This window comes from Urocitellus parryii, chromosome 3 (genome assembly GCF_045843805.1).
Source record: "Urocitellus parryii isolate mUroPar1 chromosome 3, mUroPar1.hap1, whole genome shotgun sequence".
Classification (NCBI taxonomy): Eukaryota; Metazoa; Chordata; class Mammalia; order Rodentia; family Sciuridae; genus Urocitellus; species Urocitellus parryii.
The window spans coordinates 209,468,092-209,534,839 of record NC_135533.1 but is presented as its reverse complement, the minus strand read 5'-3'; the positions used below and the strand labels follow the sequence as shown (position 1 = coordinate 209,534,839).

At 59.4% G+C, this 66,748-nt stretch overlaps 4 protein-coding genes across 8 annotated transcripts; 2 read left to right on the top strand and 2 right to left on the bottom strand.

Moving 5' to 3' along the window:
* Positions 1–6,425: 6,425 nt before the first annotated feature.
* Positions 6,426–16,062, top strand: Nanos3 (nanos C2HC-type zinc finger 3). Of its 2 annotated transcripts, none has more exons than XR_013343308.1 (3): positions 6,426–6,518; positions 13,755–13,867; positions 15,779–16,062. XR_013343308.1 is itself a non-coding variant. In XM_026399831.2 (3 exons), exons 1-3 carry the CDS (start codon positions 6,497–6,499, stop codon positions 15,844–15,846), a joined length of 408 nt encoding a protein of 135 aa, XP_026255616.1. In that variant the 5' UTR covers positions 6,426–6,496; the 3' UTR covers positions 15,847–16,062. The 2 variants fall into 2 exon arrangements, 1 of the variants encoding a protein (XP_026255616.1); XM_026399831.2 differs by having other exon boundaries at positions 13,550–13,867.
* A 1,531-nt stretch (positions 16,063–17,593) lies between these two features.
* Positions 17,594–33,698, bottom strand: Brme1 (break repair meiotic recombinase recruitment factor 1). The gene is made up of 9 exons (XM_077796543.1): positions 33,642–33,698; positions 33,154–33,205; positions 28,312–28,486; positions 25,860–25,941; positions 25,554–25,658; positions 22,424–23,698; positions 20,285–20,379; positions 18,498–18,590; positions 17,594–18,211 (listed from the first exon to the last, which is right to left on the bottom strand). The coding sequence occupies exons 2-9, from the start codon at positions 33,182–33,184 to the stop codon at positions 18,067–18,069; spliced, it is 2,001 nt and encodes a 666-aa protein (XP_077652669.1). The 5' UTR covers positions 33,185–33,205; positions 33,642–33,698; the 3' UTR covers positions 17,594–18,066.
* A 470-nt stretch (positions 33,699–34,168) lies between these two features.
* Cc2d1a (coiled-coil and C2 domain containing 1A) lies at positions 34,169–49,400 on the top strand. Of its 4 annotated transcripts, none has more exons than XM_077795755.1 (29): positions 34,169–34,450; positions 35,743–35,878; positions 38,090–38,205; positions 38,282–38,347; positions 38,567–38,701; positions 38,777–39,011; positions 40,790–40,908; positions 41,189–41,261; positions 41,390–41,461; positions 41,555–41,685; positions 41,753–41,825; positions 42,445–42,578; positions 42,872–42,983; positions 43,055–43,227; positions 44,625–44,747; positions 44,836–44,894; positions 44,974–45,090; positions 46,605–46,678; positions 46,750–46,808; positions 46,898–46,949; positions 47,031–47,130; positions 47,205–47,295; positions 47,499–47,636; positions 47,720–47,781; positions 48,279–48,342; positions 48,426–48,552; positions 48,722–48,798; positions 48,877–48,924; positions 48,992–49,400. In XM_077795755.1, exons 1-29 carry the CDS (start codon positions 34,391–34,393, stop codon positions 49,010–49,012), a joined length of 2,847 nt encoding a protein of 948 aa, XP_077651881.1. In that variant the 5' UTR covers positions 34,169–34,390; the 3' UTR covers positions 49,013–49,400. The 4 variants fall into 4 exon arrangements, with proteins under 4 accessions (XP_077651881.1, XP_077651879.1, XP_077651880.1 ...); XM_077795753.1 differs by having other exon boundaries at positions 47,717–47,781; XM_077795754.1 differs by having other exon boundaries at positions 42,869–42,983.
* Positions 49,401–49,783: 383 nt separating this feature from the next.
* Podnl1 (podocan like 1) lies at positions 49,784–66,077 on the bottom strand. Its single transcript, XM_077796542.1, has 12 exons — positions 65,938–66,077; positions 58,336–58,579; positions 54,252–54,473; positions 53,471–53,564; positions 53,167–53,231; positions 52,948–53,057; positions 52,277–52,433; positions 51,955–52,070; positions 50,894–51,551; positions 50,277–50,425; positions 50,072–50,189; positions 49,784–49,885 (listed from the first exon to the last, which is right to left on the bottom strand). Exons 1-12 carry the CDS (start codon positions 66,075–66,077, stop codon positions 49,784–49,786), a joined length of 2,175 nt encoding a protein of 724 aa, XP_077652668.1.
* Between the last annotated feature and the right edge of the window lie 671 nt (positions 66,078–66,748).

Sequence of the window (66,748 nt, the reverse complement as noted above, 5' to 3'; positions counted from 1 at the left end):
TCGCTGGGGTGGGCTGTGCGGGGAGGCCCTGCTGGGCTGCCCCTAGGAGCCTGGCCTGGGCTGGGAGGCGCCAGCCTGCTTCCGCCACGTCTATGAAAAGTCACCATCCATGGCCAGCCCTGCGTCCCCAGGGAGGGGGCTTCCAGGCGGCGTGACTCACTCGGGGGACAGTGGAGGGTCAGGCGCACAGGGCCCACGCGCACGGTGGGCAAACTGAGTCAAGCTGTCTGAAAGGACACAGGCGGCCAGGCCGCTCAGATGGGGCCCTGGAGAAACCACGGCAAGACGCGTGGGCTTCCAAGTCCGGAAACCGCAGGACAAGGGGTGCGGGGGGCATCCTAGACTCCTGGACCCCCCTGACCAGCCTCCCCTCCTCCTCTACCCTGAGACCTTCCCCCATCTCAGGTGTGGGAGAGTCAGCAGGGCCAGGACCCGAGGCCACAGGGCCCCAAAACAACACCAACGCTTGGCCATGAGGGTTAAATATTTTTAAGTAAAAGGTTTATTGAGATACAATCGCCACGTCGTGCAGCTGACTTATTAAATACAATTGAATATTTTAAAAATGCCCATGGCCTTGAGCAGCCAACACCACTACTCCATTCATTTTTTTGAGACACGGGGTTTCTGGATGGCCCAGCTTGGTCTCAAACTCCTGGGCTCTGGGGTACATGGGATTCCAGGGTCCGCCACCTGGCCCACAATCCATTCTAGAACGTTTCATCTCCCCAAAATGAAGCCCCAAGCCTATCAGTAGTCGCTCCCCTGCAGGGACTCGTCTGTCTCCATGTATCAGTGGAGTCATACTGTGCGGCTTGGGACTGCCTTCTTTCCCTTTTCCTTCAACCGGGACCAACACAGGACGTGGATAGGCCCCACTGTGTTACCGACCCGTGGTGGAGTTGCCGACTGGGGGCTGAGGGAAACAGTACCGCTCTGAGCACTGGCGGACGAGTTTCTATGAAGAAGATGAAATCATGTCTTAGTGCATTATTTTTTTTTTTTAGAGAGAGTGAGAGAGGAGAGAGAGAGAGAGAGAGAGAGAGAGAGAGAGAGAGAGAATTTTTAATATTTATTTTTTAGTTCTCGGCGGACACAACATCTTTGTTGGTATGTGGTGCTGAGGATCGAACCCGGGCCGCACGCATGCCAGGCGAGCGCGCTACCGCTGAGCCACATCCCCAGCCCAAGTAGTGCATTATTTTTACAAACTGAAATGAACGAAAAAATTCACAATGAGCCAGGCATGGGGGTGATTGCCTGTAATCCCAGCAGCTTGGGAGGCTGAGACAGGAGGATCTGGAGTTCAAGGCCAGCCTCAGCAACTTTAGTGAGGCTCTGAGCAATTTAGTGACACTCTGCCTCAAAATTGGAAAGAAAAAAAAAAAAAAAGGGCTGAGGACGTGGCTCAGTCCTGGATAGAGCTGGGATTAGGAAGAAGAGAGGTGTGTCGTTCAAGGACAGGATGGGGTCATGTTGAAGATCTGCACTTTCCAGTGAGGTTGTCCCTGGTCACGTGTGGTGACTGAGCAGCTGAAACACTGCTCGTCTAAACTGAGATGTGTTGCAAGAATAAAAATCACACCAGTTTTGAAGATAGCACCAAAAAAAATGAACTATGAGATAGCTCAGTTAATAATTTTTATCTTGATTACGTGTTGAAGTTATGCTGTTTTGGATATATTGGGTTAAATGAATTGTACTACTAAGATTTTCAGCTGGCAGCCAGGCACTGTTTGTAATCCCAGAAACTTGAGAGGCTAAGGCAGGAGGATGGCAAGTTCAAGGCCAGCCTCAGCAATTTAGGGAGGCCCTAAGCAACTCAGCAAGACCCTGTCTTTAAATAAAATATTAAAAAGGGCTGGGGATATAGCTCAGTGGTGAAGTGTCCCTGGATTCATTCCCTGGTACCAAAAAAAATTTTCTTCAAAAGATTTTTACTTGTGTCTTTTTTTTTTTTCTTAATGTGTTTGCTAAAAATTCTGCAAATTAAGCCAAGCACCTTGGCACACACCTGCAACTCGGGAGGCTGAGGCAGGAGGATCAAAAGTTTGAGGTCAGCCTTGGCAAGAGACCTCCCTATCTTAAAAATGAAATGAAAGGGCTGGGTGAGGCCCCCTGGTAGAGCACCCCGGTTCAGTCCTCAGCCCCGAGGAAAACCTGTGACTTCCAATGGCCCGTGTGTGGCTCCCCGTGTCCTGGGTGCCATGATTGTTGCTTCTCTCCTGTTCACTCCTGAGGTGGCCCAGGATCACACCACGATGCCAACTGCCAAATCGGGCTGACTTTTCGGTTGTCACTGTCCTGGACTTGAGTGTAACAGCTGTCACCTTTACACACTTCCTCCTTGGCCTAGGGACACTGCGTTCCTCTGAGTCCTCTTCTTCTCAGTCCTGTTGTGAGACACTCTCCAAGCTGTCCCCCCCAGATCTGGCTTTTGTTCTTGCTGCCACGCTGGGGACTGCAGTCCTGAGCTGTCCCTTCCCACCTGTCCCTGGCCCCAGCTCTAATCCAGGCCAAAGTCCTCTCCCCTGGACAGCCACATTCTCTTATCCCTCCTGCTACCCGCATCGCCCGTGCACATGCCCAGAACCTTCCGAGGGCTCTGAGACACTTGAGTCGGGGGAAGTTCTGCCACCGTGTGATTTTGTGGAACCTCCAGGGTCCCAGCAGGACACTGTGGTAGGACCCCCTCCCTGTGGGCGGAGCCGGGGGCCTTTCTGGCTTGTCGCTTGGCTCCTGGCTCCGTGGTGAGCGCTCGCCTAGCACGTGTGAGGCCCTGGGCTGGATTCTGAGCACCACAGAAAAACAAATGAATAAATAAGGAAAGGTCCATAGATGTCTAAAAAAATTTAGGAAAAAAGAGAGAGAGAGAGAGACTGGGTCTCACCGTGCTGCCCAGGTTTGCCTAGGACTTCTGGGCAAGTGATCCTCCTGCCTCAGCCTCCCGCCTCAGCCTCCTGCTCAGGCCCATGCCGCCGCGCCCAGCTCTCCCCAGCTCCCCTCTTCTGCTGGGTGCCTCCAGTTCTCAGCCCTGGAAACTCGACAGTGTGCTGCTGTAGCTGTGTGGCAGGTCTTGTGTGTCTTCTGTTCCCTGACTCACTGGGGACATGGCAATTACCAAGACATCCATTCAGCAGACGTCACCAAGGTCCTGCCTAGGTGCCTGCTCCTGCCCTGGAAGAGCTGACATGTGTGTGGAGCAGACAGACAAGAAACGAGGCAGATGGGGAAACTGTTCAAAGGCGACAGGGCTGCGGGAGGAGAGGGCAAGGAGGAGGAGTTTCAGAGACCTCTGACTGAGGAGGTGATGGTGGAGAGTGGAGGAGGTGAAGAGGGACGTGGCAGGAACAGCCTGTGCGCAGGTCCTGAGCTGGACTGTCTTGTGCAGTGGAGGCCTGGCCTGCGGAGCAGAGCGGGGAAGACAGTGGAGAATGTGAGGGCCGGGCGCGCAGGGCAGAGCGCAGGGCCTCCTGGGGGGGACAACTCTGGCTTTTGCTCTGACTGAGGCGGGAGCCACGGAGGTCTCCAACAGAGGCAGGAGGGACCGCGCTTGGGTGTCCACAGGTAGCCTCGGGCGGCTGTGAGGGAAACAGACTGTTGGGGGCAGAAAGAGGGAGGTCAAGGCTGGCCTTGCCCAGATGGGGCCCCTGGAGCTGGCAGGATTCTAGATGCTGTGACAGGGGCAGGAGCGGGTCTTGTTAATGGACTGCATCTGGGAGTAAAAGTTCTGGCTGAGCAGTGGGGGGGACGGAACCGCCAGTTTGGAGCCGTGGAAGATGGCGGAGGAGCTAGACTGCGGTTAAGGAAGCGAGCTCCAAGCCAGGGCCTGGTTCTGGCCCTAGAGCGCCTGCGCCCCGGATCCAGTGGGGTGTGGAGGAAGGCGCCCCCACAGTCTGGCTGCGCCCCCTCAAAGCTTCCTCTTGGCTGATTCCTAAGCGTGCGAGACACACACATCTTGGGCACATCTTGGCCAGGCCCAGGAGCCCCGACGCAGCCACCCCCCACCCAGTGACTGCAGCCTCGGGGACTTCGGGGCTGGGTCTCTGCGTGGATGGAGCTGAGGAAGGATGCCTGGTTCACACACCCACCAGGCCCACATCTAGGTCCCCCAGGAGACCCCCAAGGGGACAGGAGGTGGCAAGGGGCAGGAAATCTCTCTGGGAGAGGTGCTGTGAGTCACAGCCTGGGCTCCCCCTATGAGTCAGCACTGGCAGAGGCCCCGGCACAGGGTGGTGGGGGAGGGCAGTTCCCACGCCCAGAGGAACCAGGCGTCTTGGGCACCGGGGCTTCCCCGACTGGCCCTCCCGGCCTGACCTGGGCCGGGGGATATTCAGAAAGTTCAGGAGGTGAGAAACGGAGGGTGGACAAGCCACGGGTCCAGGGCCCAGGAATGCAAACTGCCCTCGGGCCCCTGCAAATACGAGGCACAAGGACAGGGGAGGGCACTGGTGGGATGTCCATTCTGTGGGGCTTTATTTCAGAAGCGCTCCTTCCTTCTGGAGCCTCTGCATTTTGGCAATGGAGGTTCCATCCTGGGGAGGTCCAGGCAGGGTCCTCAGCTGCCGAAGGGGGTGGGGGGCTGTGGGGGGGGGTGAGAACTGAGTCCAGCCTGGCCCCACAGCACCCAGGGCTCCGGAGTCTGCCGCCCCCTGCTGGCAGCTAGGGGAAATTCAGCAGGCAGGAGGGCCCGCCCATCCCTGAAGAGGTCAGCAAAGGCCTACCGAATCTGGGCGCAGGGCTGACAGGTTGGCCTCCCTTGGCCAAGGGGCTGCCATCTCTAGGCCTCAGTGGTCTGTCTATAAAAAGGGCAGTATTCCTTTCACTGGCGAACTGGGAAAAGTTGGAGATGACGTCTTCCCAGCACTGGGAAAGAGAGTCTCAAATAAAGTTGGGCAGCCCCCTGCCCAGATAGAGGATGGAGATGGAGCGCCAGCTCTGTTAATTTTCTCCCTTCCACGCGCCCCCTGACCTCAGGGAGTTGTCCTGGTGGGGGCGGGCGTTGGGTATGGAGTAGGGCCAGACCGCACTCATTTCTGGGGACATCCACCCTCCTGGGGCAGCTAAGGTTTGGCTTTCTATATGCAAGAGTGTCAATGGAGACCTGTCTAGAAGAAACTGAGGCGGGACTGTGCGGGACGGTGTGGGGGGTAAAGGAAAGGGAGGAGTAAGGCCAGGTAGCCAGCGCCACGGCTCCAGGAGGATCTGCCCTCAGCCCAGAACCCACCAGGAAGCCCTTGTGGCCTCTTCCCACCAGCCACAGCCGTGGGCAGGGGCCGAGCGTGTAGGAGGAGTGGGGGGGCTGTGTGCAGGCACCTGGCAGGGGCCTCAGCCTGTGTCTGTTTCCCGCCCTGGAGACTGTAGCTGTGTGTGTCTCAGGGTGTGGGACTGTCTGAAGACACCTCAGGGAGATCCCAGGAGCCCCGGCCTGTGTGCAGCCTGTGTGCAGCAGCACATCCACCTCCCATGCAGCTGGCGCACCCCGCCTATGCCTGCTGCTCCCAGGTACACACGTTCCCAGGTGCCCTGAATTTTGTCTGTGTCCATGTGGACCCCTATGACACAGGGGACCTGCTGGGGGTCTTGTGGGTGCTGGTTGTATGAATTCCATTGTGCTTCTGCCTCTGGCCCATTGGACCCTGAGTGGCTGTGTGTCTATTTGTGTGGCTGTGTGTCTATTTGTGTGGCTGTGAACTTTGTGTCTGTGTACCTCCCAAACCGCATGCCTTGTGTGTCTATGGAGGGGTTGTGGCTTTATGTGAACATCAGAGTTGGGGTGTTTTGGGTGTCAGATCTTCCCAAGGCTGTGCCCCTGTTGGGCGGGGGCTTCTGTGTATATGTTGTGTGGTTGTGTGGCTGTGGTGTCTGAGCCCTGAGTACCCCGGGGGAATCCTATGCATATTCCATTCTAAAAACATATCCTCCTGTCCCCCAAAGAGGGTTCTGTGTGTCTGGCATGGTCCGATGCTCCCGAGTGTCCCCAAGTGTGTGGCCTGTCACTGCCCCCGGGTGTCTGTGCCTTGAAGCCCCTGCACACCCTTGTCTGTGGCCCGCGTGCCTTTGTGCGCGTGTGCTCCCCCTGCGCCTCTGAGGTCTGTGTGCGTCTGGGTCCCTGCGGGTGCCCGCCTGCGCCCCCGTGTCCCCCGCGCCGGCCCCGGGAGTTGCGTCCTGGCGCTGCTTTGGCATCCCCGCGTGTGTCCCGGTGCTCCGGACTGGAGGCCTCGGGCGCGCTCGGCCGCGGCTGGACCCACCGCCCGGCGCGGCGCGGGGAGGAGGGGGGTGGCGGCGGCGGGGAGCGCGGGCACGTCACCGAGACAGACAGGCGGGCGGGCGGCGGCGGCCGCGGGTTCGAGCCGGCGCCGAGCCCCGCCGCCCCCTCCCCCGCCCGCGGCCTGGGGAGCCCCCGCCCGGCCCGGAGCCGCCGAAATGCAATTTCCCGTGCCGCGCCTCGGCTCGGGGGGCTTTTCCGGGCGGGTTTTGGAAGGAAGAGGGGGCAATGCGGCGGCCGCCCGGAGGAGGTGAGCGCGGGCCGGGGGCCGGGGGCGCCGGGACGCGCGGGCGGGGGGCGGCGGGCGGGCGCGGCGGCGGCCCCCAGCGCACCTGCTGGCGGCCCGGGGCGGGCGCCCGGCCTCTGCGGCCGGCCCTCCATTGTTGCTGCGGCTGGGAAGGGGGCGGGGAGGCCCGCGCTGGCCTTGCGGGGAAGGGGCGCCCGGGAGCCGACCCTCCGAAGGGACGGGCCTCCGGGAGCCGGGGCCGCCGGGGAGAGGCCAGCCAGGCCCGCCCTGGGCGAGCTCGGAGACGGGGTCGCCCCGCACCTGACCGCGGGAGGCCCGGCCCGGCGGCGAGCTTTGTTCTTGGGGGCGCAGGGCGGGCGGAGCTCCGGAAACCCCGGGCTGCGAGAGGCCCGGCCGCGCCTCGGGAAGCCTCCCCGGCCAAGTTCACGGGCGCTAGGGCCTGCGCTGGCCTGGCGGGACCCAGCAGGCAGGAGCCCCTCTCGGGCCTGCTGGACCCCCGGCGTCCCCTGCCCGCCGCCCGCCGGCCTGTCATTAAAGGCGGCAGCCGAAGGGTATTCTCGGGGGCAAAGATCTGCTAACAGGAACCCGCTCTCCAAAACTGGCCAGAAAAAGGAAAAATGACCCCGAGTCACACTGCCGGGGAGCCCTTTTAAAGCGACAGGGTGCCTTTCACGGGGACCTCATCCTGGAGGGCATGCTGAGGGTGGGGGAAGGAGAAGATACCTCATTGGCTGATAAGGGCTAAGTCCCCCACCACCTCGCCCCGGCTCCCCCACTTCTTTCCCACCCATCCCCCACTACTCAGATACATTTGCTGCACCACAATCAGACTGCTTAAGTCCCTAGAGGAAGACCCCCAAAGCCACACACTATGCCCATGAGTACTCCTTCCACCCCAGATCATGCCGATGACACGCGTACACACGGCCACCCACAACAGCTGCCACGTGTGCAGGAGGGTTGGGACAGGCTGATATGCGTGAAAATACTGCCACACCAAAACCTGTGGCCATGGGCTTGAGATGTAGCGCCGCAGCCAGCACCGCAAAACACCAACCAACAAACCACTCGTGCAGCCACCACCAGATGAGGTAGACAGACTCAGCCCTGCACCCGATCCTGATACACGGTTCTCTACTGCACACACAGACCTAGGCATGCCCACGGTCACATGGTCACCTGTGTACTGTCACCCAGAGTCACAGTGCCAACCACAGACCCATAAAGGCTCCAACAATGGTATACTCAGACACCACTATGCACAGAACTTGGGACATGTGCACAGAGGTGTGATGCACAAGGACTCAGCTACTCCCTCAGACCCTACAAGGCCTGCAGGGACACTGGCATCTGACAGCAGGTCACAGGAGTCTTGGCACACACATGAACAAAGCCCCCAGGAACACAGCTGCACACACTGACACAGTTGTCCATAGTAAAACTGACCCTCTTAGATACCCACCATGACACGGTACCCACACCTATAGTCTCCAACCCCAACACTTGATTACGCACCTGGACATCTAGAGTGGCACTGGCACCAATGCAGAGTTAATAACACATGCATACTGGCTACAGACCCACAGGGAATGACACAGATATGCAGAAATCCCAGATGTCCACCAACGCAATACTGTTTATTGAACATCTACTATGTGCCAGCAGTTTTAACATAGGCAGGGATGCAGCTGTGAATGAGAACAAAATCCCTGTCCTCCCAGAGGACTACACTGTAGTAGGAGGGGTAGGGTCGGGGGGAAGCCATGATTGCCTGACACACAGACTACAATGACACTGACAAATGCTAAGACACCCACATATACTGGCTCACACATCCACCTGTGATTACACACAATTAGCCTGACACACACCCACAGGAGCACTGACATCCACACACAAACAAGCCCACAGGAGTAGAGATGTACACACACACAACTGGCAGGGAGACAACCACCCACTAGAGGACACGCCCACCTGGACTCAAGACACCCATGGAACCCCCAAAATAGCCCAGGAGGGTAGCTCAGGCTGGAAAGCCCCGTTAACAGGTGCGGAGACACGTGTTCTCCTGTTCCTGCAGACGGAGCCCCAGCTGACCCAGCCCCGGCTGGCCCAGCACCCCCAACAAAGTGTCTGAAGTTCTCATTCGCCCAGCTCCTCCGTCACCCCTCACCCCAGGTGGGGAGTGGGGTCCTCTCCCCCTCTGGCCCTGGCCTCCAACCCAGCAGGCCTGGGAAAGAGGTCCAGCTCCCACCCACCTGCCGCCCTTAGGCCTGGGAACAGATGGGCCCCTGTCTGAAGACCCCGCAGCTGGAAAGGAAGCCCAGGAGACAGCACGGGAGGACTTGGTGGGAACCGAGAGGCCACGCAGGTGTCACCTCAATGAGGAACCCCTGCGGGCCAGTCTAGTGGGCCTGGGCCAGGGAGGTGACCTCATGGAGACCCCTGGGGCTCTGGCTCTTACTGAATTTCCTATAATGGGCTCTTTGTCTTCCAAGTCCTGGCCACTCCCCCCCAGGCTGCTGCACATACATACAGCGTGACACAGGCACACGGGGACACACCAGGAGCACATGCGAAGACACACACACACACAGGCCACCAGACACCTCCAGACACCTCGGGGAGCTCCAAAGCCCTGACCTCTGACCCCTCCTCCTCCTGTAACTTGATGGCAGAGCTGCGGCGCCTGTGGCTGGCCCATCTGGCTGTGCCCCGGTGGCTCACCTCCGACCCTGACCCCCAGACCCCCGCCAGCTGTTCTGCCTGCCCGAGTTCACAGTGGGGGTGGGGACAGGGCCCAGTGTCAGTCTGGCCAGTGGAGGACAACGCCTCCCACTCTCAGCCCCCTGCCCAGACAGGGCCTGGTTCCCACCTCCCACCCTGAGGGACTTCAAAGGCAGACCCTGGAGGCCTGGGAACACGTGGGAGGGAAAGTCAGCCCCACCAGAGGGCCAGATAGGGACAGCGGGCTCCAGAGGAGGGGACGGGGCTGCTCACAATCCAGGGTGGCTCCACACCACACAGCCCAGATGTGGAGCCTACAGGCAGACAGCCACCTGGGACAGAGGGGACAGGGGAGAGGGTGGTCAGGGCCAGCAGCACCCAGGCTGACCCAGACATCCTTGGCAGGCGGACAGGCAGGGCAGGAGGCCTAGCCGCACACAGGCACAGGAAGGGTACAGTCAGACCCAAACAGGAGACCCCAGCTGACAAAGAGACAGGCGACCCCAGGCAGAGAGGCGCGGGCAGCACGGCCAACCTCAGGCAGACAAAGAGGCACCGTGCACGGCGCCCCTCCCCCGGCCTCCCCCAGGCCCCGCCCACCCGCCTTCCTGACGGCCCAGACAGGGCCCCCACATCCTTGCCCCGGCTGGAAGAGACCCCTGCGGGGACCTCCCCACTTGGCAGGCCAAGGTCAAAGCCTTCTAAGGAAGCAATTAGGTCTCCAAGAAGGAAAAGGAGAGTCTTCTAGAGCCGCCCCACCGCGTGGCCAAGTACCTCTCTTGCCTGATGGCACCTCCCATGACAGCTCAAGGTCGCGAACGAAGTTTGAGGGACCCCTAGAGTTGTTCTGCGCTCTCAGCCTCATCTTCCCCAGGGACAGCACGTCTCCTAATAATGGGGTGACTGATGGGCGGCACTGCCACCACACTGTAGCCCTGTGCTTCCCACTCACCCTCGGGCCGTTCCAGGCACTCCCAGATCCGCGATCCTCAGGGGAGGCCAGCGTCCCCTCTGTCCCCTCCGTCTCCTCCGAGGGCAGCCACTCACTCGCCCCAGACCCCCGCCCGGCGCTGGAATGGGGCCTGCGGGCGCCTCGCCAGCTGCAGACGCGGGTGGGACCCAGACGCCCGTCCGGGGCTGGGCGGGGGCTCCGAGTGTGGGGTGCCTTATGAGGGCGAGTTTGCCGGAGGACTCCAAGGGGGGTCCTTCATAGGCCTGTTTGGGGGCACCCAGTGCGAGGGACCTTAGAGGAGACTGGGCTCCCTGGGAGTGGCTTTGAGGACTCCTAGGGCAAAGCGGCCTTTTGAGGAGGGCTCTAAGGAGGCGGAACTTGGTGGCCTTGGGAGTTCCCGGAGCGGCACTTAGGTGCCAGATGGGGCGGGCCCTGGGGCTCCCGGGCTTCGTGGGCGTTGAGTTGGGGGCTCCAGGGAATCGGAGGACTTGAGAGGAGTCCCCAGGGGAATGAGTGGGCGGGCTTTTCCTTTTCTCTTTGTACCGGAGACTGAATGGTGGGGCACATCCCAGCCCTTTTTCTGTATTTAGAGATGGGGCCTCACGAAGTTACTGAAACTGGCTTTGAACTTGCAATCCTCCTGCCTCGGCCTCCCTAGTCGCTGGGATTCCAGGCGTGGGCCACCGCGGGGCACAGTGGGTGGGCTTGTGTGGGTGCCGGGGAGGGGTCTTGGGGGTCGGGTTCTCTCAGCTGGTCCTGGAAAGGCTGGGCAGGGCTGCTTCTGCCCCCTCCCCAAGGCTCTTTGTGGGGTTCACCCAAACACACACACTTGGGGTTCCTACTCTGCCTTGGGATTACTCCAGAAGGATCCTCTGGAACCCTTATTCCCCTCAGTCAGGCAGCAGCGCCGAGGAAATCTGGATGCTCCTCCTCAGGTTGTCTGCAGGAGTCCCCAAAAAAGTGTGGGGGGTGGGGGGGTGGCAGCCACCTCTCTCCCTGGTCACTGCACGACTGGAGAGGTGCCCTGGTGGCCTGGGCCCCTGGAGGGAGGGATAAGGAGTCCTTTTAGCATGAGGAAGCAGGGAGGGGGCTCGGCAGCCTGTTTTGGAGTCCTCTTCTTTGGAAGGTTACTGGCCACCCCACAGCACAGGGACCCACCTGGGCCCAGATTCCAGAAGGATCTAGTTTCGGATGCTCTGAGGCTGTGCAGGGGGAGGGGGGTGCCCTCTCTGGTCCTCAGGCTTCTGCCTTGTCCTGGGGACTCGCTAGCATCCCACCTCCCACCTCCTGGGAGCGCTGTGGCTTGGGAGGTAGGGGCGCTGCAACGGTGAACAGTGGTGCCCAGCAGGTGAAGCTGGGGAAAGGACTACATTGTATTAAATTTTTGTTTACCCCCATTGCACGGGGGTTCACAGAAGGCATTGCATTGTATTCAAACGGCTTGTTTATGTCTTCTCCCATCCCTGTCCCCAGGGACCAGAACAGCCCAGCTGCCAGACTTCCCGGGGCCACTTGGAATCCCCACTACCTCTTTAAGTTTCTTAGTGCCCTTGGGCCTCAGTCCCCCCAACTGACAAACCGGGGTCACCTCTGCCTCTCAGGGCTGTTTGGCTCCTCCTACCCCCCCCATGAAGTGCAGAAGTGAGCACAGCCCCTCACCACTGGATTGCGTGACAAAGGCCACACACGCACTCACTGTTATTATTGAACTATGTCCCCCCTTGTCCCAGAGGCAAGAGCGGACAGTTGGCACCTAATAACTGTTTGCTGACGTAATGAGAGTCCAGGGGACCCCCACTTCCTTCCCCTCCCCCCGTCACCCTACCTGACCTCCTGCCCCCAGCCCCACTCCAGGTCCCTGAGAATTTGCCAAGGGTTTGGGGGAACATTCAACCTGTCGGTGAGTTTGGGCAGCTCAGGCAAACCATCGACCGTTGAGTGGACCCCGAGGCCTGGAACTGCCGTCCTCCTGTCACGACCCCCACCTTCCAGACCAGATCCGGGGGAGCCCCCATCCAGTCTGAGGACACAGGCCACAGCGAAGGTCACAATCAACATTCATCGTTGTCGGTGGGTTGTGAGGACCGAGACCAGACCCACCGGGGGATGAATGTCACTGTGGCTGGGCCATACACAGCCTAAGGGGGACCGGAAGGGGACAGGGCGCTCTGCCTCCAGAACCCTTCAGCCTGCCCAGACCCCGGCCCTCAGGGAGGAGGGTCTGATCTTGAGGGACCCCGACTTGGGGAATAAGCCCTGGGAGCTTGGGCCTTGGGGCAGCGGAGGCCGAGGCCACTGAGGCCCATTTCTGAAAGGGGCAGGTGGCATCTGTTGGTGGGCGGGGCGCACACCTCCCAGTGGCTGAGTTCCGGCTCCGGTCTGCACCCTCCCAGCCCAGTGTCCTTCCTTAGACCCCTACTTTGTGGTGCCTGGCTCCTGGGAGTCTGCCGGCTGGTAACTCCTGAGCACACCCAGGCTGGCCTCTCCCTTGATGGGGAGGGGCGATCTGGAGCAGGCAAGTGGGGGGGGGGTCCCAGCATTAGCCCACCCTGGCCCCTGCCCTCCCCACCCCAGAGTGCTTTGTCTCTGCTGCAGGCAGGGAGGGAGGAGAGGCTTTGGAGCCTCCATGAATAGCCCCTCTGGGCAATCTAGGGGGTGCTCCAGACACAAAGGGTGTGAAAACCCCCAGGGAGGCTGGAGCTTGGGGGTCAGGCCCTAGCTTCATTCCCTGAATGGGGGGGGCAGCCTCCTTCCAGAGAGCACACCGTGGCCACATCCTCAAGCTGGGGGCACCTGGCCCATTCCCCAGCCCCCGGGAAGGAAGAAAGAAAATTACTAAGTTACTGTTGCATGGCTCCTGTCTTCAGGACCAGTTCTCAGCCCACCTTCATCACCCACACCAGGGGCGGCCCCCTAGGGAGTGTGGGGGTGGCAACCCTGGATCCAATGCCCCCTGCAGCCTGTGTCCAGCCCCCCCCATCCCCTTGGCAGGTACATTAAGGGGGTGTTGACCATAGGGAACCTCCCCCAGTCTGCTCCTCCCCTTCACACTCCCTTGGAGGTAAAAGGAGAGAACCCTGCTCAGACTCCTAGGCTCCAGAGAGGAGGGAGGGGCAGCGAGGAAGGGGGCAGCCAGAGAGCTTAGGGCTGGGCAGGGTTTTTTGGGATTTTTCTTTGCCTGGTACACATTGCCCAGCTATGGGGACCTTCGACCTGTGGACGGATTACCTGGGTTTGGCTCGTCTGGTTGGGGCTCTGCGTGGGGAAGAGGAGCCCAAGGCCAGGCTGGACCCCCAGCCAGAGCCAACACCAGGACCAGAGAGCCAGAAACCTAGCTCACCAGAATCCTCACCAGCTCCTGAACGCCTGTGCTCCTTCTGCAAACACAACGGCGAGTCCCGGGCCATCTACCAGTCTCACGTGCTGAAGGACGAGGCAGGCAGGGTGCTGTGCCCCATACTGCGTGACTACGTGTGCCCCCAGTGTGGTGCCACGCGGGAGCGCGCCCACACCCGACGCTTCTGTCCACTCACCGGCCAGGGCTACACCTCTGTCTACAGTTACACCACCCGAAACTCAGCGGGCAAGAGGCTGGCCCGGCCTGACAAGGCGAGAACCCAGGACGCTGGCCACCGCCGAGGAGGAGGAGCATCGGGCGCAGCAGCGGCAGCAGGTGGCTGGGGGCATAATGTGGAGGGGAGGGGGGGAACCCATCGGGGGCTCATAGTTGAACCTAGTGGGGGATTAACCACAGCACCCACCACCGGTGGAGGGGGCACCAGCTGTAGAGCTGAGGAGCAGCCTAGAAATGTTGCCAGAGTGGAGCAGTGGGAGCTGAGGTTTGCTGTGTGACCTTGGGCAAGTCACTCCCCTCTCTGGGCCCATCGGGGTAATAACATCCTTTCCCAGGCATGGGGTGGCCTGGCAGGGAGGTAGTGGGACCCAGTGGTATCTGCCTGCAGCTACAGCAGGGGCCCTAACTCCACTTGGTGGGATTCGTGGTTTAGAAGTTGCTCGGCCCAGGCACTTCCTCGCTCGCTTATTCTCTGGCCAAATGGTGTGCCGGCCTGCTTGGTGCCAGGGGCCAGCGGTGGACAAGGTGGGTGGTAGGGTGGTGGTTAGAGCTGCAGGCTGACTGTGGTGCAACCCAGCTGGGAGGGTCTGGAGGGCTTCCCGGGGCAGTGCTTGGGCAGCCTGTTTCAGGTTGTTGGAAGGCTGGGAGGTGGCCTTGGGGCTCGTCAGGGATTTGGTGAAGTTCAGGGTGTCTGAGGTGTGGCTGCATTGGTGGAGAGATGGCAGAGCGCGCGGAGGGGCAGGGGTCTTTGGGCTTGGGCACTGGGGAGCCACAGAAGGGGGAGGGCGGGTCTGAGTGGCGTGTGTTAGACTCCTGCCCAGGTTGGTGCCCCACAGCCCTTGGTGGGGGAGGGCGGGAGGCAACAGGTGGGGCCTTGTTTTGGATTTGTAGGGTGCAGCTGAGCTGCAGAGAGCAGCTCCTGGAGCTGAAGCTTGCCACATGGGGTCTGGGGTCTCCCCATCTCTGTTCATCAAACGCAGACCCCATCCCTTAGGTCTGGGTGGAGCTCAAACCCCTGTATTTCTAACTGCCGCCCCAGACCAAGGCTTTCTCAATTGTGCAGGCTGCAATGACAAAATGTCTCAGTTCCTGGGGGTTTAAAGAGAACTCCCTTCTAGCAGCTTGAAATGCCTTCAGGGAAGCGGCTTGCAGAGGAGGGCAGGTGCAGTGGCCCCAGGGCGGTGAGCTCCTCTAGGGTGGAGGCTGGAACTCGGTGACCCTTCTCCTCCCTCCAGCTCTGCAGGGTGTGAAAGATTGCCTCCAGGAGCGGATCCTATGCCCTGGGACTTTTTGTTAGTTGAGGTTTTTTTTGTACCAACGATTGAACCTGGGGGTGCTTAACCACTGAGTCACATCCCCAGCCCCTTTTTCGTATTTTATTTAGAGACAGGGTTTTGCTGAGTTGCTTAGGACCTCGCTAAATTGCCGAGGCTGCCTTTGAACTTGCCATCCTCCTGCCTCAACCTCCCGAGCTGCTGGGATTACAGGCGCACCCGGCTGTGGGTCGGTTTTTTGTTTGTTTCTGCTGCTGAAGATGGAACCCCAGGCCTCCCACGTGCCCACGCCGGCCTGCGCCCCACCCCTGAGCCACATCCCCAGCCCTCCCCCTGGGGTTGGATGAGATCCCACTGGCAGAGGCTGCACTATGAGGGTGCCTAGAAATGATAGTCTTGGATTCTTCCTTATATTTGAGGGGTAAAGGAAACCCGCCCCCGTCCCTGGGTGTGGAGGGTGAGCCCTGACCATCATACTGTCCGAAAAACTGTCCCAAGTTCCCCGGAGCGCGGCGGCCACGAGGTGGCAGCACGATCGCCGGAGCTGGAACTCCCAAGCTTTGGGTCGGGCTCCGGGACGGGGGCCGCCCTGGTCCAGGAATGTCACGGGGCTGCTATCTCAGGAGCAGCCCCTAGGTGGCGCCGGAGCCCAGCAGCTCGCCGGGGTTACCTCGGTAGGACTGAATCATCCTCGCCCTTGACCTTCTCCCCCTCCCCCTCCGCTCTTAACCTCCAGGTCCCAAAGGTGCCGGGAAGTCTTCGGGATCTTCGCCTTCTGCCTGCTGCCCCTCCACTTCTGCCTAGGAGGCTGGCGCGGGGAGGACAGGGGTGCCGCCTTGTCCCGGGGATGGGGACAGAGGCTCCGTGGCAGCTGGACTCCAGGGAAGACCCTCTGAGAACCCCCGGCCCCCTCCCCAAACCTAGGCTTGAGGGCTTGGGGGGCAGCGGAGGGAACTGTTAAAATGGCTGGTCCTCCGAGCTCCCTCCTCCCGCGGGGACCAGGGGCTCTCTGTTGCACTGTCCCGGGGCCGGGCAGTCGGCGCTCAATAAATGTTTGCAAGCGGAAGGACGTCAGCCGCCCGGAGTCGCGGGAACTTTCTTGCTAAGATGAGTCCTGGACCCAGAGGGCTGGCGGCACCCCGTCCTCTCCAGGCTGCCTTATCAGCTCCAAGTGTCCCTGTGGCTCCCCACCACCCAACTGCTCTTTGGACTTTGGGTGGCCCTGGGGTGCTGGGGTGAGCTGCTTCAGGCTGAGAAGTGGGTGGGCGGCATCTCTGATCGCGCTCCCCTGCTCCTTCCCGGCGCAGGTCCTTTTGGTTTGGTCACACTCCCTTACCACCTCTCCATGTTGACACGTGAAATGGGGGCTCCCCCTTCTAGTAGAGATGGAGGCTAGATCTAAGAGGGGAACTGAGACAATTAGGCCAGGCCTCCCCCCTAGCCCTCACTAAGGAGCCCCTCAGGGAATGCTGACATTGGTGCCCTCTTGAGGAGCCAGGGTGCCACCATACTGGACAGCTCAGTGCCTAGGGACACGGAGCGGGCAGGGGCGGTATCCGGGAAGGGATCAGGCCAGTGCAGGTCTTGGGAGGGAGATCAGCTAGTCTCCTGGGGGCCACTCTTTGGGGGTCACCTATCGCCTCCTCCAGCTGCGTGGGTCCTGCTGGGCAGTGGCGAGGCAGCAGTGGGGTCCAGCTGACTGGCCCGGCCTGGGCTCCAGCCTTGGCTCAGTCTCCAGAGTTGGGGTGGGAGCAGGAATTGGACTTGGAGGGCCTCCTCTGCCCTGGGCTTTGGAACTTGAACAGGGACCTAAGGCCACCCAGGAAGCGGCCTGGGTGCACTGGGGCTGGGTGCCAACTTGCAGGGGAGAGGAGGTGGTGGGAAGGAGGAGGAGCACAGAGGAGGGCTCCTTAGTGACCCTAGGGCCTGTGAGGGATTCGGGGAGATGGCACCCCGTGGCTACAAGTAGACTGCTGGCCTCCCAACCTGAGCTGCTGAGACCCAGGGCCTGGCAGGGCAGGGGGGCCCTGGGGGGGCTCAGGAGTGAAGCTGCACATCTGGCAGGTGCAGAGCACCCTCCTGCAGTGGGCCTCCATGGCCACCGTGGAGCGGGGGACAGGGAGGGTGGCCTCCCTGGCCAAGGAACCACAGGGAGAGGGGAGTGGAGTCAGGTGCTCAATGTGTCAACGAGCCAGCCAGCCACCCACATGGCTTTCTGTAAACGGGATGACGCCTCTTGAGGGCGGCCTGCAACTGAGTTTGCATCAGCTTCCTGGCCGGCTTTGGAAGCACATTGTCCCAGGCCGGTGAGGGGTGATCTGCCACCTGGGGGAGGTTTGCGCAGGTGATGCTAAATGTGCACACAACCAGTTCTCCCAGAGACTCGGACTCTGACCCGTGGAAGCTCATGGGTCCCCTGACCGGTGTCCCACCAGCAGCGCCCCCCACCTTCACTGGGAGGCAGAGGAGGGGGTGAGGGGCAGCGGTCTAGAGGCTGGAGGGCGGATGTCAAGGGACCGGAAACGCCTCCCCCAGCGGCAGGTCAGGCAGGTCAGGAGTCCATGAAAGGATCGTTTATTACTGGTCTTCCCAGAAGAAATAAAATGGAAATTGGGGGAAAGACTAAGATACAAACAACAAAGGGAGCCCTTCTCTCCTTCAGAAGGAAGCAGATTCTGAACCACGGCAACCTTGGGGAAGGAGCTTGAATTTGCAAACCCAGATAAACATCGAGGCCCGGGGTCTGGGCCCTGCTCAGACGGCCACTTCCTGGAGCCCCTTCTGTCGGGCTTCCGGCTTCCAGGAAGGCACAGCTGCCCTCCCTGTGCTGCCTCCCGCCGGAGGCTGTGATCCTGGCCACACAGTGGTGCTTCCTGGCTCCGGCTGCAGGGAGCTGCTGGGGCGCCTCAGGACCCCTTGGACGGAACCCTTGGGCAATCTCACAAGCAAACAACAACAGGTGGCGGGTGGGGGGGTGCAGGTGACCAGGGTGCACAGGGAGCCTGTGGGCGCTCAGGCAGTGGCCTACAGGTCCCTCCAGGCTTGCTCCCCCCGGGAGAGGCTCCCCTTGGGTGGGTAGAGAGAGGGGGCCTTCCCTGGTGGCTTCGCCTTCCGCGAGTGGAGGCGCCTGAAGGCTTCCAGGTCTCGGTGGGCGCTCATGATCAGCCGGCTGCAGCAGAAACGGTAAGCTGGGGCACTGGTGGTCACCATGGGACGGGGTCCCTGCCCAGAGGCACACGTGCAGATGGCCCCTCGTGGTGCACGTGCTCTACGCTGACACCAGGACCAGCCTAAGCAGCAGGGGGACTGCTGGCCCCTCCTCCTGAGGTCAGGGTCGGGGCCCAGATGGAGAGGGCCGGCCAGGCGAGCCAGGGAAGTGTCCCCTAGCCTTGCTGCCCGCCCGAGGCTCCTGCCTCAGTTCCTCCCGGGTCCTCCCGCCCGGCTCCCGGCCTTACTTGAGGTTGGAGAGCTCTACCACCAGGCCCTGCACGGTTCCTGTGGCGTCCTCCATCCTGGGCGCCTCTGGGGCCTGGACTCCCGCGTCGGGCCTGTCGGGAAGGTGGAGAGGAACAGCCTGAAGGGGCGTGCTGACCCCGCTGTCCTCACCCCGTCTGTCTGTCTGCTCGCAGGCAGAGCCTGGCAGCCATGGCCAGCTCCACCACCAGAAGTGTGGGCTGCCCCTCCCCTGTCACCATCCCCTCGGATGGTGCCTGGGCAGCTGCCACCGCCTCTCCTGGCCCTTGAGCTGGTCCTACAGCTCTTCCACCTGCAGCTCAAGGGGGCTGTGAGATGTCCCTCCCGCTGCCCGGCATGACCCCCCACCTCCTGTTTCCTCCTGGGTCTCTGCTCCAGCCATGGGGACTCCTGGCTGCTGCCTGAGCACTCCTGGGACTCCCGGGCAGTCTCGCTGAGTTGTCGCTAAGCTGACCGTGACCCCTTCCCGCAGCCTTTTTCTCCCCAGCCCTCTGCCCTCTGCCTCTCTTGCTCTGTCCCCTCTCCAGGGCTCGGGGCAGTTCTGGAGGGGCCAGCCCTGGGGGACACCCATGTCTGCAGGGGCTGGACGTGCCACAGTGCCCACCAGAGGCTTTGGCCTGTAGATGTGGCAGGACAAGAGGACCAGGCAGAGAAGTGGGGGCCTCCCTGGGTGGCTGGGGTGGCCCTGTTGGCCTCAGGTCAACTGCTGTCAGGCCTCAAGCCCCCACCCCCAGGCTTGGTCACACCTGCCCCAGTCACACCAAGGTGCCCTGCTGCCCTGGGTCTTAGCCTTTCTCAGGTCTCGTCAGGCTTGGGCCACCAACCAGACCCCAGGGCCCTCTCTGGGGACTTCTGGACATCCCTGAGCGGGTGAGGCTGCTGGGAGATGAAATCTCCCTCCTCCTGCTCTCCCACCAGGGCCACTGTGACCAAACAACCTCCGGTCCACCCCAGGTGTCCTGTGGGTGCTGTCAACAAGTGGCCCGAAAGGCACAGAGTCTACAGGGCAAGAGGCCAGAACCTGTCACCCCACCCTGCTGCAGGAGGGAGAGGGAGAAGAGGAAGACAGGAGAGAGGAGGAAGAGGAGGAGGACAGGCGGGGGGTGGGGGGAGCAGAGGAGAGATGGAAGGCGGGGGATAGAAAAGGAAAAGGCAGCAAGACAAGGCCCAGGGCTGCACCGTGACCCTCCCTCCCCGCTCACCAGAGAGAACCACAAACTTGGCCATAAATAATGGACAGCTCTGCCCAGAGGCAGGTTCAAGTGCAGGGTAACAGGAGAGGACGGCCATGTTGGCTGCAGGCAGGGCGGTGGGGGTGGGGACCAGCACTCTGCTGGCTGGAGGGACGTGCACCTGTGGTCTGCAGCATAGGGTGCCCCAGGTGGAGTCACTCGAGGGCCTGCCCAGTGCCAGGGCTGGGAACGGCCCCACAGTCCCCAGCCTGCCCCCTTTCTCCCCACCATAAGGGACATAGGGAGAGCTCACGCCCCTCTCCCGGGGGACCCACGTGCACGTGGGTCAGAACAACCCACAGACCCAGAGGCCTGTGCAGGGGCCCAGGACCCTGGGGTCCCAGGGAGAGGGGCTGGATCAGATGCAGACTCCTGGCCACGGTTCGCCGCTCTGGGGGAGCAGGTGACACAAGCAGTGTGAAGGATGGGGTTCCCTTTTGGAGGGAGGGTGGGAGACCCAGCAAGGGCTGTCAGGGCCCTGTTTGTGGCCCTCCCTGGCCCAGCTGGACCCTGGTCGGGCACACCCCCATGCCTACCTCGGCTGGCCCTGAGTCACCATGACAAGGTCTCCCCTGGCCCGTGGGCTGGGGTCGGGCCAGCAGAGGCCTGACTCGCTCCCTGCAGGAGAAACCTGGAAGGAGAGAGCAACATGTGAAGGGCAGCCCGGCGTGGGGAGAAGAGTCACACTGGGACTCAGGCTTGGCCTCAGCCTGCTGGGGTCACCACGGCTGGCTGGGCCTCCTGCAAAGGACAGGTGGCAGCAGGGGACGCAGCCAGCGGCAATGCCAAGCCCAGCCTTCCGGTCCTGTTGGGTGTGGTGGCACTCCACTGAGGGTACCCCCGTCCGTGACAACTGCACACATCCTGTGTGTCCCGAGACCCTAAAGGCCACAAGTCACGCAGGAACACGGAGGCACCTCAATGGCTGCAGGAGCCACATGCACCCTATTGAGACAAGATGTCGCCACGTGTCTCCAGGGAAAAGTCCTCGGGAGTCGGGGGTGGGGGGGGGGGAGCCAGGCAGCCCGGGAGGCCTAGGGATGGAAACGGCATCGGCAGTTTAGTTTTTGGGGAAATGTCAACCACCTGGAGGTGACATGCCCCCCCAAGGGGAGGCAAAGCGGCTGAGGTTTGGAGTTTGACACCTATGTCCCTGCTGGCCACCTCCGTGAGACCCCTCCTCTGACAGGGTGTGTGTCCACCCCGCAGCTCTCCCCAGGAGTCCTCGCTCTGTCCCCAGGTGCCCTGCCCATGCCAGGAAGCCCGGCCTCTGCCTCCCCGCCGTGGGCCATCCTCGTCCCTCCCATGGGAACCTGCTTGGTGGCTGGGTCGCCCTGACTTGCTGGGGAACGCCCTGTGTCAAACCAACATGCCCAGGCATCTGGCAGCCCCGTCGGGGCAGCACGTCCTCGCGGGCTGGCACTGCCGCCGAGTCTGACCACTCTGGCTGTCTGCCCGGTCCCCACAATCCTGGGTTTTTCCTCTTTTTTCCCCCAGGGCTGGGGACAGAACCCAGGGCACCGCACATGAGCTCCACCACTGCACACCCACCCCGCAGCTCCCCCTCAGCCTGTGCTCTGCCCCTGTCTCCTGAGAACCTCCTCACGCGCCCAACGGCCCAGGACGGAAAGCTCGCCACGGGGGTGCCACCCGGAATCGGGCTGCTGGTCCCGCGGGGCAGGGACCAGGCTGCTCTGTGGCTGCGGGCGCCCAGCACCAAGCAGGTGCTTCCTGACAGACACTGAAGGAAGCTTTGGAAACATCTCAATAGGGGTTGGGGTGCCACTCAGGCGGGGAGCCCTTCCTAGCGTGCCCAAGACCCCGGGTCCCGTCCCTGCCACAGAGAAAGATAGAGAAGCTCTTCTCGGGTCAGCCAAGAAGCACACTGGCTCACGCTCCAGGACAAGTGCGAGGCGCAGTGTTGGAATTAGGTAGACCCAGATGCCACCCCGGGCCCCTCCCCTCCAGGCTGTGTCACCTCCGGGAGGTGCTCAACCTCCTTGGCCTCTGTGCTGCACGCAGGGTGTGGGAAGAGAACTGCCCACCTCCCAGGGAGTGGCCGCAGCTCTTGGCTGGCTCAGGGGTGCCAGCAGCCGGGCATGCTGCCCTTCCCCCCAAGAGGGCAGGGCTGAGCAAGGCAGCCACCTGCCCAGGCAGGTGGCCATAAATGGCTGGCACAGGATCAGCAGCCAGAGGAAGCACAGCCCTTCCCCAAACCCCAGCAGAAAAACACAGTAACTATGTGCATTTTGAAAAGAATCCCATCAAGACCCTCAGGTGACCCTGAAAAGGGGCAAGGACTCTCCCAGTTCAGGAGTGAAGTCCCCTCCCCAGGGTCAGCTATGAGGTGGGCTAGGCCCTGGCACCTTCAGGTCGCCCTCTTGGTCCACTGCCCTCAGTGAGCTCCCTGGGAGCCGGGGGCAGGTGCTGAAAGGTGGGGTGGGTGGGCACGAAGCTGCCAGGGCCTAGCCCACCTGGAGCTCCTGTTCAGGTGGGGGACCCCTCCCAGAACGGCAGTTCTGCCCATCTGGAAAACCGCAGGCACCACAGCCGCGACTCAGACACCCCCCCATTCCTTTGCCAGGTCACGTGGAAGGCCACCATGAGCCGCGTCGCCCCGCTCCCTGCATGGCCCTTGCTCTGGAATGGTCCGTCGACAACAGGGAAGTCCTTACCTGCTCAGGTGGGGCTTCGAAGCTGGCGCCCTCCAGGGCCTCCCGTATCTGGCTGTCGGGCAGGAAGCCCACCTCCAGGTCTGAGGAAGTGGGGGGGTGCTGGGGCTGGCCTGCTGCTTCTACAGAGGGCCCCGGGCTGCCCAGGGGGTCTCCGGTCTCCGGGGGAGGGTCACCCACTGTGTCTCTGAGCTCCAGCAGACCAGAGGCTCCAGGGGACAGACTGAGCTCCTTCAGAACTTGTTCACGGCCCTGGCTGCCTAACCCCGCTGCCCGTCTGTCCACAGGCTGTGTGCACATCCATCCTGGCCCCTCTTGGACAGGGCTGGGCCTCGGTACCTGACCCACATCTGGACCCATCTCCAGGGCTAGATGGCCAGAATCCTTAGCACCCACTGTGGGCGTTTGGTTCCCAGAAGCTGGAGCCAGGAATCCTAGAGGGCTGGATGGCATGTCACCCTGGGGACCACCCTCCAGCCCCAGGTCTCCTCTGCCTGCTGTGGTGTCTTCAGCAAGAGGCGCACAGTCCAGCTCGGCCGCACTGCAGCCTCTGCCAGGGGCCTGCCTGCTGGGGAAGGCCTGCCCGCCCGGCCCGGCCACCTCTGGGGTTCTCTGGTCCACCTCAGTGGGGTCCACACTCAAGGAAGTGCATCCTGGGCTGCTGTGGCTCTGCCCTGCTTCCCCGCCTGACCCTCCGGGTATCTGCCTGGGGTCAGGGAGGTCCTGGCCCACGCTCCAGGTCTTCAGGTGTGGAGTAGCCAGGCTCAGCTCCTGAGCAAGGCCCACGGCAGGAGTGGGTGCTGCAGTGTGGGGGCGGCTGGCTCCCTCATCCTTGGGCACCTGGGGCAGCTCAGCCCCTGACCCGCCCTGGGCCCCTCCCCCCCGGGGGGCTCCTCTGTCTGGCCCCTGCCCTCCAGCATCACTGCCTGGCAGGTGCCCTTTCTGGCCACGATCGCCTGGAACCCAAGCCATCTCTGTCTCAGGCCTGCTGTTCCCCAGGTTTCCACCGGCCATCACGCTATTGCTTTGCTCCAACAGGCGGTTCTGACTGGCTCTCTCTGGGTGGGAGGGCCCGGTCCCCACTTCTGGAGAGAACAGGGGCTGGGAATCCCCCCTGCCAGGCACAGGTGTCTCGAGGTTCTGGCCACTCTGCTCAGAGCTGGGGCTGTCTGCCTGGGTCTGCTCTCCAGGTCCCCTGGCCTCCTGGAGAGCGAGCCCCAGAGACTCCCGCAGCAGCAGGCTCCCCGCCTGCTGGGCACTGGGCACTGGCAGTGTGTCCTGTGGGGAGAGAGAGAGTCAGCCACCGGCCTTTGATCAGCAAGCACTCTGAAGGTCTTTCTAGTTGTTACCACCTGTCCAAAGGACTCGGACACTGTACCCACCACGGTGTACCACCCCGGGCACCAGTGCCAGGGCAGGGCAAAACCTGGAGCTGGGGCCTGGAGAGGGAGCGGAGCACAGCAGCCTCCCCTCCCACCAGCCCTCCTCCTGGCCTGCGCTGGTGGGGAGATGAGGATAGAAACACCCAGGGGGCAGGGCCTGGGGCAGAGCCTTTGCCTACCGTGCAGGAGGCCCTGGGTTCCACCCCAGCACCACAAAAAATAAGCAATTTTAAAAGGACTGATTACATGCTGAAATAACAGTATTTTGGACCTACCAGCTTAAATAAAATATATCATTAAAATACATAAATTCTGGTAAAACACATGTGGCATTTCCCTGTTAGCCTTTACCACACACCTTCAACTCACAGTGCTGGGATGGAGCCCAGTTTCCCCCACGGTAACATCTTACATCACTCAAGGACAACAGCACTGAGCAGGCCCTGATGTGGAGAAGACCCCCGGGCACCGTGTGTGTGGTCAGCTCTACACGGTGCTCTCACTCTTGGAGATCTGCGTGTCAACAGACTGAACGCGCCTCACATCATCGTGGGGACCCCTCTATACCAGCTGCTCCCTCCCCCCCACTCTGCCCATTCTCTCTGATCCCTGGCAACCACTCATCTGACCTCCACCCCTACAATCTCCTTTTTGCTGTTGTTGCTGGTCCTGGGCACTGGACGGAGGGCACTCTACCACTGAGCTACATCCCTGGTCCTTGTTGTTTTTTATTGTTGAGGGTTTTGCTCAGTTGCTGAGGCTGACTCTGAACTTGCGATCCTCTGCCCTCAGTCTCCCAAGTTGCTGGGACTGCAGGCATGTGCCACAGTGCCCAGCTAAAATCTTTTTTTAAATTGTTTTGCAGGGTTCGGAATAGAAACCAAGGTCCCTCACATGCTAGGCAAGTGCTCTGCCGCCAAGCCACACCCCAGCCCCACCTCTGTAGTTTTGTCATTCTAATAATGTCTACCAACAGGTGCCTACCACATACAACCTTCTAAGGTCAGCTTTTCACACTCCGCCTGACACCCCAGAAGGCCATCCAAGTTGTTCAATGTGTCACTATTTAGCTTGGTCCTCTTATTGCCAGTCATGGTCTAGGAAGGATCCCTCCACTGAAGATTATCTGGGGTGTCCCCAGTTTGGGGCAATGACAAACAGCTGCTGTGAGTGCCCACTATCCACTTTTTCAGGGGCATGTGTTCCCAGAGATGTTGTCACACACAGAATTCATGACAGCAAGAACAACTGTAAGACCCCTGAGCAGCAGAGGGCTTCGGGGCGGCGTGGGCTGCTCTTCTGGGTTTTTCTGTCCCATCCAACCTGGGGAAGAGGCTTTGGCCTCCACACCCATGGTGCAGGCACTGCTGTACTGCCTCCAGAAGGCCTCAGACTGCCAGCTGTGTCGTCACACATCTGGGGCACGATGCACTGAACACGGGAGCAGAGAGGCAGACTAGTCACTGCCAACAAATATCAAGGTTAAAGTGCGCCAAGAGGCTGCGCGGGAAGCTGGGCGGTGGCACAGGCCTGTAATCCTGCTACTCAGGAGGCTAAGGCAGGAGGATGGCAAGTTTGAGGTTAGCCTGGGCAACCCCGTAAGACCCTGTCCCGCAAGGAGGATGTAGCCCTGTGGTGGACTTTCCCATCATGTGCAAGGCCTTGGGCTCAAGCCCTAGTTTGGCAAAACAACAACAGTAACAGAGGCCACCCAGGTGCAGAGCGCTGCCTGGTGATCTTCAGGGGCTTACCGAGCTCACGGCCCCGTGCTCAGGGTCCTCTTCCCTTGTTTCTGCTTTTCTTGTCCCTGTTTTCCTGGGTTTTGCAAACTGGGGGACAAATCTTCCGACTGAGTTCTGTAAATCAGACACAATCAGCAACAATAAAGGAAAATGAGGTCTCAAAAGAAAAGCCACCCCAACCCGTTCCTTTCTTGCGGCTTCAAACGTGGCTCCCGCCCTCCTTCCCTCCAGCCCAGGGGACCGTGAGCAGCTGCTGACGCGGCTAAGTGCTTAAGGAGGGTCTCGCACATACAGGAAACCATAAAAGAGGCTCACCTGGGAAGGAGGAAGGGGAATCGGCTCCTTTTCTGGCTGCCTGAGGAGCCTGGAGGCAGCTCCTGTTTCCTCATGTGGGGAGCTGAGCGGAGAAAGACAAAATGGAGGAGGACGTCCTTCTCCAGGACTATCACTTCGCACAGTAATACAAAGGGCCCAGAAAAGTGGTGCCCAGAGCCTCCCAGAACAGAGGCCCCAGAGCACCTGCTTTCAAAGAATGCAATGAAGCCGGGTGCCATGGCGCCTGCCTGCAAGCCCAGCTACTTGGGAGGCCCAGACAGGAGTATCCTGAGTTCAAAGCCAGCCTGGGCAACTTAGCAAGATCCTGTCTCAAAGAAAGAAAAATAATAATAATAAAGGATGGGTTGGAGGAGGGAACAAATGGATATAGAAATATGGTTTATACACACAATAGACATTATCCAGTCATAAAAAGGAGCAGCATGGACTCACTGGAGGACACCACGTTAAGTGGGATAAGCGAGGCACAGACAGTGCTGCCGGGCATCACCCTGACAGCTGCGAACACTGGCTTCCTAAAGTGGAGAGCAGCAGGGTGGTCACCAGGATCTGGGAGGGATGGAGGGGAAGGTGGGCAGAGGAGGGCTAATGGGCACGGGGTGCAGCAGGACACAAGGAACCTGAGCCATCCCAGCCCCAGGGAGGAGTGGCTCTAGGGCTCTGTAGCACAGTGGGAGGTGGCTGAGGCCGACAGCCATCGAGGACGGGATTCTGAATGTTCCTAACACAAAGATGTTCCACACACGTCTGGGTGACGATACGCGAATGATGCTGATCTGAGGACACCGCACCCACGCCCTGCAACACCACACTGTGCCTGATGACATAACTTAAAATTTCAGAAAATAGCTTTTAGGGTCTGCGGGGGGATGGAGCCCAGTGATACGATACTTGTCCAGCCCATGTGAGGGTTTCATCCTCAGTACCACACAGAAGAAAGGAAGGAGGGACGGGAGGGAGGAAGAGAGGAAGGGAGGGAAAAAAGAAAAGAAATTTAAATTTGGGAGGTGTTCTGGCAAGATTTCTCTTCTCCACACAGTCTTTCTTTTTTCTTTAGTGGAGCCGGGGGCTGAACCCAGGGCCTCGCACGTGCTAGGCAAGCACTTTACCCCTGAGCCCAGCTCGGCCTCGCATAGCTACTTTAAGCTGTTTGTTTTATGCAGTTCTATTCTGTGTATTTTCCAGTGCATGTGAAACCTTTTTAAAAATACATTAAAAAGGGCTGCAGTTGTATGTAGCTCAGTGGTAAATATATACATATATATTTTTAAAGTATATACGCACATATTTAGCTGGCCACAGCCTTGCTTCTCCTGACTGCAGTCTGCCCCTCCTGCATTGCCGTCCTCCAGGTACAGTGCTCTGGGGTCTCCAGGCAGGGAGACTGTCATGGATTGAGAATATCAAGAAAAATCTGTGTTTACACTGAAGACTTACAAACATCTTCTTGTCATTAATCCCTGAACAGCCATAGCGCAGTCTAGCAACGGTTCACATAAAGCACTGTATCAGGTATGAAGAGTCCCGGGGAGATGACCTAAGTCTACGGGAGGATGTGCTGAGGTGCCATTTTACACAAGGGACTGGAGACTCGCTGACCTGGTATCTACCAAGGCCCTGGAACCAATTCCCTGTGGACCCCACGTGACGACTGCACGGCACGTGGATCAGTCCCATGGACGGACGAGGCTGTTCGTGAGCTGTTTCTTTTCTTTTCTCTTCCCCCACCAGCTTCTGTCGTTGTTGAAACCGTATGGGAACCAAAAATCCATAATGGTTACGAGCACAGGAACCAGCCCCAGCCAGACTCCCAGTCACCCGGCTCCAGCCCAGGGGCCGCGGGCCAGTCACACCGTCTCCCTCGGCTCTCAGGAACCTCACCCGGGAGCTGGGGACAGTACCTCGCAGATGTTAGCCACTGGCCGTCACTGACTGTTTTACTAGTTAGCACAGCACACCAAGGGCCTCCCTTTTCTTTCTTTTTTTCTGTTTCGTTCTTGTGGTTCTGAGGATGCAACCCAAGGGCATCCACCTTGAACTACATCCCAGTCCTTCTTATTTTGAAACAGGGTCTCCTACGCTGCCCAGTCTGACCTTGAACCCATGACCCCCGGCCTCAGCCTCATGAAGCGGGGATCACAGCGAGCACCCTGCACCCAGCTCCCAACCTTCTCAATCAGGGAGGAGGAATACAGAACAGGGATCTGACCCCGAGGCAGAACACCACGTTGCCCTCCATGACCGGCACAATTTAACCCTACCTGTCCCCACGGTGGAAACAGCAGCTCTCCTCACCAGTGAGGACAGCTCCAGGAGGGCTCACGGCATGGACAGGTCACCCTGGCCCACTCCCCTGTGCGTCCTTGTCCATGGGACTGCTCCGCAGTCCAGGGGCAGTGGGGAAGCCTGATGGCCTGTTCCAACCACCTACCTGGAGACAGCCCCTCCTGGCTCCTCCCTGGTCAGCTCTGGAAAGGCCGCAGGTCCTGAGCTGTCTTCTGACTCTTCGGGGTAGTGCAAATGGCCTGAGTCGGGACTCTCCGGGCCCCCCTTAGAGGGCCCCAGCCTTGGGTTCTTTGGGGGTTTGGGAGGACGGACTCCTTCTCCTGGTTTAGAGACAGAGGGAGATGGAGGGGCGGGGATGTTGGAGCACGCACTGCCACGGCTGAAGAACCACCAGCAGGGTCATTGCCGCACTGGGAGCCACCAGGCTTATCCTGAGGGCACGAAGTCCCTGCTCTGACGCTGCGACCCAGTGAGAGGAGATGCAACCTGTCCCCGAGACCCACTCCCAAACACAGCCACGGGGCTTCTGACCAATGGCCTGGTCTGTCTCCAAATCACGTGGGACTACCTCACCAGACACCCCTCTCTCCAGGGAAGAGGTGAGAGGCTACGTGGCAGGTCCCACTGCAGAGGGGCTGTCCCTCACTCCTTAGAGCCTTCCCTGTCCAGCCCATGGCCCCCTCCTATTCGCTTGGTGGCTTTTCCGGAAGTATTTGAGGCTTGAGGTCATCTCAGGTCTCCCCCACTTCGATTGGGCTGCATGCGAGAAGAGGCCCTGTCTCACTCTTTTCCCAAGTGACTAGAGGATGTCTTGGATACTGTTGGTGCTCAATAAATGCAGAGAAGACCAAATAAGTACATGTAGAAAACATCTACCACCAGACGCAGATGAGACGAAGTCACGGACCACGTTTTCCTAGAGTCACCTGCAGAATATCTGTCCTAGGAAAAATAGGACTGAGGGGTGGAGGGTGCAGGAGGCCACCTCTTAGTCCCTTTGCATTCCTTTCCCCATCACTAAAGGCAACTGGGCTAGGTCCTTTTCTTGCTCTTGACAGTCTAAGAGTTCTTGTCAATATCAGTTAAAGAAACCCCTTTACACAGAAACTGCCAATCACAGCTTACCCGTGAGCCTCCCCACTCCTAGGCCCATCCCCCCGTGTTCAACGAACAAGTGTAGATGCTATGGAATTCCACACCAGGCGCTGTCCGAAGAACTTGTGTGTTGAGACTTCGATGTAGGGGACCTCGGAAATCCCAGGGAGTACTGGTCTTACAATCTTACAGATGAGAAAGTCGAGGCCGAGGAACCAAGACTGGATGCAGTCCAGCTCCGCAGCCTGCACACTGGAGGCCCCAGCACTTAGGGGGCACCATATGGACTGGGCTCTGACCCATCAGGGAGAGCCAAGAGACAAAGCAAACCCAGGTGTTGCTTTCCCGAGTTCAATCAGATAGGTTCTCCACGAAATCAGCTCCACCCCCACGACACATCTGGAAGAAGCCCATAAATGAGTCCCCCACCCGACGCCCACAGCGAGGGTCCTCACAGTCCCTCACCAGCTCTTTGTGCTCCCCTAAACCCCAGTAACTCTCCAGGAATTTTTTTCCCAGTGAGGGGATGGAACCCAGGGCCTTGCATGTGCTAGGCAAGCGCTCACCACTGCCCCCCCCAGCACCCCCAGTGGTAACCTCTCCTCCCTCCGGCTGCTGTGGTTCTGAGCCCGTGGAGAACTCCATCCATCTGCTGTGTGTGACCAGCTCTCTCCATGAGAAGCATTTCCCTTTCCCCTGACAGACCCGGAGGGTCCCAGGGCTGGTATGGATCTGCAGTACCCTCTGATCTCATCCTTGCCTCACCCGGCCCCATCAGGTGCCCACCCCAGGGAACTGTGAGCCACTAGGAAGCTTCCCAAGAAACCCACCTGTGGTCTGCCAGAGGAGGAAAGGGGGGAAAAGAAGAAAGAAAGAAAGAAAGCAGCTTTGTTTATATGGTTCCTTAAGACTGATTCCCAAACATTAGCTCGTTTGGCTGATTCAATGGACATTTGTACCAAATAAAAAGCAAAAACATCAACAGAAGAGCAGAGCCTCCCATTTCCTTCCTGTGGTCTGTCCCCGTGGGACCAATTCAAGATAAAATAAGGCAGAACCTTGTGTTCACTACCAAAGACTGAAGACACGGGGAGCGGGGGGCCTCTTCCACGACCTGCCAGGATCTTCTTTTTCTGTGGACACACAGCAAGAGCCACCCAGGGCAGCCCAGAGGTCCGCGGAGCTGGGGAGTCCTCTGCCAAGACAGTCCCCAAATGACCCAGCTTTCCCTCCAAGGTCAGAGAAATCCCTGTGCCTCCAAGTAGCCTGTTGCTCATCTCCGCATGAAATATGTTCAATCTATCAACCATTTCCTTTTTGTCCCACATCTTAGGGGAAAAAAATGAACAAATTCATTCAGTTCGCCACTTGCTACATAAGAAAATTAGTTCTAAGTTTTTGTTTTTTTAGGTGGTGCTGGGGAATGAACCCAGGGCCTCACGTGTGCTAGGCCAGCGCTCTACCACTAAGGCGCAACCCCAGCCCGATTTCTAATTTTTTTTAATATTTATTTTTTTTTTTAGTTTTAGGTGAAACACAATATCTTTATTTTGTTTCTGTGAGGTGCTGAGAATCGAACCCAGTGCCTCACGCATGCTAGGCGAGACACTACCACTTGAGCTACATCCCCAGCCCCCAATTTCTAAATTTTTAAGAAATTTATGTTACCTTAGACAGTGATAGGGACCTGAAGCCATCCAAGCAATATTGGGTGTTTCTTCTTCCAGTGAAGAAACTGTTTTGTTTTTTTCAGTGCTGGGGATGAACCCAGGGCCTTGTGCACGCTGTGTAAGCGCTTCACCACTGAGTGACACCCCAGCCCTCGTGTGTGTATTAACAAGAAAAGGTGGACATGATACACGGAGAAGTGAAAAACAGCAGGCACACATCAGTATGGGTGATGATTCTGTTTTTCAATAAAAGTATTCCATCTGTATATAGTCAGCCCTCCACATCTGTGACCAGTTCCTCATCCACAGATTCAACCAACCATGAATGGAAAACATTCAGGAAAAAAAGTCTGTGTCTTGAACATGTGCAGGCTTTTTTTTTGCCTTGTCACAATTCTCTAAACAATGTAGCATAAAAGCAATTCACATGTCATTCACATCATGCTAGGTATTATAGGTCATCTAGAGATGACTTAAAGTCTACAGGAGGATGTTTAGGTCATATGCAAATTCTTTGCCTGTGTGTGTGCGTGCGCGTGCATGTGTGATACTGGGAAGTGAACCCGGGAGCATTCTACCTCTGAGCTACATCCCCAGCCCTTTTGTAAAAAAAAAAAAAATATATATATATATATATATATATATATTTTTTTTTTTAAGACAGGGTATTGCTAAGTTGCCAAGGTTGGCCTCAAACTTGTGATCCTCCACCCAGCCTCCCAAGTTGCTGGGAGGCTACAGGAATGTGCCACTGAGCCCAGTTACTTTGCCATTTTATATAAGGAACTTGAGCATCCAAAGACTTCCGTGTCTGCTGTGTGTCTGACTAGCTCTGGAGTCAATCTCCTTGTCCAAGGAAAAAGTCCGGAAGAAGTAGTGCACTGAGGTGGCTTTCTTGTTTTTTTTACAGTTGGAACATCATCTATGTTTGTGCTATATGTTAATGTTGGGGAAACTGGGGAAAGGGCAGGCAGAACTCCCAAAACTACTTTTGCAAACTTATCGATAGGCTCCAAATTATTTCAAAATGAAAAGCATCTTAAAAGTAGCAAGGGGGTTGGGGCTGTAGCTCAGTGGCAGAGTGCTTGCCTTGCATGTGTGAGATACTGGGTTTGATCCTTAGCACCACATAAAAATAAACAAATAAAATAAAGACACGCTGTCCATCTACAACTACCAAAAAAAAAAGTAAGCAAGGACACCAAGCACAGAGCTTCACCCAGGAGGCTGAGGCAGGAGGATCCCAAGTTCAATGCCAGCCTAGGCAAGTTAGTAAGACCCTGCCTCAAAATAAAAAAAATAAAAAGGTCAAAGAATGTAGCTCAGAAGACGAGCACCCCTGAGTTCAATCCCTAGTTTAAAAAAAAAAATCTGCAAAAATAATCACTGACAGCACAAACGTGTGTATTCCTTCAAGTGTGATCTTTAAAAATGCTAATTCGTGTGTAGGTTCTAAGGCAGGTTTCCCTTAACCTGGCGCCATCAGTAAACATCTGTGCCTGGATCACTCTGCACTGTAGGGGACTGTCCTGGGCATTATAGAACTGTGAACAGCAGCCCTTACTTCCACCCACTAGATGCCAGTATTATCTGCTCCACACAAACCAGTTGTAAAAATTTAAAAAATGTCTCTTAATTGTCCCCCAAAATCTTCCTTCCCAGAACCACTGCTCTAGGTGGTTCTGGTAGGTAGGTGTGTTTATTATTCCCAATTTACAAAATGGTGAAAATGAGGCACAGAGTAAATCAATCTCGATCACAAAGTGATGGGAGTTGGGATGAACCCAGATTTTTGGCTCCAGAGTGAAACTCGGCCCCACTCCAGATGGCCTTGCAGCACATCAAGCTCTCTTCAGGGGTCCTCCTGGGAGTGGCTGCACTGCTGCTCTGAAACCTGGGGTGGGGGGATCTCTAGCAGGGGGACCCCAAGAGGCGGGTGGAAGTGCCAAAGAACTCCCACTCTTTATCTCATTCCCTTCTCCACATTTCTGTTTTTTTAATTAGGCTGTATTAAATCATCTTTTAAGGAGCTTGGAACACTCACATTAGCATTTCTACAACAAATAAGTTCGGTGTTCGTCCTATAAGCAGACAGCAATCAAGAAATGCCAGCTTGGACTGGGGGTGCAGCTCATTGGTGGAGCGCTTCCCCAGAGGCAGCAGGTCCTGGTTTCAACCACAACCTCTGCCCCCCAAAGATCCAACTCCAGTGAACCAAATACCTGAGGTCCGAAGCTTCTTCCTCTTACTCATTTTACTTTTCCCTTGAGAAATCTGTGGACAAAGGGAATCTCTAGTTGTTAACACAGTAGTCTCTGTCCCTGTCCCTATCCAGTGGTCCTGGCTGAGGGCAGAGCCTTCCCCACCACCACCCAGGCCCATCTGGCTGCCCCCACAGGTCAGCTGAGTCGCAGAAGGACACAGGGTTACAGTCACCCTGGGCCACACGGGTTGGAAAGGGCATCCTCCAGGGAAGCCCTGCCGCCCCAGCTCTTGTCCCCACGTGGGAGCATGTTGTGAACTTGCTGGGAACCTCCTTCCTTGCCCCAGGCTGTGGCCCTTCGAGGCACACGGGGAGACCCTGGAGAAGCCACTGGGGGCCTACAAGGCCACTAGGGAACTTCTGGGGCCCTGAGGGGATGCTGGAGGGACAGCAGTGGACAGAGGCCAATTGCTTGCAGCCTTGGGGGCCAGGCAGGCCGAAACCGACCTGCGCCACCGATGTCGTCCAAGTCCCTCTGTGTAGCAGGAACTGCGTCTGCCTGGACCTGCTGGGGAATAGTCGCCTGGATTATTTGAGTTACGTTGATTCCTTTAGTTCTCCATCCCCCAAGCAAATGGCCACACTGGCCCTCAAGGCGACCTGGTGGCCTGGAGTCTGAAGCAGGGGGATCTGGACACCTGAGGCCTGGGTCCTGGGCACAGTGGCCCCGGCTCCCGGAGACCAGCCCCACAATAACACTACTTCTGCCACCAAAAAGTGAGGAGCTCTGGCTGCAGGACTTTTAAGAATCACAGGGCCGCCTGCGCCCCTCAAACCTGCGCGCGCCCTACCTCTTTTCCCGCGCCCCACGAGGCCCCGCCCCGCGCGTGCGCATTACCAGAACCCAACACCAGCGCATGCTCCGCCTCCTTTCCGAACCGCGGAGGCGAGATCCTCCGCTCTCCGCCCGGCGCATGCGTGCTCGCGCTCCCGCGCACTGCCTGCCGGGAATTGTAGTTTCGGTAAGGCGGGCCCGGCTAGTCCAGTGGCCGCGCTCCGGTGTCGCGGCCCCAGAAGGCCGAGGCGGAAGTGGAACGGCCACCCCGGGTAGCGAGGGCGCGGGGTTAGCGGGCGCGGGTTGCCGAGGAGGGGCTCGGGGCTCAGGAAGGGCGCGTGCGCGGCGACAGTCTCCGGGGGAGGAGGCAGGGCAAGGCTAGGCGCCGGGGGGCTGGTGGTCGGGGCATCCAGTCTGGAAGATGCACAAGAGGAAGGGACCCCCGGGACCCCCAGGCCGAGGCGCCGCCGCTGCCCGCCAGGTGAGTCTGCGCCCCACGGCCCCGGCGGGGGAGCCCCTCCCCACCCGGTCACACGCTCAGGGGAGGGCCCCACCCCCCAGGGAAGCCCCATCTCCGCCTTCTAGGTGAGCCCGGGTCCCTGCCCCCAGGTAAGGCCTGAACCCCCGAAGTACGGCCTGCTGGCGTTGCATCCCCCACCCCCCAACTCGTGGCTCTCCACCCCTTGTTCAGAGCCACCTGTTGCCGCAACAGCTCCAATCAGGGAGGGGCAGCAGTCAGACCGCCACATCAAACCCTTGCATCAGCCTGTTCAGGTCACGCTCTTTATTCCCATTGTAAGGATGAGCACACTGAGGCCCAGAGAGGTGAAGACACCTACCCAAGGTCATAGGGCTCAGCAGCCTGGCCAGCACCAGGTGCACATCCAGAGCTACATCCCTTATCCCACCCCTTATCCCATAGGACTGTGACTTGGCCCTTTCCTCCCTGCCCCAGACACCTGGAGGAGTTTGACAGCTTTGATAGGGGAGCCCAGGGCATGGCCAAGTGCTCAACTATTAGAGTCCAACCTGAAGTTCCCTCCTGGCGCCTACACAGCTTAACTTCACAGCTCTGAGTCAGAGTTCTCTCATCTGTAAAATGGAGACCCAGAAGAGTCCCTGTTTCACAGGACAGTCCTGAAGATTCATTGGCATAGTTTATGGAAAGTGCTAGAACATACAACTCAATAAATGTTATCACTATCATTATTCCTAGAAGATAGAACATATATAATTGCCAACATTTGGCTGATTTTGACCTACATCTAGGCAGTTTCATACCCCTAGTATCATGTCGTGATTGGTCGTTCACCAGAATAGGAAGAGAGGTGTATGTGGCCAAGGCCCACTTTGAACTTCGACTGTGTTGCCAGAGCTTCTAATTGCTCTTGATGCCCCAACCTTCCTGCACAGCCCCCTCGGGGTTTGGAGGCTGCTGGAAGGAAAAGCCCAGGTGTGCAGAGTGGCTTTGCTTAGGGCAAAGTGTGCAGTCTGCTTCCTTTGGTGATCTTGAGTAGCTGCACATCTCAGATGCAGGTTCAGAGAACAAAACTAGGTCTCTCCACCTGCCCTTTGCCTCATTTGATCTGTGCCAAAGGGCTAGGCCCATCTTGGAACACCTGTTGCAGTCTGGACCTGCTGGCACTCCCCAGGGAATGGCTTGTCTAGGAAGACCTTGTTTTCTTCCTTCCCTGGGGACTCTGGGTTCATCCTGGCTGCCTCTGGCCAAGCAGGACAGCCCAAGGGCTGATTGGACCCTTGTTGTTCCCACAGCTTGGCCTGCTGGTCGACCTCTCTCCAGATGGCTTAATGATCCCCGAGGATGGAGTGAACCATGAGGAACTAGAGGCTGAGTTCTTGGCCTTGGTGGGGGATCAGCCCCCAGCCCTAGAGAAGCTCAGAGGCAAAGGTAAGATGCTTAACATACTTCTGCACATTTTTGGATCTCCTCCTGTGGGCTGAGCTTGGAGCTGGGCACTGGGTAGACAGGGGAAGGAAAACAGAGGGAGTTCCCTCCTGGAGCGCACGGTCTGAGAGAGGAAGCAGTCAACTCTGGACACAGACTGAGGATGTGAATCCCAGCACTTACCCATCGTGTCATCTGTGCCGGCCTTGGTTTTCCCATCTGTAAAATGGGAATAGTATTTGTTCACATCATAGGAGTCAATCTAGGGTTCGTAAGGCCCTTCCCAAGAGCTGACACATAATACACCTGTGTTATCATCAGTCCCAACCTCTAACTTTCTGTCGCATGGTTCGGGTGGGGTGGGGGAAGCACAGAGCTGTGGATAGATCTGTGAGTTGGGGGGGAATTCCTGCAGGAACCCCTTATGAACAGCCAGGTGATGAGTTAGCCAGTGTTTCCAGGAGGGGGTCACAGCAGGTGCAAAGGCCATGGGGTAGGTGGGTGGGGACGGGGGCAGAGGACTCTGCAGTGGTTGAGTAGAGTTGGAGCCTCGAGGCTAAACAAAGCCTTCAGATGTTTTAGCTGCTAGTCAGTCCTTGTTCCAAGTGGGTGTCATCTTTATGGATCTGCCTCCTCACTACAATGCATTTGATTTGGGGACCCTCAAGAGTGGTAAGAAAGTTGGAGCCCCTTGCAAAGAAGCAGGAGCAAAGCGGTGCTCAGCTTTCGTGCTCAGCTTTTGTGTTTCGGCTCTTATGTCGTAAACGATGGTCCTTCCTAGCCTGTTCAGTGCCACGCTTTTCTCATTTTCCTGCTTTTTGTTGGGGATTTCACTGTTCTAAATGGTCCCAAGCAAAAAGGTCACGCGCTGATGACGGGTCCTAGGAGCACAGAGGACTGTGAGGTGACTTGCAGAGGTCAACCTCACTCAGGTGCGAGTTCACGTTCTGTTGGCCGCGTGTTCAGTGTTCACTAATCAGCACGGATATTCAGCAAGATGTCTTCAAAGAGAAGCACCCAAAAGCAAAGTTGGGTATTGATCACTTAGTAAAAATGTTGTGCCAGGGGCTGGGCCTGGGGCTCAGGTAGAGGCCCTGAGTCCATCCTCAGCACCACATAAAAATAAGTAAATAAAGGTATTGTGTCCAACTACAACTAAAAAATAAATATTTGTTAAAAAAAACGTAGTGCCCAGAAGCTCACAGGGACCTGGCCCTGCACCTCATGTCCCAGCAGTGAGCTGACATCCACCAGCTCAGCCCCCTGGGCAGGTTTCTAGAGCACAGCTCTTCTGAGTAATGGGCATAAGGTGAATAATAAGAGACCAGGGGTGCAGCGTCCCCCTGATTCATGGTTTTTCTTCTGTGGTTTCAGTTACCCACAGTCAATCACAGTTGCCTGGAAATAGTCAATGGAAGATTCCAGAAACAAACAATTCATAAGCCAAATTGCAAGGTGTCCCAATTAGTGTGATGAAATCTCCCAGCATCCTGTCCAAGGTGTGAATCGTCCCTTGGTCCAGTGTGTCCACACTGTGTGTGCTGCCCGCCCACTATCACTGAGCAGCCATCTGGATTGTTAGGTCCACTCTCGGCAGCACGGTGCTTGTGTTTGAGTGACCTTCCCTGCACTTGACGGCCCCGAAGCACGAGAGTACTGATACAAAGCAGGCATGAGGGCACAGACCATGGAAGGACAGAAGGCAATGCTCAGGGCGTATAGGAGAATACTTAGTAGGTAGAGGGTTGGGTATTATCCGTGGTTTCGGACGTCACAGGTGGCCTGGGAGTGTGTTCTCTGTGGATGAGGGCAGCCTGTGGTTCGTTCTAAGACCTTCGTTTACCTTTAGTCCCCACAATCTACCCGTGCAGAAGGAACCCTTATCCCTGGGTAACAGATGGGGAAACTCTAGCCCAGAGAGGTGAGGTGACTTGCCCAAGGTCACACAGGGAGAACGTGGCAGAGCTGGGATTTGAACTCGGGTAGCCTGGCCCCAGAACTGAGCTGGATAAAGAAGACATGAGTCCAGGGAGGTCAGTGTGGCAGGAGGGTGGCATCATGCAGGGAGGGCTCGAGGACTCTGGGGTGCCGTGAAGGGCAGGAAAGGCACCTGCTGTCCTGCTGCGGACCTCTGTGCCCTCAGGGCCTGGGTGTCTGGGATGGGAGGTTGGGGACTTAGGGGACAGTGGTCTAGCGGAGGCCTCCTGCCACCAGGTCCCCTGCCCATGGAGGCCATTGAGAAGATGGCCAGGTTGTGTATGCGAGACCCAGACGAGGAGGAGGAGGAGGGGACGGACGACGATGACGTGGAGGCCGACGACGCGCTGCTGGTGAGCGCCGAGCCCGGGGAGGCCTCTCCCTGGCCCCGTCCAGCGGCTGCGTGTCCACCCTGGCTGTCTCCCACAGGCGGAGCTGAACGAGGTCCTCGGGGAAGACGAGAAGGTGCTAGAGCCCCCGCCACCTGTGGCCCAGGTACAGCTCCCCTCGGTCTGAGTCCAGGCCCACCGGTGGTCTTTTCAGCCCCGTGACCTGACAGGCGACAGGAACCTCTGCACCCACGTTCTCCCTGTGGAGACCCTGATCTCTGCCCCCCTGGGTGGGGAGGCTGGCGGGGGCCGTGTGTCAGGGCCGGGAAGGGTGGAGGGGAAGCCGAGCAGGGTCACCACCCAGACGGTGCCCGGCCCCCCGCAGCCGAAGCCCTCGGCCCCCCACCTGGGGCTGGAGGCCACCCTGCAGGAGCGCCTGGCCCTCTACCAGTCAGCCATCGAAAGCGCCAGGCAAGCTGGGGACAGCGCCAAGATGCGGCGCTACGACCGGGGGCTCAAGGTGAGTGGGCGGGCAGGTCTGGGACAAGCCCCAGCACCAGGCTCCGGCCGCTGACCCTGCCCATGCCTCACCCAGACGCTGGAAAACCTGCTGGCCTCCGTCCGGAAGGGCAATGCCATCGATGAAGGGGACATCCCGCCACCTGTGGCTGTAGGAAAGGGCCCAGCAGCTACACCCAGCCACGTGCTGGCACCTCCCCCGCTGGTCCCCACAGACCCGCCCACCCCGGAGCCCAGGGTCACCCGGGAGAGCCCTCCTGCCTCCGCCCCAGCCTCGGCCCCAGGCTCGGCTAAGCCCCAGCTGCCCCCAGGTAGGCCCCGGGCAGGGCCAGGGAGCACTGGTGGGGGGCTGTGTGTAGGCCCCTCCTGTTCGCAGAGTGCGTCCTTCCACACCGCGACTGTCATTCAGCCTTCAAAGGAAGGTGGCCTGGTGTGGGCTGTGGTGGGGTGCACGGTGAGGACAGTGTGCTGAGTGACCAGGTCACTCATAGCAGGCACCCAGAGTCCCCGCGTAGGAGGCCCCTGGCAGAGTCCTAGGGATAGAGATGGGACACGGAACAGTGGCTGCCAGACAGGCGCGGGGACACAGTGGTTAATGGGATCAGAGTTTCAGTTGGGAAGATGAGAAGGTTCTGGAGATGGGCGGCCGTGATGGTTGCACAGTGTGACCGCAGTTGACACCACTGACTTTTATACTTAAAAATGGTTTCAAGTGGGCATGGTGACGCCGCCCATAACCCAGCTACTCAGGAGGCTGAGGCAGGAGGGTTGCAAGTTTGAGGCCAGACTTGGCAACTAGTGAGATCCTGTGTCAAAAAAAAAAAAGGAGGGGGCTGGGGATGTGGCCCAGTGGTAGAACGCCCCTGGGTTCCATCCCTAACACCACGCAGACACACACACAAGAGGTTAAAATGGAAGATGGAAAATTTTGTGTTGTGTCTATTTTACCACAGTTGTTTTAAGATTTATATATCTTCATGTTTTAAATTTTTATTTTATTTCATTTATATATTTTGAGGGAAGGGACACTGAACTCTGGGGCTGTTACTACTGAGCCGCATCCCCAGCCTGTGTTTTTTATTTTTTAATTTTGAGACAGGTCTCACTAAGTTGCTGAGGCTGGCTTTGGACTTTTGATCCTCCTGCCTCAGCCTCCCGAACTCCTGGGATTCTAGGTGTGCGCCCTGCTCCCAGTAAAATATTTTAAAATAGACAAAATAAGTGAATGTTGGTGAGTTTGAAATCACCAAGGTTGTTCACATATATTAGATTTAAAAGAATAGTGTTGGGTCTGGGGATGTCGCTCAGTGGTAGAGAGAGTGCGTGCTTAACATGTGTGAGGCCCTGGGTTCCATACCCAGAACCATTTCTAAATGTCAGTATTTGTAAGATGCTAGGTTTAAGAACCTCGTATACTTTTTAAATATATATATATATGTGTATATATATATATATATATTTAGTTGTAGGTAGGCACTTTGTGTTATTTACTTATTTCTATGTGGTTCTGAAGATCGAACCCAGTGCCTCACACATGCTAGGCAAGAGCTCTGCCGCTGAGCTACAGCCCCAGTCCCCCGTGTATACCTGTTAAACTCAAGATTTAAAAAAAAATGAGCCAGGTGCGGTGGCGTACGCCTGTAATCCCAGAGCTTCGGAGGCTGAGGTAGGAGGATCATGAGTTCAAAGCCAGCCTCAGCAACTTAGCAAGGCCCTAAGCAATTCAGTGAGACCCTGTCTCCAAATAAAATACAAATAGGGCTGAGGATATGGCTCGGTGGCTGAGTGCCCCTGAGTTCAATCCCCAGTGCCAAAAAAAAAAAAAAAAAAAAAGACTAAAAAATGACAGATGTCAAAAATGTGAGCATTCATGAATCTTCTAGAATTCTCTTGGGGACAAAACTACGGTGGCTGTACAGCCTTCCGGGCCTGGGTTGGTCCCACCGTGCTCTCTCCAGGACGCGTGCTCTTGGGGAGGCAGCGTCTGTCCCTCTCAGAACCTCAGTTTAGGCAGCTGTAAAGGGCCCGTGACCGTCGTGGCCCAGGGAGCCCAGGCCCGCGGCTTCTGGTGCTCGGTTCTCTCCTTCAGGCCCCTGCAGCTCCCTGGCCCAGCTGCAGAGCCGCCAGCGCGAGTACAAGCTGGCCGCCCTCCACGCCAAGCAGCAGGGAGACACAGCTGCCGCCACCAGACACTTCCGCGTGGCCAAGGTGCGTCCCCCTGACAGTGGGGGGTGGACAGGGTGCTTCCATGTGGAGTCAGGCGACCCACATTTGAGTGCTGCTTGGCCACTGGCCGGCCCTCAGGGCTGTCCCCATGGAGCCTCAGGTTACCTGCCCTGTAAGGGCACGGGCACTGCAGGAGGATCCAGAGGACCGTGCAAGGAGGGGCTGGAGCCCGGACGCCTCTGTTGTGTGTCAGGGCCCGGGCGTCCCCTGGGACCCCGGCCCCACTGCAGCCTCTCCCCTGATGCCCCCTTCCTTCTCCCAGAGCTTCGATGCCGTGTTGGAGGCCCTGAGCCGAGGGGAGCCCGTGGACCTGTCCCGCCTGCCCCCTCCACCTGGTGAGGACCCACCGAGCCACCCCCTGGGACAGCCTGCTGCTGCTGCCTGTTCCTCAGTGCCACCAGGCTGGGTGGGGGTCAGGGTTGTCAAGCAGGCCTCTTGTTGGACTGGACCTCTCTGTCCCCAGACCAGCTGCCCCCAGACCCACCGTCACCAACACTGCCGCCCCCAGCTCCTGCCACAGCACCCACCACGCCAGGTAGGCTGCGGGGGCCCTCGGGTGGGCAGGCCAGCACAAGACCAGCTCCTGTTCCCTGAACCCTTAACCTGCCCCCCACCCTGTCCGGCCCAGAGGTTCCCCCGCCCCCGCGGACCCTCCTGGAGGCCCTGGAGCAGCGGATGGAGCGATACCATGTAGCCGCAGCCCAGGCCAAGGCCAAGGGTGACCAGCGGAAGGCCCGCATGCATGAGCGCATTGTCAAGGTGCGTGGGGGACGGTGGGCAGCCCTGGGGACCTCGCTCGGCGCCCTGACACCTGTGTGTCCCACAGCAATACCAAGATGCGATCCGAGCCCACAAGGCCGGCCGAGCCGTGGACGTGGCTGAGCTGCCGGTGCCCCCAGGTAGGCTCCGCCCATCCCCAGTCTCGCAGCCTCTGGGCCTTCACAGGCTCCGTCCCGTCTCCTGCTGGGAGCCGGCAGCCAGCCAGACTTGGGGACCTCTGCCAGCCTGGTTCAGAGGGTGGGCCAGAGTCTGTCCTGACAGAAGCGTTTGCCAGGGAGATTGGCAAGCGCTGGAGATGGAGGCGTCTGGACACCACCCCCTGCCCACTGCCTTACCCCCCCCTTCCCAGTCGTCGGGCACTGGCCGTCCGCTCACTTGGCTCTCCCCAGCCCCGAGGGCCAGGAGCCTCTTCAGTTGTCAGAGCTGCTGCGGGTCCCCCATGAGGGTGGTCATCTGTCCACATCTTAGGCCCCCCTTATCCTGGAGGCCTCCAGCCAGATCACCCTCCGTGTCCCGCACACCTCCTCACACAGAGGACACCCAGGACCTGCTTCTTGGAGTCCCGTGGAGTCCTGGGGCCTGGGAAGGGAGGCCGCTGGGCCGAGGGCGGTGGGAATGGCTGGTCCCGCGCAGGCCGCGCAGCAGCTCCTTCCTTGACTTCAGAGTAGACCACAGGCCCGGGCTCCGCAGGTGGGGACCCGTGTCCACCCCACTCACTGTGCTCCGCCGGCCGGGCAGGCTTTCCTCCCATCCAGGGCCTGGAGGCCAGTGAGCCTGCCCAGCAGAGCCTGGTGGGGGTCCTGGAGACGGCCATGAAGCTGGCCAGCCAGGAAGATGGCCCAGAGGACGAGGAGGATGAGGCCCCTAGGAAGGTGAGAGGCTGAGGCAGGGGGTGGCAGGGGGCTAGTCCTGGGAGTCCCAGGTGTGAACCAGCCGCACGCCCCGCGCCCCCACTTCCTGGCGGTGGGCAGGCATTCTGCTCATTGTGCTCTGAGCCTCGGTCCCCTCAGCTGGACGGTGGGCATGGCCAGAACCCCTGCCTCCAGGGCTGCTGAGGACCCCAGGCGCCAGGTCGTGGGTATTAAACACCAGGTCCTTGCTGGTGTCGGCCGGCCTGGGAGTGGCTCTGACGGCCCTGGAAGCTCACTTCCGTCCCCCTCAGCAGCAGGACGGCTCCTCGGCCCCAGTGGCCCAGCCCAAGGCCCCGCCCCCAAAGGCCCCCCAGTCAGGATCAGCGCCAACAGCCAAAGCAGCCCCCAAAGCCACGTCCACCAGAGGTGAGCGCCCCCCCTGCCCGGCTGCCTGCTCGTGGCCCTCCGGGCGGCCCACCGAGGTTCTCTGCCCACAGCCCAGCAGCAGCTGGCCTTCCTGGAGGGCCGCAAGAAGCAACTCCTGCAGGCCGCTCTGCGCGCCAAGCAGAAGAACGACGTGGAGGGTGCCAAGATGCACCTGCGCCAGGCCAAGGGGCTGGAGCCCATGCTGGAGGCCTCCCGCAACGGGCTGCCCGTGGACATCGCCAAGGTGAACCCTCAGGCCCAGGGGAACCGCCCCGGCATCCGCTGGTCGGGCTGCAGCCCCTTGGCAGCTGTGGGATCTGGATGTATTAGTTAGGGTCGAGGCTAAGCTGCTATAACAAATAGGCCACCCCAAGATAGCAGCCAGGGCGAGGCAGACATGGTTCTTGCATAGAACCCTCAGCGCAGGCGGAGCCCTAAACAAGAGAGCCTCCAGGACCGGGCCTCCGTCCCTCTTGTCGCTCTGCCCCGCGCCGGGGACACATGATCCAAGTGGCTCCCTGCCCTCCGGCCTCCAGCCCTTGGGAAGCAGTGAGAGAAAAAGGCAGAGCAGTTTCCTATAAGGAAGTGACATCACCTTTGCTTGTCTCCCAGTGGCCAGGATTGTCCCATGGCCACACCTAGCTGCAAAGGAGCCTGGGACATGTAGTCTCCTGCTGAGTCACTCTGTGCCTGACCCCTGTACCAGGCAAGGGGGTCCCATGCGGGGGGGGGGGGGGGGGCAGTTAACGGACTCTGCCACCCCAGGAAGGCCTGCTCGCTCTGCTCTGAGCATCATTTCCCTCCTTGGGGAAGCGGGGACAGTGACTCCTACCTTCGGGTCAGCCAGGACTCCTTGGCCATGAAACAGCAACCACAGTGGAAAATATTTACAGAGCTCATACCAGGTGTCCAGCCCTACCTGGGCACGGGGACAGAGCTTTGAGCAGCCAGACCAAAGTCCCCACCTCGTGGAGCCGCTGTCCTAGTAGGGGGACCACAGGAGCACACCATAAGTACAGGCCCCCTACTGTGGCCCGAGGGACCCTGCATGATATGCTCTGTCACCTCCCTCCCTGTCTCTTCCACCTGCTGCCTTGCTCCCATCCTCCAGCTGTCACTCACATTCAGGCACACTCCAGTCTCGGGGCCTTTACACATGCTGTCCTCTCCCTGGAATGTGCCCCGCCCCGCCCTGCCCGGCTCTCTGCTGCCTCTTGAAGACTCTTGAAGTTTCCAGAAGGCTGCTCCCACCTCCCATCCAAAATCCCTCCCTTTAACCAGAACCCCTGCTCTTCCTCCCAATGTTGTACTTCCCGAAGCTTCTGCTGTCTGTTACTGCATCGGGAGGTTTGTGTTCCCCAGACAATGTCAGTCTCCTGCTGAGTCAGAGATTTTAGTCTCTTGTTCACTGCTGGTCCCCAGCCCCAGAGCAGGGCCTGCACACAGTAGGGGCTCTGTAAAGATGGCTTGGATGACAGGGACAGCTTCATTGTGTCAGCCGAAGGGCCATGTGGCCAGTCCAGAGGGAGGGGGTGCAGCAGCAGGCAAGGGTGGCCTCCAGAGAGGAGTGAGAGCTTGCAGAACCCTCCGTGGGCATGCTGTGGCCAGCACAGGCCTGTCCCCATGAGCCTCTCTTCCTAGGTGCCGCCGGCTCCTGTCAACAAGGACGACTTTGTCCTGGTCCAGCGGCCCGGCCCAGGCCTGTCTCCAGAGGCCGCCCGGCGCTATGGCGAGCTCACCAAGCTGATCAGGCAGCAGCACGAGGTGAGGCCCGCCTGGCCAGCCCACACCGCCTGCGGCCCCCGCCCGGCCTGCGGCCCCCCGCCCAGCCTCACTGCCTCTGCTCTCGTAGATGTGCCTGAACCACTCGAACCAGTTCACCCACCTGGGCAACATCGCCGAGGCCAGCAAGTAAGTGCACGGCGCCTGCCAGGCCATCGAGCCCCCCGCCTGGGCTGAGCCAGGGCCTGAGCGGGGCCTCTCGCCGCAGGTTTGAGAAACTGGCAGAGGGCTGCAAGCAGAGCATGGAGACTCTGAAGCAGGCCTTCGCCCGGGGTCTCCCCACGCCTGCCGCCCGCTTCGAGCAGAGAACATTTAACATCATCAAGTAAGGCCCCTGTCCCCACCTGGGACACTCCTGGGGAGGAGCTTGCTCCCTGGAAGCTGGTTTAGGACTCAGCTCTGGAAGGGTTTGGCGGGGAGGGGAGAGCACAGAACATGCAAAGACCCTGGGGCAGGCACAAGGTGCCAGTGAAGGGCTGTGGGCGGTGACAGACACTTTCGCACCTTGCCCCAGGGGGGCCGAGGGAGCTCACAGGAGACCCCCCATGTTGTGCCTGTTAAGTCCTCCTGCCCCTGAGGGACGGTCCCATTTCCCCACTGACTGTATGAGTCAGGCTTGGCCACTGAGCCTCAGGGTTCCTGCCACACTGGGAGCGCCCACCCCAGTCTCCCTGTCACCTCGCCTCTCACCTGCCCCCCTCCCGGAGCTCTGTGGCCATCTCTCTGGGTCCCTCCTCCACACCAGCTGCTGCCTCTGCCCAGGCCCTCTTCCCCAGGCCTTGGGGTCGCTCCTTCTCGATATCCAGTGTCCTTATACTGTCTCCTCCCCTGGGAGCCCTCCTTGGTCACCCTGTATAGAGCAGCCCCTCCTGAGTGAGCTCTGCTCTATCCCCTATTTGGAGTCTTGAATTCTTCTCTGGTTCTGTTATTGTGTTCCCTGGGCATCTGTCCACTCAGTTAGTCAGACCCCCCCGAGGGATGGGGGTCTGTCTCGTTGACTCCTTTGCCCCCGTAGCTAGGGCACTACTTGACACATAGTAGGACTCAAGAAATAGTAAGTGCAGGGCTGGGGCTCAGTGGTAGAGTGCTTGCCTAGCACATGCAAGGTGCTGGGTTCGACTCTCGGCACCACGTAAAAATAAATAAAATAAAGCTATTGTGTCCAACTAAGAAAAAAAATAATAATAAGTGAAGGAAAGGTCCCGTAGCACCTAGGGCATGGGTTAACATATAGTAGGTACTCAAAAATATTGTCACATGAAGAGAGGCCACCTAACAGCGAGGACACTGGTTAGCACATAGTAGGTACTCAAGAAATGTTAAAGGAAGGTCTCCCAGCAGCCAGCAATCTGACTGGCACATAGTCGGACTCAAGGAATATTAAGGGAAGTCTTGCAGCAGCTAAAGCATTAGCTACCACATAGTAGGACTCAAGAAAATTAAGAGACATTTCCACAACAGCTAAGTCAGTGCCGGGGGTGTAGTAGGTGCTCAAGAAATGTTATTTAATGAAAGAGGGCCCAGCAGCAAGGGTGCTCAGTGGCACTCAGTAGGTCTCAAGGAATATTAAGGGAACGTCTCACCTCATGTAGGGGAGCCTAGTAGGTAGGCATAGTGGGGAGCTCAAGAAATACTGCTAATGGAAGGGAAGGTCCCCAACAGCAAGGGCACTGGCTGGCACATAGTAGGTACCAAATAAGTGCGTGCAGACCAAAGAAAGACCCAGAAGTCAGGCCGTGGCAGAGCTGAACGGAGAACCGGTCTGTGACTCTAGAGGTGGCCAGGGCGGGGTTTTCAGTGGGGCCACCGCGGCTGAGGTGCCTGTTTCCCGCCCGGAAGGATCTTTTCCGACCTAAGCAGCAGCGACATGCTCCTCTTCATCGTGAAGGGCGTCAACCTGCCCACGCCCCCAGGTGAGGGGTCGAGGCCGGGCTGGGGGCAGGGACCGCCTCTCTGCCCCGCTGGAACCCTCGTTTGCCCGCAGGGCTGTCCCCCGGCGACCTGGACATCTTTGTGCGGTTCGACTTCCCCTATCCCAATGTGGTAGGTGGGCAGCCTGGGGGGGGGGGCAGCCCCAGCGGGAAGTCCAAGGCCGGCCCTGAGCTCTGACCACCTTCCCGCCCCCGACCCAGGAGGAAGCTCAGAAAGACAAGACCAGCGTGGTCAGGAACACGGACTCGCCAGGTGAGCCAGGGCGCCCCGCCCCGCTGCCCAGGGGGCCCTTGGTGTCCGGCCCCCAACCTCCTCCCCCTCCGCCCCCCGCAGAATTCAAGGAGCAGTTCAAGCTGAGCATCAACCGCGGCCACCGCGGCTTCCGCAGGGCCATCCAGACCAAGGGCATCAAGTTCGAAGTGGTGCACAAGGGGTGAGCGCAGGGCGCAGGGCGGTGCGGGAGGGGGTGGCACAGCCCTGAACCCACCGACCTGCTCCCGCCCACAGGGGGCTGTTCAAGACCGACCGCGTGCTGGGGACAGCCCAGCTGAAGCTGGACGCCTTGGAGACGGCCTGCGAGGTCCGGGAAATCCTCGAGGTGAGGGGTGCCTTTACTGAGACACCCAAAGTCCCTCCTCCCAGGCCTCCCCACTGCCCGGCCGCGTGCACCCAGGACCAGGACCGCTGCCCCGAGGACAGCTGGGCCGCGTCCCCGGGCAGTGTCATGGTTCTCCCGGGTCCTGGCCCTGGTCCCCCAGCCCTGCCTACTTCCCACTGCCAGTGTCCCCTCACTCCACCCAGGTCCTTGATGGTCGCCGGCCCACAGGGGGGCGGCTGGAGGTGATGGTCCGGATCCGGGAGCCACTGACCACTCAGCAGTTGGAGACGACGACCGAGAGGTGGCTGGTGATCGACCCTGTGCCAGCGGCTGTGCCCACAGTGAGACGCTGCCCGCCGGCACCCAGGGAGGGGGGCTTTGCTCAGGGGACTCAAGACTCACAGGACTCTGTCCCCTGCAGCAGGTCACTGGGCCTAAAGGGAGGGCACCGCCCATTCCTGCCCCCTCGAGGGAGCCAGGGAACAGGTAGGTGGCTTCATCTCAGTCCCTCCCGGACAGTCCCCATCAGGCACAGATTGAACCGTGTCCCTGTCCTGCTTCAACACCTTTCCTAGCACCCTTGTTCTGGAGGATCCGGTTTCAACTCCTCCCTTGATATTTAAGACCTTCTGCCATCTGACCATTGCCGGAATATCCCGGCTTCTCTCTGCCGCTCCCTCCTGTTGGAGGCCATGTCTGGTTCTCCCTGGCCTCTGAGCTCCTGTGTTCTGGTGCCCTTAGCACCGCTACCCCTGCCTGCCCTTGCCCCCTTGTCTTCTGCCCAAGTCTGCCTCCTCCCTTGGGTCCCAACTTGGCCGCTGACTCCTGCAGGAACCCATCCTGACACAGTGGCCTGGGTGTGCGGCCATCTTCCAGCCTGGCTGTGAGCCTGGCAGCACTGGGGTGGGCCTGGCGTGTGTCCCCAGTGCCTGGGGAACCCGTGGGGTGGGGTGGGGCAACCCGCATTGCCTCCCTTCCCCCAGGTCGGCCCGGCCCCTGCACAGCCTCAGTGTGCTGGCCTTCGACCAGGAGCGACTGGAACGGAAGGTGGGTGCCGCCTGTGGAGCTCGGGCTGGGCCTGGGGGCTGCAGGTCCAGGCTGGACGCTCAAGGCACCTTCTGGGCCCTCAGATCCTGGCCCTGAGGCAGGCGCGGCGGCCGGTGCCCCCCGAGGTGGCCCAGCAGTACCAGGACATCGTGCAGCGCAGCCAGTGGCAGAGGGCACAGCTGGAGCAGGGGGGTGCCAGCCTCCGGAGGGGTAGGGCTCCAGAGGGGACAGCGGCAACAGGAGCTTGGGGACCGGCATCTGGAGGGACAGGGGCGCGGGGTGCAGGGCATGGAGTGGGCACCCAGATGCCCCAAGGTTAGGGGCTTGGGGCAGACAGGTGGGGGACCGGCCTGCACCCTGAGACCCCCACAACCTGCAGAGTACGCGGCCCATCTGGAGCGCCAGCTGCAGTTCTACACCGAGGCCGCCCGGCGCCTGGGCAATGACGGCAGCAGGGTGAGCTGGGCAGCCGGGTGGGCTGGGCGGGGGGAGGGCTGGGGGGGCAGGACTGCCTGCTGACCGCCCATCCCCTAGGACGCCGCCAAGGAGGCGCTGTACCGGCGGAACCTGGTCGAGAACGAGGTAAGTGTCCTGTGGGCCGGGTGGGCACCGGGTGCCATGGTGGCCCTGACCCCGGCCTCTCCCCCAGCTGCAGCGGCTCCGCAGGTGAGGGCCTGGCGCGCGGGCAGCCAGCCCTCGGCCCCTGCTGCTGGGAAGAACTGACCCGGCCGCCAAGCAGACAATCAGCGGACAGTACATTCCGGACTCGTCCCCCGTCCAGGCCCCCAGCTCAGCTGGATGCCCCGACAGGGCCATCGGGGACAGTGCCCCTCACCCAGGCCTGGCTGGTTGGGCCCCGGAGAGTCCTGTTTGCACATCCCAAGGGAGGGCGGCGGGGACCCAGCCACGAGAGCCCTGCAAGCACTTTACTTCCTGTCCCCCAGCCTCAGCCCCTCAGCCCTCCCACCACACCCCAAAGAAGCCACTAAGGCCACTGAGCCCTGCGGCCCCCGGGGGTCGCACCTGCCCAGGGCCCCAGGACCGAATGTGGAATAAACAGCCAGGGTCACGCGGCTCAGCTCTCCTGTCTGCCTCTCACTGTGGCTCGGGGGCCAGGCCAGGTCTCCCATAGCCCGGACCCGACCCTGGGAAGGAACGGGCAGCCCTGCAGGGTGCACGTGACCGCCACTTGCTGCAGTGGACCCTGAGGGTCCGCGCATCTGCCTCCTGTTTCTGCAGCAGGTGGCCTTGTGCACTTGGGGATAAGGCTGGGTTGTGCATTGGCTGCAGGGTGACCCACTGTGTCTCAGGACCTCAGAATCCTCCCCTGCTGGTCACTGGCCAGGGGACTTGAACGATTGCCCGGGCAGGGCCGTGGCGGGAAGGCAGGGGAGCGCCCCAGAAGCGCACCTGGCCCTGGGAGGGCTGGAAAGCTTCGGCTTTATTGTGCCACCTCCATCTGGGACAGGGCGGGGGTGGTCCTCACACTGGGAACCTGGAGGCCAGCGAACTTCAGCCTGCGCTTCAGGCCCTCCCCTGGTAGCTGTGCACAGGGCGGAACTAGCCAGTGCCTGAGCCAGCTCCCCTCCTGCAGAGCAGGCCCAGGCCCTGAGTCCCAGGCCCCAGGTGGCCGGTGCCTCTGTAGTCCACACCCGGGGCAGCCCCAGGGGCCAGGGCGGCTCAGCTAGGTCCCTCTCGGCTCAGGCCCCCGCTGTGGCCGATGCGGTACTGTGGATGGCAGCCGGACCAGGACCTGCTCCAGGTTATCTGCCGTGTCCACCACGCGCAGGTGCGGGAGGCCCAGGAAGGCCTCGGCCGAGATGCTTGTCATGTGGAGCCTGTTGGCCCTGCACAGAGAGGCAGCCATGAGGGCAGGGGCAGGGGAGGCCACTGTGGCCAGCAGGCCGCCCCCGCCCACCAGCCCCGACCTGCACCTGAGGAAGAGGGCGCGCAGGCGGGGCGTGCCCAGGAAGGCCTCGGGGCCCACGGAGCTGATGCGGTTGCCCTGCAGATGCAGCTCCTCCAGGGCCTCGGGCAGGTCGGGGGGCACGAAGGACAGCTCATTGTGGCTCAGGTCCAGCACCTGGAGGTGGGAAAGAGCACCGTGACTGGTCACCCCAACCTCCACTCCCGGGGGCTCCTCCTCCTCTCCCCCACCCCCATGGTGGCCTGTCCCTTCACTCCATAAAGGTGACCTGAGTCCCTTCCAGGGCAGGCCCTGTTGTCATCCTGGGGGCACAGACAGTTGGGGTTCCCACTCCTGCAGCGAATCCCTGGTGGAGACGGGTGTCCCCATACCCCTCATCACTGCCTAACACTTGGGACTCTGTTGACCTTTCTAACTAGGAGGGGGACAGGAGCCGTGTCCCCTGCCCGGCTGCATCCCCAGTGGGTGGGAGGGGGCTGGCAAGGACCAGACTTGGGTGGCACAGGGAGGTCCCAGGCTGGGCCTGTCTGACCAGCCCAGGGTCCTTCTGTAGCACCGCAGGACCTTGGAATGGGGGGGCCCTGGGACAAGCTGGGGGCCCTCTGTGTGGCCGGCCTCCCTGACCTGCAGGGCCTGCAGCTCGTGCCAAGTGCCGGGCCCGATGTCACCGACGCGGAGTCTGTTGTGCGCCAGGCTGAGCTCCCTCAGCTGGTCGAGCCCAGCCAGGAGCTCAGGCTCCAGGGTCCGCAGCTGGTTGCGCTGCAGCCGCAGGGTGTGCAGGGCCACGGGCAGGCCCGCAGGCAGCAGGGTCAACTGGTTGCCGGCCAGGTCCAGGCTGCGCAGGGCGCGCAGCCGGTGGAAGGCCCGGTGGTGCACATGGGCGCTGGCCAGGCGGTTGTAGGCCAGGTTGAGCTCAGTGAGGCCAGGCGTGGCGGCCAGGTCTCGGGCACCCAGCACGGCCACGTGGTTGTGAGGCATCACCAGGGCCCGCAGGCGGCGGGGCAGTGCCAGGGGCACGCGGTCCAGCCCGTTGCCGTACAGGTGCAGCGTGTGCAGGCCCCGCAGTGGCCGCAGCGCCCGGGCCGGAAGCCCCGAGGCCCCGAGCGGGTTGTGCTGCAGCAGCAGGTAGCGCAGGCCCTTGGCCCCCCGCAGCCGGGCCGCCTCCACCTGCCGGATGTGGTTTCGGCCCAGGTTCAGGACGACCAGGGTCCGGGGCAGGCCTGCGGGCACCGAGGCCAGCCGGTTGTGGGACAGGTCCAGGTACTCGAGGCTGTGCAGCTTGCTGGTGGGGGAGGGAGGTCAGCCGGCTCTGAGAGGCCCAGTCTCCCATCAGGGGACTGGAGGGTCCTGAGTCAGGTGAGCGCAGACCTCAACTTGGGGGCCGGGTTGAGTGTGGGGGGGAGGCAAACGTGGGGTGCTCAGAGCTGTGCCAGCCTGAGGGTTAGCTGTGGGGGTGACGGGGCAGACTTCTGGGCCTGAGATGGAGCTGGGACGTTAAACCATAAAACCTCAGTGCCGAGGAGCAGGGGACAAAGACCCCTGCCAGGAGCTCCACTGAACCCGGTATACAGTAGGCACTCATCAAATGAGGCCTGGGGAAGCAGTCCTGCAGGGCGGGGGCTGAAGGCTGGAAGTGCTACCCCCATGTGGCTGGAAGCTGCACCTCGAGGCTGCACCCTGCCCACCTGAAGGTCGCGGCATCCAGGCCGCTGTCCGTCAGCAGGTTGTGCTGCAGGTACAGCTCGCGGAGCTGGGTCTGGCGGCTCAGGGCTCCTCGCGGCACCTTGGAGATGAGGTTGTTCTGGGTGAGGGAGAGAATGGGACTCAGGATCTGGGACCCAAGGCTTAGGGAGCCACGGAAGGCTCTTGAGGAAGGGAGGGCCAAGGAGCTCGCCTTCCTGCCACTGGAATTCTGGGGGTCTATTGGGAGGGTGGAAAGCAAGGAGACGAGGACTCCCCCCGAGGAGAGTCGAGGGGGACAGTGGGCCACGAGGCGCAGGGGGGCACCTGCAGGTGGAGCCGCTCCAGGGAGGAGGGCAGGCTGGGCGGCAGGTAGCTGAGCCGGTTGCTGGAGAGGCTGAGGGTGGCGATGGCGTCGGAGCCGCGGAAGGCATCAGGGGGCAGGCCCGCGTTGCTCAGCTGGTTGTTGTGGAGGTACACGGACCTGAGGGGAGCCAGGCTGCGGCCACCAGCCCGCCTCGCCACCCGCAGCCCCTGTGGCCCTGCACCCCAGCTCAGAGCCGCCCACAGCACCGGGGAGTGTGAGTGTGTGTGTGTGAGTGTGTGTGGGAGTGTGAATGGGAGTGTGTGTGTGTGCGTGAGTCTGTGAATGTGCATGTGTGACTGTGTGAGTGCGGGAGTGGGAGTGTGTGGGAAGAGAGTGTGTGATCGTGATGTGAGTGTGTGGGTGTGAAAGTGGGAGTGAGTGGGAGTGTGTGAGTGGGACTGAGGGTGGGAGTGTGTGTGGGTGGGGGTGAGTGTAAGTGTGCCCTGGCGCCTTTCCCTTGCCCAGAGGCCTCCCGGCAGCTCGAAGGCCCTGGACCCCCAGACCCCCAGTGCAGAGACCCCTCTGCGACGCCCCCCAGACCACGCCCCTCAGCCCCTCCCAGACAAAGCCACGCCCCAGTCCCTCCCAGATCAGGCCACGCCCCCTCAGTCCCTCCCAGGGCCAGGGCTACCTCAGTGCAGGCTTCTCCCCAAAGGTGAGCGGGAAGACCTCCGCCACTTGGTTGGCAGCCAGGTCGGCGACACGGAGGGAGCGGGGCAGGAACTGGGGGGCTGCTGAGAGCTGCGAGGGCACAGTTGCTGTCCTGGAGCCCCCCAGCCCGCTCTGCCACCCCTGGCTCCCAGGTGCTGTGACCCCTCCCAGGCGACACCCTTGCTGGGCTGGCGCTCACCTTGTTGTGGGCCACGTAGATGTGCTGCAGCTGGGTGAGGGACTCGAAGGCTTCGTCAGGCAGGCCTGGGCGGGCGGGGTGGCGGTGAGGGGACCCAGGCTGGGGGCTGGAGACAGGCGGCTCCCCAGGCACCGGGTCCCCGCCCCCCGCCCCCACTCCGAAGCCGCAGCTGCCCCGGCCCCCAAGTTTCCACCCTGCTCAGCACAGGGCATTTCTGGGAAGTGCCGCAGAGCTGCCCACAGCCCTGGGGGGGCGGGCAGGGGAGGGGCAGCTGCGACCGTGGCCCCACATGCACGGTGCTGACCCTCGGAGGAGATGAGGTTGTTGTGCAGGTTGAGGGTCCGCAGGCCCCTGAGGCGGGACAGCTCGTTGTACGGGAGCTCCTGGAGCTGGTTATTCTGCAGGGGGGGCATGGACACCGTGACCCCCACGGCCCTTTGCTCAGCCCCGACCCCAAGCCCCCATCAGCCCAAACAAGTCCAGACACCCAGCACCGCACAGTCCACCCCAGTCACCCCATGGCCCTGACCACAAGCCACCTCCAAGGCCCCACTGCCCCACATGGACCACAGACAACCCAGTCCCCTCCAAGATTCGGACCCACGAAACCTCCCAGATGGGTGCCAGCCTGTCTGGTTGGAACCTGCACTCTGCCACCTCCCTGGACCTCAGTGTCCCTCTTTGGGGCACAAATGCCCCATTTACACCAATTCTTCAAAATCCCACAGCTACCAAGACCTTGACCCCCAACTCACACCACCCATAGTCAACCCCACATAATCCCCCACCTCTGACCCCAGCACCCCACCCTGACCCCAGGCACCCCACCTCTGACCCCAGCACCCCACCTCTGACCCCGGCACCCATAACCTCCACCACTGAACGCAAGCCCCAGCCCTCCCCCTCCCACGCCCCCCCCCACGCGACCTCCCTCACCTCCGCTGCAGACCCCCGCGGCTCAGCCTCTTCACTGCCGGGGTGTCACTCCTGCAGGTGGCCCCCACACCTCCGCCCACGGCTTCCCTGTCCCCCGGCTTCTCTCCTCTCTGACCCCTGGGTCCCCACCTCTGCTCCCTGGGCCCCACCTGCAGGGAGAGGTGCCGAGCGGCCCTGGTGATGTTGTCCGGGAACAGCCGCAGGTCCAGGCCAGCGCAGTCCACCGTGTCATCCCGGGGACAGGAGCAGCGCCAGGGGCAGGCCCGCGGCGGGGGCTGCGAGCTCTCCCCCGGGTGGGGAAAGGTGGGGTCCTCCATGCCAGGGGCGACCGGGGGTCCCGGCAGCAGCAGCAACAGCAGCAAACTCAGCCGCTGGGAGTGGAGGGAGGGGTCAGCGTGGCCCCAGGCCAGTGCGGGTCGCCATGGCGACGGGAGCATCCCCTCATGGGGAGGGACCACCACAGCCAGCGGCAGAGTCTGGAGGCCGGGTCGGCCCCCCTCGGACCCCGCCGCACCTTACCATGGCAGCCCCCGCTCGGCCTTCTTGCCCACCCTGAGACCAGGGCTCCTGGTGCCACGGGCAGTCACCCCCTGGAACCTCTGCTGTGACCGCTCCCGTCCTCCATCTCCACACGGGCCACCCCCCAGCCTTCTCCCAGGGGCGCAGGGCGGCTGGCCCAGCCCCGTCCCGCCCTGGGGAGGGAGGGAGGGCAGGCGGCTGGATGGGGTGGTGAGGACCGGCCAGCCCAGCCCTCGGCCCCCTCCGTCCCCCTCCGTCCCCCTCCGTCCCCCCTGCCCAGCCACCCAGCTCTGCTTCTGTAACCTCAGCCCGCCTGGGGCTGGGCCGGGAGGAGGAATGTTCGAGGAAACGCTGAGATCGCCCTGTCTGGTATTTGGGCCAACCACAGGGTGGGGGGCGGGCGGCTTTGGGGAGGTACCCGAGAGTCCCCAAGGAGCCAGGCCAGCAGCCAGGGGTCAAGGGGGCCTGGACGGGGCCTGTCAGCCACACACCAGCCTGGGGACCCTCGGCGGGGTCTGCCACCCCCCCTCCCCCTCCCCTTCCCGCTGCCTTGCTGGCACCCCCTCCCCAGATGGCCACAGGGCGGGAGGGAAATTCCAAGGCAGAGGCAGCCGCGGGTCTGGGAGTGAGCCCAGCCGCCTGACCGGCTTCAGCCTGGACCCACCGCCTCTCGGCCTCAGTGTCCCCCTCTGTAAGTGGGGCGACGGCTGTCCCACCTCCCAGGTGCGTGGCAGAGTTCAGCGAGGTCATCCTGGGTTCCCTTTCTGTCACTGTGACCAGATACCTGAGGCCATCAACCTAAGGGAGAAAAGATGGATTTGGCTCCTGGCCTCAGAGTCCGTGGTCACCTCACCCCCTTGCTTTGGGCCTCAAGTGACGCAGAACATCATGGCAGAAGGGACCTGTCAGGAGAAAACAGCTCACCTCCTGGCAGCCGGGGAGCCGAGGGAGAGGAAGTGGCTGGGGACAGGAGAGTCACCAGGAAGCCCCCCCCAGGACCTTCCCTTCCTTTCGGTCCACCTCCTACATTGCCATCACCTCCCTGTGGTCCGTCTAGCCATGACCCCCTCGGGCTGACCGGAGATCAGAGCCCTCCCGAGCCTTCCCAAGAGCCCCACCTCTGACGTGGCCACATTAGGGACCCAGTGTTCAGTACCCGAGTCCATGGGGACATTCCAGGTCCTAACCCTGACATACCGTATGGAGGGCAGTGCCTGAGGGACCCCGGGTCTCCACTCCACCCAGGGGCAGACCCCCAGCAGCTCCGCTCACCAGCTGGGCCCGTCAGCTGCCTCGCGCTCCCCCGGGGGGTGGCGGAGTGGTGGACAGGCTGGGACCGGGCATGATGGAGGGGGGCCGCCAGACGCAGAGCTGGAGACGGGGATTGGTGCATTTGTCTCTGAGGAGGCACCTGGAGGGACGCAGGCGTGATCTGGGGCAGGGAGGGAGCCATCGATGAACAGGGTGTTGCCTGGAACTTTCTAGTTTTAACACTCAAAAGTCCTGTGGCCTTATCTTAACCCCAGGGAAGCAGCCACAAGAACCGAGCTGTTTGCGTTTCTGAAGTGGCTGGGGACACTCGGGAAGGATGGAGGACCCAAATGGAACTAACTCATGCAAACAGCATTTATTGCCTCATGAAGGGAAAGATTGGGGAATATGTCCTTCAGGCTCAGCTGGATCCAGGAGCTCCAAGGACGTCCTCCTGGTGGATTCTGTCTCCGCCTCTCCACCAGCAGGCTCACCTGTGCAGCGTATGATCCCAGCAGCCAAATGTGCACAACCCCGGCTTCAGCAGAAGCCCCAAGCTGGAATCTCATGGGCCTAGCTTTGGGCATATGTCCACTGTCACCTCCCTATGGTCGCAAAGGAGAGAATGTGTGGCCTGGCCAGGACTCTAACCCCTCCTCCTGTACATAATGCACCGGCCTTATCTCCCCGCCAGGAACCCCCTCTCCCCGGCCTGCCCTGCCCAGTTCCACAGGACGTGGGTGGAGTACAGTCCACCACCGTCACCTCACCGTCCAGCACACACCTGCATGATCAACGCTGGGGCTTAGGAGGGAACACACGTAGGGTCCGGCTGCATGTGTGGGACGGTTTGTCCGGGCTTGGTCCCCAGGTCAGGGAGGGCTGTGGGGTCAGGGAGACGAGGGACAGTTGAGGGAACACCGTGGGCACTAGTGTCGCAATCTCATCTCAGGCTTGGTCGCAGGAAGTAGGAGGCACAGGCTGATGGGCCCACAGTGGATCCAACCTCGAGAGAGAGAGGCTGAGGCCGGGCTCCCTCGTCAGCCTTCATCTAGATCCGATTCACAAATTACTGCTCATTCACTGGACACGTAGCTTCTTGGGATAAAGGACATTTCCTTTATAGCTAAATGTCACCATACAACCAAGTTCTAGCTAACAGGGTAGAAGCATAAGTGATTTGAGGAAAAAAGAGGGTGCCTTTCTCCTTTCTGCTATTGGAATGTAAATGTAATGGCTGGAACTCAGCAGTCATTTTGACATCACACCACCTTGAGAAGAGAGGCCTGGAATGGCGGGGGCCCCAGAGTAGAAGCAGTCTGAGTCCTGCGTGCCACAGAAGGCCTGGGCACCTCTGGATTAGTGCAACATCAGTTTATGAGTCACGTGTACTCAGAGGACCCTCCCCCACACACACACCATGAGGAAGCCACAGGAGTGCACCTGGGAGAGTGGGTTAGCAGGGCCTGTGGGGTCTGTAGTGACCAAAGGCCGAGGTGAATCTGGTTCCTACAGGAAGGGATCATCGACATGTTCAAATAATTTCACAGGTTGGGGAAAGTGGAACCTGTTGGGTTGAGGACGAGGTGGGAGGCCACTCGGTCCAGCGGAGAGGGGCAGGGGCCAGGATGGAGTCTCTCCTGCTGGGGGGCTCGGGGGGCTGGCATGGAGCTTCGGGCCGATCATTAGGCCAGCCTTAGTGGCCGGAGTGAGGGAGACAGGGACTCCGTCCTGTTCCGGATTCGGCCTCTCCCGTCAGCCTCCGGAGCAGCCTGTGGGGCCTCTGGGGATTCAGCCAACCAAGCCGCAGAAATCTCGGGCAGGAGACCGTGTCTGCACCGGGAGGGCGCAGGCAGGGCGCAGACTTCCTCGTCACATCCCGGGAAGGTGTGACGACTTCACACAGAGTATGGCGAGTCACCTAGGGTTGGCTGAAGCACCTCTATCTCTTGGCAGCAGGGGGTGGGGGGCGAGCGCCCGGCCACCACGGAGCTGCACCCTGAGCCCTTCTTACTTCATTTTGAGACCCGGTCTCGCTGACTTGCCCGGGGCTGGCCTCACACTTGTGATCCTCCTTCCTCTGCCTCCTGTGTTGCTGGGGTCACAGGTGTGTGCCACTGGGCCCGGCTTGGTGGCTGCACTGCGGGGCGCTGGCCAGGGTGACATCCCACACAGAGCACACGGCACACTGAACAGCTCACGCGGGGAGTCAGGGAGCACAGAGAGACAGGGTCCAGAGGCCCCTCCGGGCACGTGTCCCCCGGTGGCCTAAGACCCCCCACCAAGCCCTGCACCTGGAGACTCCGCTGCCTCCAATGATATAGCAGCTTGGGGACCAAACTGTGACACGCGGACCTGTGGCCCACTGTCCCTTTACACCATGGTGTGAGCCTCTAGGGTGCTGCCAGGGTCCCCATCTGGAGCGTGCCCTAGAAGCTCACGTGCTGGAAGCGTCCTGGTCACTAGGTCTATGGGCAGGAGCCACCTGGCCCGGCACAGGGCAGTTCCTGACCCCAGTGTTTTCAACTTGAGGTTGGCTGCACCTGGAGATGCGGCGCCCTGGACCCAGCGGCTGCCTCCAGACTCGGGGACACAGAGATGGGGGCTTTGGCCCCCACGGTTACGGAGCCGAGAACCCTCGCCATCGGCTGCCTGCAAACTGGGGATCAGGAAAGCCGGAGGTGCAGGTGAACGGGGGTCCCCAGACCTGAGAGTGGGAGGGGCGGGCAGTGAGAAGTGTCCCCTGTGGGATCGAAGGCACCAGAACCAAGAAGGCCCACCTGGCCCAGAGGTACCTGCCCCCGCTCCGGCAGAGAGCGTGCATCTGGACTCCCTCAGCCCCGGGGCCACCCTGCCCCAGCCCACCCAGTGATGCCCACGCACTTTGGGTCAGCTCCTCTGCCCGTGTTTCCCCCCTCTGCCTGGGACAGAGATGCTCAGCTGGGATTTAGGACACACCCGGTCAATCCAGGATAATCCCACCTCAAGATCCTTAACTAATTACATCTGCAAACACCCTTTTTCCAAATAAGGTCACATTCACAGGTTCTGGGGGTGAGAACATCTACCTATCCTTTCTTCTTTCTTAATCTTTTTTAAAATATTTATTTATTTTTTAGCTTTAGGTGGACACAATATCTTTATTTTATTTGTACGTGGTGCTGAGGATCGAACCCGGGCTGCACGCATACCAGGCGAGCGCGCTACCGCTTGAGTCACATCCCCAGCCCGCCCATCTTTTTTTAATCTTAAAATTTGAGACAAGGTCTCAGTTAGTTGCTGAGGCTGGCCTCAAACTGGCGCTCCTCCTGCCTCAGCCTCCCGAGTGACCGAGATGACAGGGACGCACCATCACACCTGGCTTCTACCTTTTGGGGGGCCACCGTTCAAATCCTGTATGGATGAATGTGAGTAGGGTGAACCTTGGTTACAGAGTGAAAGTGACAATATTTATCCCTTTCCAAACATTAAAAAAATATATATAGAATCCACAAATGTTAAGCCGGGGACGGTGGCCTGCACCTACAGTCGTCTCCGCTACTGGGGAGGCTGAGGCAGAAGGATTGGAAGCTGGAGGCCGGCCTGGGCAACAGAATGAGATCTTGTCTCCAAAAGCCAAAAAACAAAACAAAACAAAACCCTAAAATACACGGATGGGCTCTCTGGGGGGAACAGCGGTTGGAGCCAGAAGTAGGTGGGGTTTCTCACGGTCTTTGTATATCTGTGGAATTAAAATGAACTTTATTGAAATATAAATGACAACCTAGGGGATGAGTCTTTGTTTTTTAGTTGTCGATGGATGGGCCTTTATGACGTTCATTTATTTACCCGTGGTGCTGAGAATCGAACCCAGGGCCTCACACGTGCCAGGCAGGTGCTCTGCCCCTGGGGGTGGCCTGAAAGCTGGGCAGTACCCCTTTGTCACCCCACCCCATGCCCTGAACCCCAGGCAACCTCGGGTCTCTTCCTGTCATTGTAGATGACGTGGCATTTTCGAGACATTCACAGACATGGAATCACAGTGGTTTTCTGGTTTTGCTTTTTATGCTGAGGATGAAACCCCAGGCCTCATGGGTGCTGGGCGAGCTCTCTACCACCCAGGGACACCCCCAGCCCGAGTGTGGGATTTTTGGTGTCTGGATTTTTCCACTGAGGGGAGCGATTTTGGGTGCCAAGTTCATTCTTTTTTTTTTTCCCTTAATTTTCTCTAGGGTTCTAGTTGGCTCTACACGCCATAGAACACAGGAACCGAGCACGATTTCTCCTTCTTCTGGCTGCACGTGATGTGGACCCCCGCCCCCGGCCACCGTTCCCTAGGCACAGAGGGTGCTACCGGGGATTCATCCTGGGGTCCTTCCTGCCCCGGCCCCCTCCCTTCACTCCCCTCAGCCCCCCGCGCCCCGCGCCGTGCATCAGCGAGCACACATCGGGGGAGACATTGGCTTTTGTTTTGCGGGGACTGGCTGATCCTCTTAGCATGAGATTCTCCAGCTCCATCCATGGACTGGTTCGTCTTTTTTTTTTAGGATTTATTTTCTAGTTGTCGTTGGACACAGTAAACACCTTTATTTCATTTCCTTACTTTCCCGTGGTGCTGAGGATGGAACCCAGGCCTGGCCCGAGCTGGGGGGCCTCTGTCGCCCAGCCCCAGCCCCAGCCCCGGGGTGTGTTGTTCTTTCAGTTCCGTTTCGGTGTGTGAAGGCACCGTCCATCTCTTGTTGATGGACGTCTAGGGCCTCTCCCACATTGGGTTATCACAAATATAGTGGCCACGAACGACTGTGTACCAATCTTTGAGAAAATATGATTTTTTTTTAGAAAAAATTCCTCTCGGGCTGGATCTCGTGGGGAGTCTCCCTGTGACTCCAAGTGGACCCTGATTCTCCAGCCAGCCTTCCACGGCCCCACCTGGCCACCTGGCCACCTGGCCAAGACGGGCTGTGGGTCTTTTTCCTTTCAGCCATTCTCGGGGGTGTGCCGTGGTATCTCCATGTGGCTTTATTTGCATTTTCTTGATGACAAACCACGCTGAACATCTTTTTGTGTGTTTATTAGCTTTTTATAGGTCTTCTCTTCCCACATGAACACAACACCAAGTAAAAAGTCAATGATTAGCTGGGCGTGGTGGGGCACACCTTGATCCCAGCAGCTTGGGAGGCTGAGGCAGGAGGATCGAAAGTTCAAAGCCAGCCTCAGCAGTTTCGCAAGTGCCCTCAGCAACTCAGTGAGACCCTGTCTCTAAATAAAATATTAAAAAGGGCTGGGGGTGGGTGGCTCAGTGGTTAAGCACCCAGGGTTCAGTCCCTGGTACCAAAAAAAAAAAAAAGATTGCACCCGTTATGATTGCTGTTATTATTATTATTATTTTTTTTAATGAAAAGAAATAGCATGTGTGGGCAAGGAGAAATCGGGGCCACTGTGCAGAGCTGGCCGGACCGTTATGTACGGTCACAAAACATTTTATAAAAGGTGATGAGATAATTTTACTAGAAACAGGCAGACGATAAAGTTTTCAGTACATCTTGCTCCAGGGGATTCGGATCTCTCCTCTTCTGTGCACTTCCTTTGCAGATCGCTTTCCTTTGCTCACAGTAATTAACAGCAGCTCAAAGGAGGGGGGTGTTTGCAGGAAAGCCCTGGGGGCCGGTGGGAGCTCACCCCCCCAGAGACCTGGTCTCCTTCCCTCTCGCTGGGGGCACAGCCGTCCCTGAGGAGCGTCCCACGTCCACCCGATCCACTCCCAGCAGCAGGAAGGGAGGTCCTCGCTCCCTCCTGGTCCCCTTACAAACATGCTCTTTTGGGTGTTGGGGGTTCTGTTCTTTTTGTACCAGGGACTGAACCCAGGAGCGCTTAACCACGGAGCCCCACCCCAGACGTTTTGTATTTTCTTTAGAGACGGGTCTCACTGAGTGGCTTAGGGCCTCACTAAATTGCTGAGGCTGGCTCTGAACTTGCAATCCTCCTGCCTCAGCCTCCCAAGCTGCTGGGATACGTCCCGCCCCCCAGTGGGTATCAAACCCAGGGCCTGGGGCTGGGGCTGGGCTCCGCGGGGAAGCACTTGTCTAGCACAGGTATCGTGTCCGGGCTGGGGATGTGGCTCAAGCGGTAGCGCGCTCGCCTGGCATGCGTGCGGCCCGGGTTCGATCCTTGGCACCACATACCAACAAAGATGTTGTGTCCGCCGAGAACTAAAAAAATAAAATAAAATTAATCTCTCTCTCTCTCTCTCTCTCCTCTCCTCTCTCTCTTTAAAAAAAAAAAAAAAAAAGGTAGCCGGTCCATAAATAGTGCGCCTTGTGCTGTCCCCCCAGGCCCCCCACTGAGCGGCTCACAGTCTGGTTTACTTCATCTGGGGACAGTGTCTTGGGAGGCGGCTTGGGCTTGGGAACTTCTGCCTCGTGAACAGCTGGATCCCGGCTGTGGCTCCTCCCGGATCTCGCGCGCGGTGAGGGACAGGAAAACAGGTTCCGTAAGGCCGAGGCGCAGCAGGTTGGGACTGAGGAGCTGGGCTGTTTGTGGAAGTGCTGTCCAGGAATGGCCGACCCAAGGGAGGGAAGGCCCCAGACCCAGGGCATCAGAGTAGAGGAAGGGAAGGCCGTGGCACGACGTGCCAGGTGAAGGCGAGATTCCGTTACTGAGTTTTCCTTTCCTTTTTTTCCTGTAGTGAGCATGGAACCCAGGGAGGCTGCACCACCCAGCTGCATTGCCAGCCCTTTTTGATTTTTACATCGAGACAGGGCCTCACCAAGTTGCTGAGGCTGGCCTCAAACTTTCGATCCTCCTGCCTCAGCCTCCCCAGTCACTGGGATTACAGGCGTGTTCCCCTGCACCTGGCCTGCGGCTATTTTTCCAACAGGAGGACCCAGAACGGGGCAGCATGGGCAGCTGGGACACCAAGAGGACTGAATCGGGCTCTTTTGTGTTCAGGGCCTGCAGTCTCCGGGCTGGGGATGTGGCTCAGTGACACAGCACTTGGCTGGCATCCACAGGCCCTGGGTTCAAACCCCCGTACGGCGGTGAGGGGGGAAGCCAGTGGTCTCTGATGTCGGTAGAAAATTTAATTTCCAGTTCCATTGACTTGTCTCGTCCCGTCTCGAGTCTGTTTTCGGCTTATGGCTTGTGTCCTGTGAGTCCAGTGTGGTCTGAACGCGCACACACGCACTTGTGTGACCTGTACCCTTGCTTGTTGACAGCGGGGGCCGAGGGTGGTCCTCTGGAATGTGACGCATGCTCAGAACAAGGGGGAGGGTCATCGGTGATAAAGTTGTGCTCTGTTGTCCCTGAGAAATAGGGAGAGAAATGAGAGAGAGAGAGAGAGGCTCCCCAGGGACGGTGACCTTCAGCACAGGGGACCACACCTGCAGGAGAAGGACGGCCCGAGAGGCCAGCATGGGTGGCAGGCCTGGCCCTGGCATCCGAGTACAGAGACCCTTATACTAGAGATCTAAAGACTTGTAGGTTTTAAGCTATAATCCAAATAAGCAAGAAATATTGAATAAAATGTGCTCTGTCGAGATGTCCCAGTGGCCATGTGCACCCCTCGCACCCAGATCCTGATTTCTAAGTACCATTCTCCAATGGAAGGAATTGGGGGCCCTTGGAGAACTGGTTGATTCCAGGTACATTCTCTGTCTAGCGAGGGCCTGGCTTCGTGATTTCTAGATGGTCCCATGTTCACATGGTAGAACGCTCCCATGAGCTCCCTCCAACTCCTGTTACAAGTGCCCCGACAAAGTTCATCTTCTGTTGCTGTAACAGAATAACTTAGACCAGATGGTTTATAAAGAAAAAAAGGTTCATTTTAGCTCACAGTTCTGGAGTCGGGAAATCTGAGACTGGGCAGCTTCATCCGCTCAGGCTCTGGTGAGGGTCACACGTGAAACCAATCGACGGTTGAAGGCAGAAGGATAGGACCCTGAGAGTAGAAGAGGGAACAAGGGGACCAGACTCCTGCCACCTCTAACCTGTTCCTGCAGGAAGAACATTCATCCTTCAGGAAGGTGGGGCCTGTGCCGCCGCCATCCTCTCGGAGGCCCGTGGCCTGTCGCTGCCCCTCCGGTGGGGACGGAGCCTCCACCACGTGAGCGTCGGTGGGAATCAGCCATCTTCACTCCGAGCAGGTCTGATGGCGTCCAAGGGCCCCACCTCCTCGCACCCTCACCTTGGGGTCTTGGCTGGAGATGGAGCCCACGGCCTCACATGTGCTCCACCCAGGCTGCGCCCGACCCCAGGGCTTGGGATGGAGTGATCACATATTTATCCCACAGGAAGAGCTGTTGGGGTTTTTGTTTGTTTTTTGGACTGCGTGTTGAGCCCAGAGATGGTCTACCACTGAGCTAAAGCCCCCGGTCCCATTTATCCACTTATTTATTGGTTGCTGAGGGTCTTGCTAAGTTGCCAGGTTGGCCTCGAACCTGTGGTCCTCCTGGCTCAGCCTCCCGGTCGCTGGGATTACAGGCGTGAGCCACCGGGCCCCGTTAAGAGCCAAGCTCTTGCTCTCTCCTCGGTGTGACGGTCCCACAGGATGATGGAGCCAACACGGGATCGGGGGCTGGAGCTCGGACACTAGTCCGGGGTGTGCAGAGAAGCATGCCCGGTCCCCCGGGTCCCTCACACTGGATGGTGGACTAGGAGGGGGAAGAGGAGAGAGGAGGACCGTGGGGGCGCAGCCTCCACCCTGGCGGGGAGCTCAGCTACCTTCTAAATTAGAACGTGTTCGGGGACCTAATGACGGTGTGTGGAGGAAGGAGAGAGGCAACGTGTATTTTTTTGAACTTTTAATTTTGAGATAATTTTAGACTTACAGAAACTTGCAAAAATAATACAGAGACTTTGTGGGTACTCTGCATCCAGCATAAACACGGGGTGTCCAGTTATTAAAACCAGGAAGTAAATGCCACATAATACTATTAACTAAAGTGCTCTGCATGTTTTGATTTTCAGGGCTGGGGCTGGGGCTCGGGGCAGAGCGCTCGTCTAGCACGTGTGAGGCCCTGGGTCGATCCTCAGCACCACAGAAAAATAAATAAGTAAAGGCTGTGCTCTATGTGTGTCATGTGAATTATAAGGCATTCCTCTGTCACATATGACAAATCAGAACAAATAAATAAAGGCACTGTGTACACCTTTAAAAAAATTTCAAAAAAAAAAAATGTCACCGTGTTTGCCGCCGGGGTTCCTTTTTCTGGTCGAGGATCTCGTTGAGGACATCACATTCCCTCCATCCTGGTCTCCTCCAGTTTATGACACTTTCTCAGAGTTTGCTTGACTTCTACGACAGTGACTCTTTAGACAGTCATTGTGTTCGTTTCCCATGGCTGCCACAGACTGCCTGGCTTGCAATAATAGAAATTTATTCTCTCTTGGTTCTGGAGTAACAAAAATCTGAAATCAGGGTATTTGGTTCTGTCCTTGCAGAGACTCTAGGGAAGAATCCTTTCCATGCATTTCCCCTAGATTCTGGCATGTTAGTCAGCTTTCCGTGAGTATGACAAAACACCTGAAATAATCAACTTATAAAGAGAAAAGGTCTGTCTTGGCTCACTATTTAGGAGCTTCCAGTCCATAATTAATTAATGAACTAACTGGCCTCACTGTTGGGGGCCGTGGCAGCCAGTGCGTCAAGGTGGGAAACATAACTGATCTTCTCATCCAGGAAGCAAAAGGCAGAGAGGGGCTGGGGTCCCAGTCTGCCCTTTGAAGGCTCAACCCCAGGACCTAAGGGCCTCCCCGTAGGTCCCACCTCTCTTCTCCTTTTCCCCTTGATGCATTCTGATGACACAGGACAGTCAGAGTCGCTGTCACATAGTCTTATGTTCCCCACCACATACAGTTTCCGCCACCTCCCTGTAGTGCCACCCTGGGGACCACCCCTCGTGCCTGAGCTCCGAGATCCCGCATCCACCTCTGCCTTCCTCCTCCACGGCCATCCCCCTGTGTTCGTGTCCTGTCTATCATGTGCTTGTCGTAGAGACACCAGGCCCTGGAGGAGGAGAAGGCACTGATGAGGCACTGAACCCCTTGGTGGGTGGGTGTGGGCCCCCGAAGGCTGCCTAGGGACTTCACCAGCCCGCGACGGTGTGTCTCTGTGGAGAAGCTCCTGGCGGAGATGCTGGGTCCGGCCGGGTGAAGACCACGTGCGGAGAGGTCTGGCAGCGGCGAGCGCTGATGGCCACGTGGGCAGCGGAACCCAGAGTGTCAGACATCGTCACAGGTGTGACCACTCCAGCACCTACCAGTCCTTCCATTTCATGAATGTGCCCGGGACAAACATGCTCGGATGCCCTGGGAGATAGGAGATGGAATATTCTAGAAGCATTTATCATGAGAACCTCCAGCCTCTCCTTCTTACTCTTTTCTCCCCCCTCGCCCTCTCTTTCTTCTGCAGAGCTTTACCACTGATCTTTGTCCCTGTCCCTGTGACAGTCTCCACCTGTCCTCCCACAGGACAGCAGGTAAGCACCACACTGCACGTTTACTGTGTGGTCGTGAAAGGGGTTCGTGAATGTGGCTCTGTGCGGGGTGGACGGACCACAGCCGTGTACTGTTCAGTGGGGACAGGAGGTCCCAGGAGAGGGTGGCTGTCCAGAAGCCCTTAATGCAAAAACACAGAACAGGCAGATAAAGAATAGATCGTAAGAGATGGGAACGTATGGAAACGACAGAACAGAATTCAGGAACGTGAGCACTTTCAGGGGCTTTGGAGAAAATCATGTCTTCAAAGATACCGGAAATGTAGTTTTGTTTTAGATGGGTTTTTCATGGTTTGTGTAATGCCTGGGACAGACTGTGATATCCAATATATTATAACAATATCTAACAATATCCCGTATCCTATGTTCTTTTACAGTGTGCCTTGCCGTTTCCGCATCAAGAA

What these genes read in the sequence shown, in the direction of transcription:
- Podnl1 (XM_077796542.1), bottom strand. Translation starts at nt 66,077, where the DNA reads ATGTCTGACACTCTGGGTTCCGCTGCCCACGTGGCCATCAGCGCTCGC. An exon ending in GGGGAGAAGCCTGCACTGAG is followed by an intron (nt 52,434 to 52,947) that starts GTAGCCCTGGCC and finishes GGCTCCCCTCAG; the next exon opens with GTCCGTGTACCTCCACAACA. An exon ending in TGGAGCGGCTCCACCTGCAG is followed by an intron (nt 52,071 to 52,276) that starts GTGCCCCCCTGC and finishes TCCCTCACCCAG; the next exon opens with AACAACCTCATCTCCAAGGT.
- Brme1 (XM_077796543.1), bottom strand. Translation starts at nt 33,184, where the DNA reads ATGAGTAAGAGGAAGAAGCTTCGGACCTCAG. An exon ending in GAAGAAGCTTCGGACCTCAG is followed by an intron (nt 28,487 to 33,153) that starts GTATTTGGTTCA and finishes TCTCTAAACCAG; the next exon opens with GAGAAGGAGTCCGTCCTCCC. An exon ending in TTCCCCTTCCTCCTTCCCAG is followed by an intron (nt 25,659 to 25,859) that starts GTGAGCCTCTTT and finishes TCTGATTTACAG; the next exon opens with AACTCAGTCGGAAGATTTGT.
- Cc2d1a (XM_077795752.1), top strand. Translation starts at nt 34,391, where the DNA reads ATGCACAAGAGGAAGGGACCCCCGGGACCCCCAGGCCGAGGCGCCGCC. An exon ending in TAAGCCCCAGCTGCCCCCAG is followed by an intron (nt 39,012 to 40,789) that starts GTAGGCCCCGGG and finishes TCTCTCCTTCAG; the next exon opens with GCCCCTGCAGCTCCCTGGCC. An exon ending in TGCCAGCGGCTGTGCCCACA is followed by an intron (nt 47,637 to 47,716) that starts GTGAGACGCTGC and finishes TGTCCCCTGCAG; the next exon opens with CAGGTCACTGGGCCTAAAGG.
- Nanos3 (XM_026399831.2), top strand. Translation starts at nt 6,497, where the DNA reads ATGCGGCGGCCGCCCGGAGGAG. An exon ending in GCGGCGGCCGCCCGGAGGAG is followed by an intron (nt 6,519 to 13,549) that starts GTGAGCGCGGGC and finishes AATCCTCACCAG; the next exon opens with CTCCTGAACGCCTGTGCTCC. An exon ending in GGGCGCAGCAGCGGCAGCAG is followed by an intron (nt 13,868 to 15,778) that starts GTGGCTGGGGGC and finishes CTTAACCTCCAG; the next exon opens with GTCCCAAAGGTGCCGGGAAG.